This window comes from Lynx canadensis, chromosome A1 (genome assembly GCF_007474595.2).
Source record: "Lynx canadensis isolate LIC74 chromosome A1, mLynCan4.pri.v2, whole genome shotgun sequence".
Lineage (NCBI taxonomy): Eukaryota > Metazoa > Chordata > Mammalia > Carnivora > Felidae > Lynx > Lynx canadensis.
The window spans coordinates 293,706-365,794 of record NC_044303.2 but is presented as its reverse complement, the minus strand read 5'-3'; the positions used below and the strand labels follow the sequence as shown (position 1 = coordinate 365,794).

The window sequence follows — 72,089 nt, the reverse complement described above, 5'->3', positions numbered from 1 at the left end:
GGAGTCTATCGGGTTTTCCATGTTTAATATCATGTCATCTGCAAAAAGTGAAAGTTCGACTTCATCTTTGCCAATTTTGATGCCTTTCATTTCCTTTTGTGTTCTGATTGCTGATGCTAGGACTTCCAACACTATGTTAAACAACAGCGGTGAGAGTGGACGTCCCTGTCGTGTTCCTGATCTCAGGAGGAAACCTCTCAGTTTTTCCCCATTGAGGATGATATTAGCTGTGGGCTTTTCATAAATGGCTTTTATGATGTTGACGCATGTTCCTTCTATCCCGACTTTCTCAAGGGGTTTTATTAAGAAAGGAATCTGAATTTTGTCAGATGCTTTTTCTGCATCGGTTGGCAGGATCATATGATTCTTTTCTTTTCTTTTATTAATGTGATGTAGCACATTGATTGATTTGCAAATGGTGAACCAGCCCTGTAGCCCACGAATGAGTCCCACTTGATCATGGTGAATAATTCTTTTTATATGCTGTTGAATTCGAGTTGCTAGTATCTTGTTGAGAATTTTTGCATCCATATTCATCAGGGATATTGGCCTGTAGTTCTCTTTTTTTGCTGGGTCTCTGTCTGGTTTAGGAATCAAAGTAATGCTGGCTTCATAGAAGGAGTCTGGAAGTTTTCCTTCCCTGTCTATTTTTTGGAACAGTTTGAGAAGGATAGGTATTATTTCTGCTTTAAATGTCTGGTAGAATTCCCCAGGGAAGCCATCTGGTCCTGGACTCTTATTTGTTGGCAGGTTTTTGATAACTGATTCAATTTCTTCACTGGTTATGGGTCTGTTCAAGTTTTCTGTTTCTTCCTGTTTGAGTTTTGGAAGTGGGTGGGTGCTTAGGAATTTGTCCACTTCTTCCAGGTTGTCCAGTTTGTTGGCATGTAATTTTTCATAGTGTTCCCTGATAATTGCTTGTATCTCTGAGGGATTGGTTGTAATAATTCCCTTTTCATTCATGATTTTATCTATTTGGGTCATCTCCCTTTTCTTTTTGAGAAGCCTGGCTAGAGGTCTATCAATTCTGTTTATTGTTTCAAAAAACCAACTCTTGGTTTCATTGATCTGCTCTATAGTTTTGTTTATTTCTGCTCTGATCTTTATTATTGCTCTTATTCTGCTGGATTTGGGGTGTCTTTGCTGTTCTGCTTCTAGTTCCTTTAGGTGTGCTGTTAGATTTTGTACTTGGGATTTTGCTTGTTTCTTGAGATAGGCCTGGATTGCAATGTATTTTCCTCTCAGGACTGCCTTCGCTGCATCCCAAAGCGTTTGGATTGTTGTATTTTCATTTTCATTTGTTTCCATATATTTTTAAATTTCTTCTCTGATTGCCTGGTTGACCCATTCATTCTTTAGTAGGGTGTTCTTTAACCTCCATGCTTTTGGAGGTTTTCCAGACTTTTTCCTGTAATTGATTTCAAGTTTCATAGCATTGTGGTCTGAAAGTGTTCCTGGTGTGATCTCAATTCTTTTATACTTATGAAGGGCTGTTCTGTGACCCAGTATGTGATCTATCTTGGAGACTGTTCCATGTGCACTCGAGAAGAAAGTATATTCTGTTGCTTTGGGATGCAGAGTTCTAAATCTATCTGTCAAGTCCATCTGATCCAATGTATCATTCAGGGCCCTTGTTTCTTTATTGATCCTGTGTCTAGATGATCTATCCATTGTTGTAAGTGGGATGTTAAAGTCCCCTGCAATTACCACATTCTTATCCAATAAGGTTGCTTATGTTTGTGAGTCGTTGTTTTATATATTTGGGGGCTTCCGTATTCGGCACATAGACATTTATAGTTGTTAGCTCTTCCTGATGGATACTCCCTGTAATTATTTTATAGTGCCCTTCTTCATCTCTTGTTACAGCCTTTGATTTAAAGTCTAGTTTGTCTGATACAAGTACGGCTACTCCAGCCATACTACTCTTTTGACCTCCAGTAGGATGACAGATGGTTCTCTCTCCCCTCACTTTCAATCTGAAGGCGTCCTCAGATCTAAAATGAGTCTCTTGTAGACAGCAAATAGATGGGTCTTGTTTTTTAATCCATTCTGATACCCTATGTCTTTTGGTTGGAGCATTTAGTCCATTTACATTCAGTGTTATTAGTCAAAGATGTGGGTTCAGAGTCGTTGTGATGTCTGTCGGTTTTATGCTTGTAGTGATGTCTCTGGCACTTTGTGGTCCTTGCAACATTTCACTCACAGAATCCCCCTTAGGATCTCTTGTAGGACTGGTTTAGTGGTGATGAATTCCTTCAGCTTTTGTTTGTTTGGGAAGACCTTTATCTCTCCTTCTATTCTGAATGACAGACTTGCTGGAGAAAGGATTCTCGGCTGCATATTTTCTCTGTTCATCACATTGAAGATTTCCTGCCATTCCTTTCTGGCCTGCCAAGTTTCAGTAGATAGGGCTGCTACTATTCTTATGAGTCTACCTTTGTAACTTAGAGCCTGTGTATCCCTAGCTGCTTTCTGAATTTTCCCTTTATCCTTGTATTTCACCAGTTTCACTATGATGTGTTGTAGAGAAGACCGATTCAAGTGTACGTCTGAAGGGGGTTCTCTGTGCCTCTTGGATTTCAATGCCTTTTTCCTTTCCCAGATCAGGGAAGTTTTCAGCTATGATTTGTTCAAGTAAGCCTTTAGCCCCTTTCTCTCTCTTCTTCTTCCTCTTCTGGAATTCCTATGATACGGATATTGTTCTGTTTGATTGCATCACTTAGTTCTCTAAATCTCCCCTCATACTCCTGGATTTTTTTTTTATCTCCCTTTTTCTCAGCTTTCTGCTTTCCCATAATTTTATCTTCTAATTCACCTATTCCCTCCTCTGCCTCCTCAATCCGGGCTATGGCTGCCTCCATTTTATTTTGCACCTCATTTATAGCGTTTTTTAGCTCCTCATGACTATTTCTCAGTCCCTTGATCTCTGTAGCAATAGATTCTCTGCTGTCCTCTATGCTTTTTTCAAGTCCAGCAATTAATTTTATGACTATTATTCTAAATTCTTGTTCCGTTATACTGCTTGAGTCGGTTTTGATCAATTTGTTAGCTGTTGCTACTTCCTGGAGTTTCTTTTGAGGAGAATTCTTCCGTTTCATCATTTTGCATGGTCCCCGGGGTAGCTCCAAACTGCAGGGCACTTCCCCTGTGCTGTCCAGAGTAGCTTGTGTTGGTGGGTGGGGCCGCAGTCAGATCTGATGTCTGCCCCCAGCCCACCACTGGGGCCACAGTCAGACTGGTGTGTACCTTATCTTCCCCTGTCCCAGGGGCAGGACTCACTGTGGAGTGGTGTGGCCCCTGTCAGTGCTACTTGCACACTGCTGGGCTTGTGGTGCTGCTTCGGTAGGATCTGGCCAGGGGTATATTAGCCAGGGTGGATCTGCAAGGTGCACAGGGGCGGGAGGGGCAGGCTTCGCTCGCTTTGCCGTGGTCGTCCCCTGCGGGAGGTAGCACCGGAAGGGAGGCAGACCCGTCGGAGGGATGGATCCACAGAAGTATGTGTTGGGCGCTTGCATGGTGCAAGCAAGTCTTGCCAATTTTTCCTAGACTCTCTGAAAGTATCAGGTTGTCATTAAAATAATTTATTATACAACATTCACAGAGCCTCATACATAGTATATACTCAGTAGAAATGTAGTAAATGCTCACATGGCATCAGAACACCAGATGGCAGTAGGGAGATCTCACAAACATACCACTAACCAGCTTGACATAGCCGCAAAATGCACTAGATGGCACCCAGCCCATAACAAACAGCATTTGCAGTTTGATTCCTACTTTATGCTCTGGAGGTAGTTTTCAGGTCTTCTGCCATGTTGCTTCTGCCTTTTCTATCCTAAAGCATTACTGTCAGAGGTGTGCAGTGAAAAGGTATACGCTGTCTTCTATGTGCGTCTGGAGGTGGCAGAATACCCACCTCTTCCAGAAAGTGACTCTAGATTTTTTCTTAGAAATTTCAGGGTAGTGGAGCAGGAAGGACCTTTAAAGATTCCTACATACCCTTCCTCATTTGGGATGAGGAGGCCAAGGCTCAGAACCACTCTGACTTCCTTGGGTAGAGTTAGAGTTCTGGTGTTCTGGTGTCTGGACCGTGCTCCTGTATTTTACTACACCAATTTCAATGCCCACTTCCAGAAGACTTTACTTTGGGGACTTGCAACAGAGATGAACTGGATCAATATGAAATTTTAGATGAAAGGAGAGATGGCAGTTGCTGCTCCACGCTAGGTTTGGGGACCTTTTGTAGGGATCAGCAAATTTCAACCTGGCTGTGACGAGTTAGTAGACAAGATGGGATTACAGTGCCCTTTCTTGAGAAGTAGCTCCAAGAAGAGCTCTGGAGTCCTAGAAGTTGGGAGAAACCTGCAGGGCCTGAGGAAATGTACCCCTGTGAGCCTTCTTACAGGGCAGCAGGGTGCAAGCATCTGTCACCGTTCCTCCTATGCTCTGTTCAGGACTCCACTCATTAATTGGGAGAATTCTCCACATGCATTTGTCAGAGCAAGTGACTGCTTTCCTGACAGTTGGGTGAGGTTACATACCTCTAGCCTGAACTTAGCCAGCAGAAGTTAACTAGTGATTCCCAGACTTTGGTGTGTTAAGAATCCCTTGGAGAGGTTATGGGAATGCAGAGGCCCAAGCTCCAGAGGTTCCGATTTAAGAGGTTGAGGTGAAGCTCACTGAGAGACAGATTGCCTTACATAGCTGAAGTTTCTTCTGACTACTTGGTGGTTTATGTACATTTCCCTAGTTCCACCCATTCTAAGACCTACATTCCCTGCTATCTACATCTTTTTTAATTCTTTTAGAAACATAAAGGTATAGACACTGAGGGAGAAGCAACACCCATGTTTAGAGTGACTTTATTTGTTTATATTTGAGGCAAGTTGTTATTTTTAAGTATGCTCCATGCCCAGCAAGGAGCCCAATGTGGGGCTTGAACTCAGGACTTTGAGACCAAGACCTGAGCTGAGATCAAGAGTCAGAATCTTAACCAACTGAGCCACCCAGGCACCCTGAGGCAAGTTGTTATGATTAGAAAATCTCCAAGGGACAGTGAGCCCAAGCTTGGCTTTGTATCTACTCTGTGGTGAGGCAGATGAAAGGGACTGCATTTGCAGGTAACTTTCAATAGGAAAATACATGACCTGTTGTGACCGACTGTAATAGTCACTGATTGTGTATGCTATGCTGTTACCTGAAAGGCAGTCCTGCCCCTGGAGCCTTTCCTCAGGAGCCGTGGCCAGAGTGGTGGGTAGGCACACACTTGCAGCTTCTGTTCTCTACCTTTCCAAACCCTCACCTGCCCATTTCTTATGGACAGTAGGCTCCCTGTCCCTCCTCTCAGATGTTATAAAAGAATGAAAATGTTTCATGCAAAGCTTGAGAAGCAGTCACTTCTCCAGTCTCATGTTGTCTTGCTGGGTATTATATGGCTGCCATTTCCTGTTGTCAATGCCATCCTCACTGTCCATACTTGAGTCAGATATGTCTTTAATGCAGTTCACAACACTGGGTATGATTCTAACACATGGTATCAGTTTTGACAGTAGCTTCAGGGAGGAAAGGAAGACACAAATGAAGGGGTATTTAAACTCGTTGTAGTAAAGGAGGACTTGAGAACTATGGAAAAATTGCAGTGGGGGGTGTGGTGATGTAGCCTGAGTCACAATAGGGTCATGCTTACCACTCTTTTCTCACCGGGATATTTAATTCTCAGCCTCTTGTTTCCTCTCTGTGTTCCTCCTCTTATCTCCTCTAACCCCCTCACTTTTCATCTTAAAGGCAAATAAAACTCACATCAGAATTGATAGAAGTTCTTGGAAACCAATAACTCATTCCTATGTTCACTGGCCTATGTCATTTTAGTACAAACGGTATATTAAATGTCGCAATTCATCCTTGTGTTTTTACATAAAACTGCTCTCAGATCCCCAACGCCTCCTTCAAATCGTCCCCACCGGGGCTGAACACAGGTGGTGGATTCCCACCAGCATTAAGATCTCTGTGGCTTGTCTGTACCATACATTTTAGCTGTCAATTATGCTCTCTTTCATTTTATTTTCTGTTATTTTAATTCCAGTATAGCTGACACAGTGTTATATTAGTTCCAAGTGTATAATATAGTGATTCAGTATTTCCATACATCTCCTGGTGTTCATCATAAGTGCACTCCTTAACTCCCATCACCTATTTCACCCATCCCCCCACCCACCTTCCCTCTGGTAACCATCCGTTTGTTCTCTACAGTTAAGAGTCTATGTCTTGCCTTGTCTCTGTCTTTTTTTCTTTTGCTTGTTTGTTTTGTTTCTTAAATTCTACATATGAGTGAAAGTATTTGGTTTTTGTCTTTCCCTGACTTATTTTGCTTAGCATTATCTCTCTAGCTCCATCCATGTTGTTGCAAATGACAAGATTTCATTCTTTTTATGGCTGCGTAATATTCCATTATATATACATATCACATCTTCTTTATTCATTCATCAGTCTATGGACACTTGGGCTGCTTCCATAATTTGGCTATTGTAAATAATGCCACTATAAACATCGGGCTGCATGTGTTTCTTTGAATTTGTACTTTTGTATCCTTTGAGTAGTGCAATTACTGGATTGTAAGATAGTTCTATTTTTAACTTTTTGAGGAACCTCCATACTCTTTTCCACAGTGACTGCACCAGTTTGCATTCCCACCAACAGTGCAAGATGGTTCTCCTTTCTCTGCATCCTTGCCAACCCTTGTTGTTTCTTGTGTTGTTGATTTTAGCCTTTCTGACACGTGTGAGGTGATACTTCATTGTAGTTTTGATTTTCATTTCCTTGACGATCAGTGATGTTGAGGTCTGTTGGCCATCTGAATGTCTTTGGAGAAATGTCTGTTTATGTTCTCTTTTCTTATCAGTCTTTAATTGTTTCGCGTGGATTGGTCTTGCTTTTTTGAGGCAGACTGCATTTTCCTAAAGATGGCTCCCATATTATCCCCTGCAGGGTGCTGTTGACACCCTTCCTGTTAGTGGTGGTGGGTGAGAAAAATGGTACAAAATGAAGCTGGAGAGGTGGACAAAGGCGGATTATACAGAGCATTGTAGGCTATGCTAAAACTTTGGATTTTATTAAGCAGGGGAATGATATGATTCAAGTGCTTTCTCTCTCTTTTAGGTTGTGGGGAGCAGTTGGTAGTGATAGGTAGAAGAGCTTCAGTTGTTGTTTTTAGCTCCAGAATAAGGAGCTGTTCTCCTCATAGGCTGGAGATTCTCCTACCCAGGATGTTGCTTACCAAGGAAATGAAAGAAGGAAATGGGCCTGTACACCACCGAAGCAGAGCAGTATAGTAGGAAGGCTTAGGTTGGCCAAAGGTCTCTAAGAACACTTATTACTTATGGACCTCAGCCCTCATCTGCAAAATGGGCATGATAATAGTCACTGCCTTGTAGAGCTGCTTACAGGGTTCACTGAGATAATGCTTGCAGAGGGCTCCCACAGTGTCTGACACACAGTGAGCGCATGAACTAAAATGGACTCTTGTTGACTCCTAACCTGCTCAGGGTTTCTGGTTAGTCCCTTCTATCTTTCAAGAATTTTGAATGAGGAATTCAATGGGGCCATGAAAAATACTCCATACCAGGAGACAGGTAAATTCAGTTTTGTCATTGATTATCTGTGTGACATTAGGCAAGTGAATCTCTTTGAGATTCATTCTTCTTACCTGTAAAATACCCAGATCATTCCTCAGATTTATTATGAGAATTAAGTGTGAAATGGCTTTGAAACAGTCCACTGTTAACAAGTGTCAGGTATTAATGCTGTTCTTAAATAACACTTGCCCTCCCATGTTCCTGGAGATGTTAATGAGTGGAAAGAATTTGGGGCTGTGGCCAGGGGCAGCATACACTTGAAAAAGATGAATGTGTGGTGGAAACTACAGCAGCCTTCTCATTACACTTTGTGCCCTAAAATCCGGTGGCCAGACTGCTTTAGCATTCATATCGCATGAGTGAGACATGAGACATGGCAAGTGAGCTCTCCATCGGCAGGTTTTCCAGGTCTACTCTTTGGATGAACCTGAAATTACCTTTCAGAGGTTGGCCCAGGTGAAGCATGAGGGGTCCTGAAGAGGTCTGGCTACAGTGGTCTGTAGTCCTCAGTCCTTTGGTCTGTAGTCCAAACCTAAATTCTTAGAGCTGTGGTTTTTCTTCCTATAAAATATAAATAGTAGTAAACCTACCTCTGGCTTTTGATTCCCACAATACTACAAAACTAAATGGAATTTTAAAAATTGTGTAAGACTATTCACATATTTTTGAGGTTTTCTTTTTTATGTTAATATATAAAAATCACTATGGAAAGTATTCTTGGAGAGTGCATTCTCTTCAAGTAGAAGAAACTGAAATAACTTTGGGTTTCACAGGCATTGACTGATCCCTCTTTTGTGAGAGACAGTATCACACAGTGGCTAAGAGCACAGACTGTGGAGTCAGACTGGTTAGGTCTGATTCCTGACTCTGCTACTTAAAGCTAATCATGTGTACCTGGACAATGTACTCACTCTCTCTGTGCCCCAGTTTTCCCATTTGCAAAATGGGATAACAATATACCTGCCTCTCAAGGTTGTTGGGAGGATTAACTGAGTTAACATATATAAAAGTGCTTAGAACAGTGTCTGGCAAATGATAAGCACTAAATAAAACCCTGTCTGTAGTCAGTGCCTAGCACAGTTTTTAGCACCATGTAGGGCTTCTAGAACTGTGTTGTTTGCGATGTTGTTTCTTTTCTTTTTGAAAGTAGTTTTAGGTTTGTAATAAAATTAAGAGAAATATAGAAAGATTCCCCATGTACCACCTCGTCCCACACACCCATAGCTTCCTCCATTATCAACATCATTCACCAGAATGGTACATTTGTAATCACGAACAGACCTACACTGACACATTACAATCTCCCAAAGTCATAGTTAAACACGGAGTTCGCTCTTGGTGTTATATATTCAATGGCTTTAGACAAATCATTATATCATAAAATATTTTCAATGTCCTGAAAAATCCTTTGCCTATTCATCTCTTCCCCCTCCCCAACCACTAGCAACCATTGATCTTTTTGCTGTATCTATAGTTTTGCCTCTTCCAGAATGTCATATAGTTGGAATCATATGGTATGTAATCTCAGATTAGCTTCTTTCACTTAGTAATATACAGTTAAGTTTCTTCTACATCTTTTCATGGCTTGATAGCTCATTTCTTGTTAGCACTGAATACTATTCAGTTGTCTGGAGGTACCACAGTTTATTTATTCATTCATCCACTGAAGAACATCTTGGTTGCTTTCAAGTTTTGGCAATTATGGATAAAGCTCCTATAAACAGCTATGTGCAGGTTTTGTGTGGACTTAAGTTTTCAACTCCTTTGGGTGAATACCAGAGAGCATGATCACTGAGTCATCTAGTAAGGGTATGTTTAATTTTTGAGAAACTGCCAGACTGTCCTCCAAAGTGGCTATGCCATTTTGCATTCCCATCAGCAGCGGATGAGTTACTGTTGCTCATATCCTCACCAGCAATTGGTGTTGTCAGTGTTTTGGATTTTAGCCATTCTAATAGGTGTGTAGTGGTACCTTCTCGTTGTTCTAATTTGCATTTCCCTGATGACATGTTATATGGAGCATCTTTTCATGTGTTTACTTGCTATCTGTGTATCTTCTTTGGTGAGGTGTCTGTTAAGGTCTTTGGCCCATTTTTTAATTGGATTGTTTCTTACTTGCTGTGTTTTAAGAGTTCTTTCTTTATGTGGATAAGAGTCCTTGATCAGATGCGTCCCTGTTTTTTCTTTATGCTTGCTGTCCTTGTCCCACTGAGCTAACTTGACTCAGACATACCCCCTGTATTAAGGAGTCAGACTCCTTCTTTTTGATGTTTGCTGACAGCTTTTAAACTCATCTTTTCTTTCTGTCCCACATCGGGAAAAGATAATAAAAGCCTGGGTATTTTCTCTTTTGGAACCCTCAACTCATCCTCACCCCTACTTTCCTTTTTCTGTTCTCACAAGCCATTTTTGGACCTACTTGGAAGCAGAAAGTCTCATTATGTGAGTAATAAATCTTTCCATACCCTCTTGGTGTATGGTTTCGACATCACCAAATTTTGGGTGGGGTCCATTCTGTTTAATCAGAGTGGCTACAACACCCTCTCTCCAATAACACACTATGTGAAATGGCTAATTACTGTTTATGAAAGAGCTAGCTGAATAATATATAAATAGAATGGCTGCTACTTTCTGGAGAATTCAGATGAATCAGAAGGCCAAGACAGTACAGATTTTCCATGTTGTCCCTAATCTGTCACTTTTAGGTGGTAAACAACTACTGCATTTTGGATACAAACAGGACACATATTGAGGAGCTAACCATTTTGGAGATAGTCTAAGTATTTGGTTTTAGTCTCTGAAGATTGGACCATCTTTCTGGAATGGCCCCCATGGAAGCTGCTTGAACAGTTGTGGTTAAAGGAGGTATCTTTCTCCTGAGAAAGCCCTACATTCTGTTGTTATTTGACCCCAACTGCTAAGTAGGGCAAGGTTGCTGGTTTTGAGCATAAGTCCTTATTTCAGTAATTTATTAAGAGTCCAGATTCTCAGATCCCCTATGGAAAATGTTGAATAACGTTAGGAATATGTTGCCACACACTTGATGAAATGTGGTTTAAACAAGTACTAACATCTCTTTCCTCACGTCTTCCTCCTGAGATGGATAGAGGCCGTCATTATTGTTCTCTTACATTTGAGGGGATCACAGTGTTGAGTGGCTAAATGAGTGGTCCATGAATATGTTTGGATGGAGAGTCCTGGCCCCCAGACCTGTGCTTTTTCTGCCAGGTCTCACCAAATGCACAGGGTGACCATGCATCCTGGTTAGCCAAGGACACCCTTGTTTGGGCCTCTTATCTCAACACAATTATTAATAGGGCCTCATTTTATTTTCATAAGTGTCCCAGTTTGAGTGATAAATTATATGGTTGCCCTCCTAGTACAGAAGATCCTAGGGTATTTTTAGGCGACTGACAGTCTGCAGTGATTTGTATTTGTGCTTATTATTATTCTTACTGGACTCAGATCATATTAATTTGGGGAAACTGGTACTTTGCAAAGATCGTTGGAGGACTTCATAGCCAAGAAAGGCCTCCCTGGCCTTCTTCCCCTTGTTTCAGTTGCACTTTGAGTATAATGTAACTCTCATCACGGTTGTTGAAGGACTTTCTTATTTAGCATATCTAAACCAACACTGCCCTTTTTTTTTTTTTAATTTTTTTTTTTAAATTTTTTTTTTTTTTGAAACAGAGAGAGACAGAGCATGAACAGGGGAGGGTCAGAGAGAGGGAGACACAGAATCCGAAGCAGGCTCCAGGCTCTGAGCTGTCAGCACAGAGCCCGACGCGGGGCTCGAACTCACGGACCGCGAGATCATGACCTGAGCCGAAGTCGGCCGCTTAACTGACTGAGCCACCCAGGTGCCCCCAACACTGCCTTTTTAACAGCTTCTTGAGAGAACAGAATTGGAAAAATCCTGCCTCTGGAAATGTGTGTGTGTGTACATAAGTGATCATGCCAGCTTGGAAGCATTTTACTTCAGAGAAGTCATCTCTAAGCTAATGGAAAGCTGTGATAATGATCATCATGAGAATGACATTGATAGTAAGAGCTACCAATTATTGAGTGCTTACTATGTGTGACACACAATACTTACCATTTTATGTGTATTAAGTCTTCTGGTCTTTACAACAGTTATATTAGGTGAGATAATATTACTATCACTATCTTACAAATGAGCAAACTGAAGTACAGAGAGAGAAAGTTATTTGTACAAGGCTTTACCAGCTAAATAAATTCAAATTGTGTAGGTAAGAAAACAGCCCTGGAAGCTGACAGGTCACAGTATTCCCAACTGAGCATGAACAATTTTCAAAGACTCTAAACACGACTCAGATACATCCACTCTGTGGCCAAGGTGGAATGGGGGTGGAAATACAACTACTTGGTTCATGTCTGAACCTAGAAAGAGATTAGAAATAAATATTGCTCTTTTCCAGCTAATGTGAGTTTCTTTATCCATGACAGCTTTCACCCCCTTTAATCCCCCCACCTCCTGGATAAAAATTACCAAGATACCCAACCACCAATTTGCCCTGGTTTCTTGATGGCATGCAATCAAAACTAACTCTTGCTCCCCTAGACCTTCCTTAGACTCTCCCAGGACAAACCAGGTCCTATAGCAAGACCCTTCAAGTTCTACTGCACTGAGAGCCCCATGATTTTCTTGGTGTCCTCTTTCCTTTGAAGCAGCAAGTGAACTCAACCTCACTTTGTTTGACTGCAGGTGTGTTTCTGGTGCTCTTTGGTTGCTGGGCTTTGACGATGCCCAAGTAGGCTGATTCCAGGGCCCATATCTATTAGCATTATTACAGACTGCCTTTCTTTATGCTTTTCTGACTCCCAATCATATGTCACTGTTTTTCAGTGATATCACCACATGTCAGCTTTCTGCCCCACTCAGGGTGGGCACAGAGCTAGGGAAATTTTAGAAAAAGGAATTTCTAGAATATGATACGATGTTGCAGGAGGCTCAGCATAGTGAGGACTGAGAAGGGGCTCACCAGACTTGATGAGAGCTGCCCCAGTGGAGAAAAAAGTCAGACTTCAAGGAAATTAGGGCAGGGGAAGCAGAAACAGTAAGGGATTTTTAAAAAAAAAAAAAAAAAATCACTGTTGATTTCTTTTATTCTTGAGTATTTCCCTCTTTTTAGAAAACCTAAATATGTAAATAAATAAAAATAAATAAATAAAAACAATATACAGAATCAAACAACCTAAACAAGAGATGCTATTTTCTGCTACACTTTATAGATCCATTGGCAAAACAAGATAAAACATGCAAATGCCCATTTTCCAGTAGTAGAAGCATAATGAAATGCAAGGGAGCCCACTTTTAACAAATGCAAGGGAACCCACTGAAACAGAGTGAAAATCTAAGCAGATCATATGCAAATAATTAAAATGCATAGGTATTCCATGAAGATGGATCCCAGACTGCCTCCTCTCTCTTTTATTGGAATCTCTGAAACCATTTCATAGGAAGAGAAAGTGGATTTTAGCAGAGTGGGAAAAATACCAAACATTCATAGTAACTTAGAATTTTTCTACTTTCTTTACATGTTCAATGGAAACCTTCATAAAATTATAAATGAAAGGACACATTATGAACATTTTCTTTGAAGAGAAAAAAAGCGGTCTTAACTGGAAGGAAAATTTTGGAGTCTACATCCTTCTAAGAGAGACTACTTTTTATGTGAAGTTTGAGAATGAAGAGGAGAGCGATTATTTCTCTGTGTGCTCAAATTACAAATTATAGTGGCCGTTAATGACTACTTGCTACTCTATCAGTTAGCACACCCCTACCCTGTGCTTAGTCTGATTTGTTCACTATTTTGTGAGTATTGAGAGCCTGTTATTTGCCTAAAAGTATACTAAGCTCCATGAAGAATATAAAAGAACTAGAGGACAATACACCTGAAATGGATACAGCACTGTACGTTAATTGCCCTGGAATTAAAATACTACCCTTCCCCAAGAACCAGAGGACATTATCCATACCGGTTGAGTAGTTGAATAAATCTGTTTTCTATTCTCTTAAAGGAAGGCATGGGCAGAATGCCACCCCTGGGATAGTCTATAAGAGGATTTTCTTGAAGGCCAAGAAGTTGAGTAAATGCAGAAATTAGGGCATTACCTGTACCTTTTTTTAAAATTTAAATTTGGGACTGGGTGCCTGGGTGGCTCAGTTGGTTGAGCATCCAACTTTGGCTTAGATCATGATCTCACAGGTCTGTGAGTTCGAGCCCCGTGTTGGACTCTGTGCTGACAGCTCAGAGCCTGGAGCCTGCTTCGGATTCTGTGTCTCCCTCTTTCTCTACCCCTTCCCCACTAATGCCCTGTCTCTCTCTGTCAAACATAAATATTAAAAATAAATTTTTTAAAATTTAAATTTGGGAGGAAGGAAGATGGTGGCGTAGGAGGACTCTGGGCTCACCGCGTCCTGCTGATCACTTAGATTCCACCACATCTGCCTAAATAACCCAGAAAATGCCAGAAGACTAACAGAACGGACTCTCCGGAGCCAAACATAGACGAGAGGCCCAATGGAAGAGGGTACGAAGGGTGGAGAAGTGGTGCATGCTACAAGGACTGGTGGGAGGGAGCCAGTGCGGTGTAGGGGCAGCCCGCCAGGCAAGGCAGAGCCCCCGAAATCTGGCTTGCAAAAGCGGAGGGGCTGGACTCCGTGAGTTCTGACAGCCAGCGGGACTTAACATCTGGAATGGTAAAAGTGAACAGCTCTGCTCTTGGAGAGTGGGGAGGGTGAGAGGACACCAGGAGAGAGAGTTGTTGAGCCCTGGAAGACAGAGCTCAGCTCGGGGTAGGGGGAACAAAGGTGCTGGCAATCGCCATCTCCCTCTCCAATCCCCCAACCGAAATTCTAAAGGGAACCAGTTCCCATCACCGAACTTGCTTGCACCATGGAAATGCTATGCTTCTATGGATCCATCCCTCCGACGGGTCTGCCTCCCTTCTGGTGCTGCAGGGCCCCTCCCTCAGGGGACCACTGTCAGCAAAACGAGCTAAGCCTGCCCCTCCCACCCCTGTGCACCTTGTGGTTCCACCCCCACTAATATGCCCGATCCCATCAAAGCAGGACCACAAGCCCGGCAGTGTGCAAGTAGCCCAGACAGGGGCCACACCACTCCACAGTGAGTCCTGCCCCTGGGACAGGGGAAGATAAGGTACACACCAGTCTGACTGTGGCCCCAGTGGTGGGCTGGGGGCAGACATCAGATCTGACTGCGGCCCCACCCACCAACACAAGTTACTCTGGACAGCACAGGGGAAGTGACCTGCAGTTTGGAGCTACCCCGGGGACCATGCAAAATGATGAAACGGAAGAATTCTCCTCAAAAGAAACTCCAGGAAGTAGCAACAGCTAACAAATTGATCAAAACCGACTCAAGCAGTATAACGGAACAAGAATTTAGAATAATAGTCATAAAATTAATTGCTGGACTTGAAAAAAGCATAGAGGACAGCAGAGAATCTATTGCTACAGAGATCAAGGGACTGAGAAATAGTCATGAGGAGCTAAAAAACGCTATAAATGAGGTGCAAAATAAAATGGAGGCAGCCATAGCCCGGATTGAGGAGGCAGAGGAGGGAATAGGTGAATTAGAAGATAAAATTATGGGAAAGCAGAAAGCTGAGAAAAAGGGAGATAAAAAAAAAATCCAGGAGTATGAGGGGAGATTTAGAGAACTAAGTGATGCAATCAAACAGAACAATATCCGTATCATAGGAATTCCAGAAGAGGAAGAAGAAGAGAGAGAAAGGGGCTAAAGGCTTACTTGAACAAATCATAGCTGAAAACTTCCCTGATCTGGGAAAGGAAAAAGGCATTGAAATCCAAGAGGCACAGAGAACCCCCTTCAGACGTACACTTGAATCGGTCTTCTCTACAACACATCATAGTGAAACTGGTGAAATACAAGGATAAAGGGAAAATTCAGAAAGCAGCTAGGGATACACAGGCTCTAAGTTACAAAGGTAGACTCATAAGAATAGTAGCAGCCCTATCTACTGAAACTTGGCAGGCCAGAAAGGAATGGCAGGAAATCTTCAATGTGATGAACAGAGAAAATATGCAGCCGAGAATCCTTTCTCCAGCAAGTCTGTCATTCAGAATAGAAGGAGAGATAAAGGTCTTCCCAAACAAACAAAAGCTGAAGGAATTCATCACCACTAAACCAGTCCTACAAGAGATCCTAAGGGGGATTCTGTGAGTGAAATGTTGCAAGGACCACAAAGTGCCAGAGACATCACTACAAGCATAAAACCGACAGACATCACAACGACTCTGAACCCACATCTTTGACTAATAACACTGAATGTAAATGGACTAAATGCTCCAACCAAAAGACATAGGGTATCAGAATGGATTAAAAAACAAGACCCATCTATTTGCTGTCTACAAGAGACTCATTTTAGATCTGAGGACGCCTTCAGATTGAAAGTGAGGGGAGAGAGAACCATCTGTCATCCTACTGGAGGTCAAAAGAGTAGTATGGCTGGAGTAGCCGTACTTGTATCAGACAAACTAGACTTTAAATCAAAGGCTGTAACAAGAGATGAAGAAGGGCACTATAAAATAATTACAGGGAGTATCCATCAGGAAGAGCTAACAACTATAAATGTCTATGTGCCGAATACGGAAGCCCCCAAATATATAAAACAACGACTCACAAACATAAGCAACCTTATTGGATAAGAATGTGGTAATTGCAGGGGACTTTAACATCCCACTTACAACAATGGATAGATCATCTAGACACAGGATCAATAAAGAAACAAGGGCCCTGAATGATACATTGGATCAGATGGACTTGACAGATAGATTTAGAACTCTGCATCCCAAAGCAACAGAATATACTTTCTTCTCGAGTGCACATGGAACAGTCTCCAAGATAGATCACATACTGGGTCACAGAACAGCCCTTCATAAGTATAAAAGAATTGAGATCACACCAGGAACACTTTCAGACCACAATGCTATGAAACTTGAAATCAATTACAGGAAAAAGTCTGGAAAACCTCCAAAAGCATGGAGGTTAAAGAACACCCTACTAAAGAATGAATGGGTCAACCAGGCAATCAGAGAAGAAATTTAAAAATATATGGAAACAAATGAAAATGAAAATACAACAATCCAAACGCTTTGGGATGCAGCGAAGGCAGTCCTGAGAGGAAAATACATTGCAATCCAGGCCTATCTCAAGAAACAAGCAAAATCCCAAGTACAAAATCTAACAGCACACCTAAAGGAACTAGAAGCAGAACAGCAAAGACACCCCAAATCCAGCAGAATAAGAGCAATAATAAAGATCAGAGCAGAAATAAACAAAACTATAGAGCAGATCAATGAAACCAAGAGTTGGTTTTTTGAAACAATAAACAGAATTGATAGACCTCTAGCCAGGCTTCTCAAAAAGAAAAGGGAGATGACCCAAATAGATAAAATCATGAATGAAAAGGGAATTATTACAACCAATCCCTCAGAGATACAAGCAATTATCAGGGAACACTATGAAAAATTACATGCCAACAAACTGGACAACCTGGAAGAAGTGGACAAATTCCTAAGCACCCACCCACTTCCAAAACTCAAACAGGAAGAAACAGAAAACTTGAACAGACCCATAACCAGTGAAGAAATTGAATCAGTTATCAAAAACCTGCCAACAAATAAGAGTCCAGGACCAGATGGCTTCCCTGGGGAATTCTACCAGACATTTAAAGCAGAAATAATACCTATCCTTCTCAAACTGTTCCAAAAAATAGACAGGGAAGGAAAACTTCCAGACTCCTTCTATGAAGCCAGCATTACTTTGATTCCTAAACCAGACAGAGACCCAGCAAAAAAAGAGAACTACAGGCCAATATCCCTGATGAATATGGATGCAAAAATTCTCAACAAGATACTAGCAACTCGAATTCAACAGCATATAAAAAGAATTATTCACCATGATCAAGTGGGACTCATTCGTGGGCTACAGGGCTGGTTCACCATTTGCAAATCAATCAATGTGCTACATCACATTAATAAAAGAAAAGAAAAGAATCATATGATCCTGCCAACCGATGCAGAAAAAGCATCTGACAAAATTCAGATTCCTTTCTTAATAAAACCCCTTGAGAAAGTCGGGATAGAAGGAACATACGTCAACATCATAAAAGCCATTTATGAAAAGCCCACAGCTAATATCATCCTCAATGGGGAAAAACTGAGAGGTTTCCTCCTGAGATCAGGAACACGACAGGGACGTCCACTCTCACCGCTGTTGTTTAACATAGTGTTGGAAGTTTGGGGCGCCTGGGTGGCGCAGTCGGTTAAGCGTCCGACTTCAGCCAGGTCACGATCTCGCGGTCCGTGAGTTCGAGCCCTGCGTCGGGCTCTGGGCTGATGGCTCGGAGCCTGGAGCCTGTTTCCGATTCTGTGTCTCCCTCTCTCTCTGCCCCTCCCCCGTTCATGCTCTGTCTCTCTCTGTCCCAAAATAAATAAATAAACGTTGAAAAAAAAATTAAAAAAAAAAACAAATATAGTGTTGGAAGTCCTAGCATCAGCAATCAGAACACAAAAGGAAATGAAAGGCATCAAAATTGGCAAAGATGAAGTCGAACTTTCACTTTTTGCAGATGACATGATATTAAACATGGAAAACCCGATAGACTCCACCCAAAGTCTGCTAGAACGGATACATGAATTCAGCAAAGTCGCAGGATACAAAATCAATGTACAGAAATCAGTTGCATTCTTATACACTAATAATGAAGTAACAGAAAGACAAATAAAGAAACTGATCCCATTCACAATTGCACCAAGAAGCATAAAATACCTGGGAATAAATCTAACCAAAGATGTGAAAGATCTGTATGCTGAAAACTATAGAAAGTTTATGAAGGAAATTGAAGAAGGTATAAAGAAATGGAAAACATTCCGTGCTCACAGATTGGAAGAATAAATATTGTTAAAATGTCAATACTACCCAAAGCTATCTACACATTCAATGCAATCCCAATCAAAATTGCACCAGCATTCTTCTCGAAGCTAGAACAAGCAATCCTAACATTTGTATGGAACCACAAAAGACCCCGAATAGCCAAAGTAATATTGAGGAAGAAGACCAAAGTGGGAGGCATCACAATCCCAGACTGTAGTCTCTACTACAAAGTTGTAATCATCAAGACAGCATCATATTGGCACAAAAACAGACACATAGACCAATGGGATGGAATAGAGACTCCAGAATTGGCCCTACTAAAGTATGGCCAAGTTATCTTTGACAAAGCAGGAAAGAATATCCGATGGAAAAAAGAGTGTCTTTTTAACAAATGGTGCTGGGAGAACTGGACAGCAACATGCAGAAGAATGAAACTAGACCACTTTCTCACACCATTCAGAAAAATAAACTCAAAATGCATAAAGGGACCTGAATGTGAGACAGGAAACCATCAGAACCCTAGAGGAGAAAGCAGGAACAAACCTCTCTGACTGTAGCCGCAGCAATTTCTTACTTGACACATCTCCAAAGGCAAGAGAATTAAAAGCAAAAATGAACTATTGGGACCTCACAAAGATAAAAAGCTTCTGCACTGCAAAGGAAACAATCAACAAAACAATCAACAAAACAAAAAACAGAAGGCAACCAACGGAATGGGAAAACACATTTGCAAATGACATATCGGACAAAGGGCTAGTATCCAAAATCTATGAAGAGCTCACCAAACTCCACACCCGAAAAACAAATAATCCAGTGAAGAAATGGGCAGAAAACATGAATAGACTCTTCTCTAAAGAAGACATCCAGATGGCCAACAGGCACATGAAAAGATGCTCAACGTCACTCCTCATCAGGGAAATACAAATCAAAACCACAGTGAGATACCACCTCACGCCAGTCAGGGTGGCTAAAATGAACAAATCAGGAGACTACAGATGCTGGCGAGGATGTGGAGAAAAGGGAACCCTCTTGCACTGTGGGTGGGAATGCAAACTGGTGCAGCCGCTCTGGAAAACAGTGTGGAGGTTCCTCAAAAAGTTAAAAATAGATTTACCATATGACCCAGCAATAGCACTGCTAGGAATTTTCCCTAGGGATACAGGAGTGCTGATGCATAGGGGCACCTGTACCCCAATGTTTATAGCAGCACTTTCAACAATAGCCAAATTCTTAAAAGAGCCTGAATGTCCATCAACTTTTGAATGGATAAAGAAATTGTGGTTTGTATATACAAAGGAATACTACTGGCAATGAGAAAGAATGAAATATGGCCTTTTGTAGCAACATGTATGGAACTGGAGAGTGTTATGCTAAGTGAAAAAAGTCATACAGAGAAAGACAGATACCATATGTTTTCACTCTTACATGGATCCTGAGAAACTTAACAGAAGACCATGGGGAAGGGGAAGGAAAAAAAAAGTTAGAGATGGAGAGAGACAAACCATAAGAGACTCTTAAAAACTGAGAACAATCCGAGGGTTGATGGGGCGTAGGAGGGAGGGGAGGTTGGGAGATGGGTATTGAGGAGGGCACCTGTTGGGATGAGCACTGGGTGTTGTATGGAAACCAATTTGACAATAAATTTCATATTAAAAAACAAAGATAAAAAAATAAAAAAATAAAATTTAAGTTAGTTCTAAATTTAAATTTAGTGAACTGAATTTAACATATAGTTCACTATATGTTAATATAGCATAGTATTGATTTCAGGAGTAGAAATTAGTGATTCATCACTTACATATAACACTCAGTGCTCATCCCAATAAGTGCCCTCCTTAATGCCCATCACCCATTTAGCCAATCCCCCCCACCCACCTCCCTTCCAGCAACCCTCAGTTAGTCTCTATATTTAAGAGTCTCCTATGGCTTGCCTCCCTCTCTGTTTTTGTTTTATTTTATTTTTCCTCCCCTTCTCCTGTCTTCATCTGCTTTGTTTTTTAAATTCCACATAGGAGTGAAATCATATGATATTTGCCTTTCTCTGAATGACTTATTTTGCTTAGCATATATATTTGCTACTTTCTACATATTTGCAAAGTTAACTTTTACTCCATTCTTAGTAATTTCAAGTTAATGCTGTATTATTACTACCTTTTATTTCTTTATGGTTATATGAGCATGGAGAAAATGAGGAAGATTGCATACCAACTTGGTAACACAGATTCCCTGGAGTGGGTGGCAGGGAGAAGCAAGCAAAAAAGAAAAATCTTGCACACCATATACAAAAATAGACTCAAAATGGATTAAAGATCTAAATGTGAAACCTAACGACATAAAAATCCTAAAAGAGAGCACAAGCAGTAATTTCTCTATGAGCTGTACCAACATTTTCCTAGACATGTCTCCTAAGGCAAGGGAAATAAAGCAAAAATAAACTTCAATGACATAAAAATAAAAGGCTCTTATGCAATAAAGGATATGTTGTTTAGAGTTATCAACAAAACAAAAAGAAAATCTACTGAATGCAAGAATATATTTACAAATGATATATCTGATAAGGGGTTAATATCTAAAATATGTAAAGAACGGATACAACTCAACAAAAAAGCCAAACAAGCTGATTAAAAAATGGGCAGAGGACACAAGTAGATGTTTTTCCAAAGAAGACATACAGTTGGCCAATAGACACATGAAAGGGTGTTTAACATCATTAATTATCAGAGAAATGCAAATCAAAAATCACAATGAGATATCACCTCATGCTTGTTAGAATGGCTGAAATAAAAAACATGACACAAGTGTTGGCAAGGATGTAGAGAAAAACAAACCTTTATGCACTCTTGGTGGGAATAGGAATTGGCACAGACATTCTGGAAAACAGTGTGGAGGTACTGAAAACATTAAAATAATGATCCAATAATTCTACTACGGGGTATTCTACTACTGGGTAACAAGGGAAAATGAAAACACTAATTGAGAAAGATAAATGTACTCCTATGTTTATTGCAGCATTATTTACAATAGCCAAGACATAGAAGCAACGTAAGTGCCTATCAATAGACAAATGGATAAGGAAAATGTAGTATATACAAAATGGAATATTATTACACAGGCTTAAAAAGTATGAGATCTTGCCATTTGCAACAACATGGATGGACCTAGAGGGTATTATGCTAAGTGAAATAAGTCAGACTGAGAAAGACAAATACCAAATGTATCCACTCATAAGTGGAATCTAAAAAAAAAAAAATGAATAAACAAACCAAAAGCAGAATCAGGCCTATAAATACAGAGAACAGACTGATGATTGCTGGGATCAGGGGGGTGGTAGGGCAAAATGAGTGAAGGGAAGAGGAAGATACAGCCCTTCAGTTATGGATTAACTGGAATACTTATGGAATAAGTAAGTCACAGGAATAAAAAGCTGAGCATAAGGAATACAATCAATGATATTGTAATAATCATATAATGGGGGCAGACGGTAGCTATACTTGTGAACATAGCATAATGTGTGAACTTGTCAGATCACTAAGTCATATACCTGAAACTAATGCAACACCGTGTGACAGCTGTACTTAAAAAAAAAAATGGTTAAGATAAAAAAAAAGAAAAAAGATTGCATATAAAAAGTATAATATATGGGTGTATGGGTGGCTCAGTTGGTTGAGCATCTGACTCTTGATTTCAGCTCAGGTCACCATCTCATGGTTTGTGAGATTGAGCCCCAAGTCAGGCTTCGTGCTGACAGAGCAGAGTCTGCTTGGAATTCTCTCTCTCCCTCTCTCTCTGTCCCTCCCCCTGTGCATGCCCTCCCCTTCTCTCTGTCAAAATAAATAAACATTAAAAAAAAATTTTAAAGTAGGGGCGCCTGGGTGGCTCGGTCGGTTGAGCATCCAACTTTGACTCAGGTCATGATCTCTCTGTGAATTGAAAGCCCCGCGTCGGGCTCTGTGCTGACAGCTTGGAGCCTGGAGCCTGCTTCAGATTCTGTGTCTCCCTCGCTCTGCCCCTACCCTGCTCATGCCCTGTCTCTCTCTGCCCCTCAAAGATGAATAAACGTTAAAAAAATTTTTTTTTTAAATTAAAGTATAATATGCATAGTATAATAGGACCCCATTAATTAAAATTACATATGTATGTCAGTGTTAATGAAAAAATAGATCTACATCTGGTGACTATAAAGTGAAAAAAGAAGGAGCAGCAATTGAAAGACATGAGGGTCTCATAAGTTCATGCCCTCAGCTGCCCCATGAGGCAGATATCATTATCCCTATTCTAGAGACGACAGATGAATACTGAGAGAATGCCATAGTAATGTAATAAATGGAAAGCAGTATTTAACCTAGCTCTATCTATCTGACTCCAAGGCCCAGATGCTTTTCCACTACGAATAATCCTTTTCTCCTTCACTTCTGAATCCCTCTCCTTTCCTTCTGTCTTCCGAATATAGGTCTTGTCATGCTTCTGTTTCTAGGTCTGTTTTCTTAACTCATTCCCTTGTTGACAGTCTGTTCCAAGCTCCTCCAATCATCCATTCATCATATAATTATTGAGCATGTACTATGTGCCAGGTACTTTTCTAGGCCTTATCAATGAACCAACGAGACCAAAGTTCTTGGCCTCTGGGAGCTTACATCTCAGGGCTTGTCCATGGGGAGACAGGCAACCAAACAGATCATCATGTAAAACACGGAGCATGTCAGGTACTGAGAATTGCTAAGGAGAAAAATGAAGCATGGAAAGGGGAAGGTAGTGTTGGGTGTTGGTAGTCATCAGACAGATCTGGGAAGGGTGGGATGGAAAGAAGCCTGGGGGTATTTGGGAGAAAGCATTTCTAGTAGAGTGAGCAGCCAGCACAAAGGTCCCAAGCTGGGTGACCACTTGGTATCCTGAAGGAGCCAGGTCAAGGCCTGTGTGAACAGATCACAGAATAGAGGTCAAAGGCACATTGCACGGGGCCTTGCAGGCCAATAAGGACTTGTGAAGTTCTAATAAGGATAGCAAACACCTTTTGAGCTGCTACTAGGTGCTAGGAACTCTTCTAGGTGCTTTACACCTATGGGCTTGTTTGCCTGTTGAACAAAGTCCTGACTCCTGAGCCAGTCACTCAAGGGCTCCACTGTCTGCTATCCTGGCTTACCTCCCATTGTCCCCTAGGACCAGCCCATGGTTTCCCACCCTAGACATTAAAAGGAATGATCACAGACCTGTCAGGGGCAGTGGCCCTTTAGTCTTCTCCAGGGAATTTATGGCTTCAGAGGGTCAAATTATTCCACCATGACTGATGTCATAGAGGCTCAAGTATGTCAACGAGATGCTGGTGTAATAAATTAACATTATGAAATAACTGCCATGGGCATGAGGTCTTTACGTTCCCCAGCCAGGCTTTCCTCCCCTGGTTGCATCAGAAGTCAGAAAGTTGATACATGAATTTGGAATTAGGGAAAGCAGATGTGGTTTGTGACCTGATGTGGGCCTGCCAATACCTGTCCTCACCTTAGGTCTAGACCTACCAGGGGAGCCATCACATGGGTCGGGGAGACCAGGCTCCTTCCTTTTTTTTTTTAATTTTTTTTTTCCAACGTTTATTTATTTTTGGGACAGAGAGAGACAGAGGATGAACGGGGGAGGGGCAGAGAGAGAGGGAGACACAGAATCGGAAACAGGCTCCAGGCTCTGAGCCATCAGCCCAGAGCCTGACGCGGGGCTCGAACTCACGGACGGCGAGATCGTGACCTGGCTGAAGTCGGACGCTTAACCGACTGCGCCACCCAGGCGCCCCCAGGCTCCTTCCTTTTGACAGGCATGAGTGGGTTTATCAACCAGGCCTCAGCGTTCCTTTTCTTTGTCTCTGTTGTGAACAGCTGCTTTCTGACTGACAGTCTTTAGCATGGGTCTTATTTAAGATAACTCTGCCATTTCTGCTTTGGCCCTGGATGAGTTCATTTGATTTTTACTCCCACAGGCAACTTTATTTCTGTCCCTTGGGGGTTTGGTCATGGATACTGCAGCCCCCCAGGGGCAACCAGGAAGAATACTGGACCCAGGCACACAGGGTTCAGAAGATGTGTCTGTCTGCCCTCCAGTTACTTCACCCGGGTATCTTGAAACCTACCTTGAAGGGGACTGGCCCTGGGACACACTGTGACCTACTGGAACACACCTCTGGCCCCTGCCTGCTCCTTTCCCTAGCTGTGATGCTCTGCCTCATCTCTGCCATTGAAATCCCACCTCCTAACGGCTGAGTAGACCTGCGGAGGGTGGTCTGAATACCTACAACACTGCCTCTGCTGCCTGTGTCAAACCCTGACCTCGATCCACAGCCCATTTACAAACGTGCCTTTCCTGTTGTATCATTTGCTCCTACGAGGCTAGCACCACACTAAATCATCCTAGTTTCCTCACATCTTTTAGCCTGGTGCTGTATACCTAGCATGTGCTTGATTTTGTTGAAAAATGAAAGCAAGAGGGAGAAATTCCATGTTATGACTATAAAATGCAAAAAGAAAGAAAAACTAATAAATTCTTGTACTTTCAGGCTTACAAAGTGCTTTTCTCCACAACATCTGTTTATCTTTACAATAACTCTGTAGAGGGGAGCTTCTGTCTCTTTAAAGTAAATCAGGTTTTTGTCTTAAATTTCCATTACATTTTATCTTAGAGCCTCTGGACCGAGAAGATAAAATCTGGTGAGTTGTGTTCTGGTATGTAAGAGGAGAGGGTCGAGAACAAAGAATGGGGTCTGGGGAGGAAGGAACCTGGCCAGAGAGCTGGTCTGAGGTGGAAAAAACAGCATCAATGAAGCAAAAGTGGAAAATGGAAGGCAGGCCCTGGGGCTTGTTTGGGCAGCTGGCTGGGGAAGATTAGCCCCCCTGGAGTTGGTAGATATCCAACTGCACCAAAGCTAGGAGCCCCTGAAAGGAGTGAATGGCAGTTTTCTTCCTCTCTTTTCATTGTGAAAGGATATTTTTCAAAGAAAAGATAAAATCATGGCTCTAGAAGCAATGGAATGAACAAGTCTTAAAGATTTTATTGGCTTATTATTTAGATGTAGGAACCAGTTGTTAGAACCGGTTGAAAGGACAGAAAGCATGTATTTCTTTGTAGTCAAGGAATGTCAGAAGATTGTGCAAATGGAATGAACCTGGCTTTTCCAGAGGAAGGAGGATTGTCCCTCAGGAGATGGGAGTCTTTTGCATATCTATAGACAAGGAATATTTTGAATTGCTGTCAGTTCTTGATAACTTTAAATAACACCTGAAGGGTGTGATCTAGACAAGCAGGTGGTTTTCCATGGAAGCACAAATTCTCCCTACATCATTTCACAGATTCTAAAATTGAGCGCTTAGTGGAGCAGAAGAAATCCACAGCACTGGGCAAGTTACTTCACCTGAGTCTCCGTTTCCTTATTTGTAATGCAAGGTTGACACTACTAACTGGTCCAGTTGTTGTAAGCATTAATGAGACAATGCTTTTAGGAAGGTGTCACAGTGCCCAGGATGTAATAGGGTACTTAATAAATATTAGCTATTTTTACTGTTCTGTTTGGGAGACATTAAACCCCACAGGTGGAATGATGATGGCAGAATGAATGAATGTGGAGACCTTATGCTCTTTATAAATGTAGAGTCAGGAGCAACTAGCATATGTACATTTAGATGTATATCTAGTTCTATCTATTTAAGAAGTCTCCTAGGAGGAAGATCCTTGCCTCAATATTTTTTCTTTCTCTCATCTTGATTGATGATCATGGAGTCAGGGAAGTTGGTGACCTTTCTAGTGGCCTGATTTGGATCATCTACAGGTAACTTCCCTTACAAAATTCTTCCATGGAAGTGTTTATATAGTTAAAGGCACACACACACACACAAGAGCCAAGTGCACTTCACACACTGTTCTCATACCTGTTACCACCTGCATAGTCTAAATCATAGCTTTACTTGCCTAACTCACCTCCTTACATCCATTCTTTCCTGGCCCCCCTCCTGTCCTCTATGTAGAAGCCCATGTGATTGTAACATGTAAACTGGAGCAAATCACTGCCTTTATTAATAAACTTTAATAGTGTGACATTGTATTTGTAATGAAATCCAACCTCCTTCATAGGGACTATGAGACCCTATGTGAACAGATTCTTGCCTATTTCTCCAACTGCCTGATTAACCAGGCTGTTAATTCTGTTAATTCCTGTTGCTGTCCATATTCCTGCCACCTGCTGTTCATGTCCCTGCTGTCCACACCTCACTGTGTCCCCTCTTCTGGAATTCTCTTCTCTCTGTTCTTGACAGTGGCTGCTCCTTGTCACGTACCTCCTCAAAAAGGACTTTCCTGGGGCGCCTGGGTGGCTCAGTCGGTTGAGTGTCCGACTTCAGCTCAGGTCATAATCTCACGGTTTGTGGGTTTGAGCCCCGCGTCGGGCTCTGTGCTGACGGCTTGGAGCCTGGAGCCTGCTTCGGATTCTGTGTCCTCCTCTCTCTCTGCCCGTCCCCAGCTTGCACTCTGTCTCTCTCTCAAAAATAAATAAAACATTTAAAAAAATTAAAAGAAAAAGGACTTTCCTGACCACCCCATTTAAAGTAGGCTTACCACACGTCCCCATCCTATAGTTTACTCTCTAAGCCTCATTATGTCTTTTCAAACCTTTTGCAATTATATTTTTTCTGCCGCTCCATTGGAGTACCAGCTCCATGATTCTGTCTTGTTCCCTGCTGTATGCTCAGACTGCACAGTGGGCAATCTACATCTTTGGTGAATGAATAAAAATCTCTTAGAGTTGATAAATCTTTCATGTCTAATGACAGGCGAAATAAATATTCACTTTATTATTGCTGGCAGGAATGTAAATTGAGACAGCTTATCTGAAAAGAAACTTGGTAATGTGTATCAAGGGCCTTTAAAATGCTCCATTTTGTTTCCACTCCATTCCATAGAAATCAATTATAAAATAATCAGAGAGGGGCGCCTAGATGGCTCAGTCAGTTATTAGTCAGACTTTGGTTCAGGTCATGATCTCATGGCTCGTGGGTTCAAGCCCTGCGTCAGGCTCTGTGCTGACAGCTCAGAGCCTGGAGCCTGCTTCAGATTCTGTGTCTCCCTCTCTCCCTACCCCACCCCTGCTTGTGCTCTGTGTCTCTCTCTTTCAAAAATAAATAAACATTAAAAAAAAGTTAAAAATATAAAATAATCAGAGATGTAGTACAAGATTTAATGACAAGATACAGCCTTTTTTTTGTTGTTGTTGTTAAAGATGAATAGTTTGAAATAAATCAACCAACGATGGGGATGTGATTAAAGTACTCTCAGTATGGAATATTGCACACTATTAAAAAACATGTCTTCAGGGGCACCTGGGTGACTCAGTTGGTTAAGTGTCCAACTTCAGCTCAGGTTCATGAGTTCTTGCCCCACATCAGGCTGTGTGCTGTAAGTACAAAGCCCATTTCAGATCCTCTGTCCGCCCCCTCTCTCGGCCCCTCCTCTCTCTCTGTCTCTCTTTCCCTCAAAGGTAAACATAAAAAAAAGACCAAAAAACCCCCACATCTTCAATGGTGAGTAAAAAGGCAGAATGGAAAACTTTGTATTTCAATTTTGCCTGAAAATATATATGTATAGAAAAACCCCAAGGAAATAACTACTATGTAATATGTTACTAGGTAGTTAGATTCAGGATGATTTTAATTTTCTTTTTACTCTTGGATATTAGAGTTTTCTAAAATGAGCTGCAATTTTATAATCTGATAAAACATAGATTAAAAAAATAAAGACTCAAGAAATCTGGCCTCATTTTTATCTGAGTTGCTGTGAATGTGCCACACCAATTAAAGTTAACTCTGCTATTTTTTCTAAAACGTATCTAGGCCTGCCTTAGTGGGTCAATGAAATAGTCCCTCCAACAAACAAACAAAAATAACCTCTGATATGGGATTTTATTGCCTTATTCTGTCTACCACTTAAGAAAGCTACTTGATTTATGACTCTCATTTCTGGAATTCCTTAAATTAGTTATGTGTTCATTTTACAAATATTTGAGTGTCAACTTTTTGCAAGAGTAGTGTGTATGTACAATATGAAAGTAATTCTAGATAGGACTCCTGCTGTGAAGAGACATCTACTTCATATGTTACTCCTTTCAAACTTACTTCAAAGTAAAGTGAAACCCCTTAGAGCGTTGTGTTGTATTTATAGCTTCCCTGGCTGGCTCTGGCGGGACCAAGAGCTACCAACCGTCACATCCAGGAGCACTCAGACAGCCTGGCAGGAAACAGAGTGAGGACAAATTATTCTTAGTTGAAGTTTAGAAAGCATTAGCTGCCTTGTCAAGACTGGAATGAGAAGGTCATGATGTCGCTGCCTGGAAGGGTTTCCAGTTCACTGCTACTACTGATGTGAGATTAACCCAGTGATAATTGGGGCTAAAAATACAGATGAAAGACCTTGAGGACAGCAATACGATTTTCACTTACATATGCACACATAATATACATTGTATATTATAAGCTATTTACATAAAGCTACAACGATGGCCCCTGACCTCTTTTATGCTTCTCAATGTGACCCCTGAGAAAATGACAGAGTACTATGGCTCTGTGTCCCCCTCTTCCTGTTCCAGAGACACCAGCCTAGAGCCATCAGCAGCAGAATATCCTTGTTTATTTTTTTATATATATGAAATTTATTGACAAATTGGTTTCCATACAACACCCAGTGCTCATCCCAAAAGGTGCCCTCCTCAATACCCATCACCCACCCTCCCCTCCCTCCCACCCCCCATCAACCCTCAGTTTGTTCTCAGTTTTTAACAGTCTCTTATGCTTTGGCTCTCTCCCACTCTAACCTCTTTTTTTTTTTTTTCCTTCCCCTCCCCCATGGGTTCCTGTTAAGTTTCTCAGGATCCACATAAGAGTGAAACCATATGGTATCTGTCTTTCTCTGTATGGCTTATTTCACTTAGCATCAGACTCTCCAGTTCCATCCACGTTGCTACAAAAGGCCATATTTCATTTTTTCTCATTGCCACGTAGTATTCCATTGTGTATATAAGCCACAATTTCTTTATCCATTCATCTGTTGATGGACATTTAGGCTCTTTCCATAATTTGGCTATTGTTGACAGTGCTGCTATGAACATTGGGGTACAAGTGCCCCTGTGCATCAGTACTCCTGTATCCCTTGGATAAATTCCTAGCAGTGCTATTGCTGGGTCATAGGGTAGGTCTATTTTTAATTTTCTGAGGAACCTCCACACTGCTTTCCAGAGCGGCTGCACCAATTTGCATTCCCACCAACAGTGCAAGAGGGTTCCCGTTTCTCCACATCCTCTCCAGCATCTATAGTCTCCTGATTTGTTCATTTTGGCCACTCTGACTGGCGTGAGGTGTGATATCTGAGTGTGGTTTTGATTTGTATTTCCCTGATAAGGAGCGACGCTGAACATCTTTTCATGTGCCTGTTGGCCATCCGGATGTCTTCTTTAGAGAAGTGTCTATTCATGTTTTCTGCCCATTTCTTCACTGGATTATTTGTTTTTTGGGTGTGGAGTTTGGTGAGCTCTTTATAGATTTTGGATACTAGCCCTTTGTCCGATATGTCATTTGCAAATATCTTTTCCCATTCCATTGGTTGCCTTTTAGTTTTGTTGGTTGTTTCCTTTGCTGTGCAGAAGCTTTTTATCTTCATAAGGTCCCAGTAATTCGCTTTTGCTTTTAATTCCCTTGTCTTTGGGGATGTGTCGAGTAAGAGATTGCTACGGCTGAGGTCAGAGAGGTCTTTTCCTGCTTTCTCCTCTAAGGTTTTGATGGTTTCCTGCCTCACATTCAGGTCCTTTATCCATTTTGAGTTTATTTTTGTGAATGGTGTGAGAAAGTGGTCTAGTTTCAACCTTCTGCATGTTGCTGTCCAGTTCTCCCAGCACCATTTGTTAAAGAGACTGTCTTTTTTCCATTGGATGTTCTTTCCTGCTTTGTCAAAGATGAGTTGGCCATATGTTTGTGGGTCTAGTTCTGGGGTTTCTATTCTATTCCATTGGTCTATGTGTCTGTTTTTGTGCCAATACCATGCTGTCTTGATGATGACAGCTTTGTAGTAGAGGCTAAAGTCTGGGATTGTGATGCCTCCTGCTTTGGTCTTCTTCTTCAAAATTACTTTGGCTATTCGGGGCCTTTTGTGGTTCCATATGAATTTTAGGATTGCTTGTTCTAGTTTCGAGAAGAATGCTGGTGCAATTTTGATTGGGATTGCATTGAATGTGTAGATAGCTTTGGGTAGTATTGACATTTTGACAATATTTATTCTTCCAATCCATGAGCAGGGAATGTCTTTCCATTTCTTTAAAACTTCTTCAATTACCTTCATAAGCTTTCTATAGTTTTCAGCATACAGATCTTTTACATCTTTGGTTAGATTTATTCCTAGGTATTTGATGCTTCTTGGTGCAATTGTGAATGGGATCAGTTTCTTTATTTGTCTTTCTGTTGCTTCATTGTTAGTGTATAAGAATGCAACGGATTTCTGTACATTGATTTTGTATCCTGCAACTTTGCTGAATTCATGTATCAGTTCTAGCAGACTTGTGGTGAAGTCTATCGGATTTTCCATGTATAATATCATGTCACCTGCAAAAAGCAAAAGCTTGACTTCATCTTTGCCAATTTTGATGCCTTTGATTTCCTTTTGTTGTCTGATTGCTGATACTAGAACTTCCAGCACTATGTTAAACAACAGCGGTGAGAGTGGGCATCCCTGTCGTGTTCCTGATCTCAGGGAAAAAGCTCTCAGTTTTTCCCCGTTGAGGATGATGTTAGCTGTGGGCTTTTCATAAATGGCTTTTATGATCTTTAAGTATGTTCCTTCTATCCCGACTTTCTCAAGGGTTTTTATTAAGAAAGGGTGCTGGATTTTGTCAAAGGCCTTTTCTGCATCGATTGACAGGATCATATGGTTCTTCTCTTTTTTTTTGTTAATGTGATGTATCACGTTGATTGATTTGCGAATGTTGAACCAGCCCTGCATCCCAGGAATGAATCCCACTTGATCATGTTGAATAATTCTTTTTATATGCCGTTGAATTCGATTTGCTAGTATCTTATTGAGAATTTTTGCATCCATATTCATCAGGGATATTGGCCTGTAGTTCTCTTTTTTTACTGGGTCTCTGTCTGGTTTAGGAATCAAAGTAATACTGGCTTCATAGAATGAGTCTGGAAGTTTTCCTTCCCTTTCTATTTCTTGGCATATCCTTGTTTAAATGAGCAATGGAGGAGAGGTGATGGGGTAGGCTGGGGATGGGAAAGTTTAACCACATGCAATTTTCAGGTTCTGTCAAGTCAGTGCTACGAAAATTGCTTTCCCTAGGGCCAGTGATGAAAGGTGTATCCTCCCCCAGAAATCCCGACTTGGGATATAGAACGGGGATATTGGAGAGGGGAGTTCAGAAGGTAAACCCTATATTTTAGACCTGCCATAGAAAAGTAAAATGACTGAAAGAAGAAAAAAAAATTGAAATTACATCTCATTTTTTAAAATGTTTTTATTTATTTATGACAGAAAGAGAGAGACAGAGCATGAGCAGGGGAGGGGCAGAGAGAGAGGGAGACACAGAATCTGAAGCAGGCTCCAGGCTCCGAGCTGTCAGCACAGAGCCCGATATGGGGCTCGAAGTCACAGACCACGAGATAATGACCTGAACTGAAGTCGGACACTCAACTGACTGAGCCACCCAGATGCCCCTCACATCTCATTTTTTGGTGCCCTATGCTCTGCATTCTAGAAAAACCCAAATTAATTAAAATACCACAATGAGACCAGGTTTTATAAAACATCTTTTACTTAAAATGAAGCCTCTTAGGGGCTGTCAACATGGATGTGTTACACACGAATAAAGCGAAGTTAAATCATGACAGAAAATTAATTCCAGAGAGTGCTTTGCAACCATTTTATGAGAAATAAATATTACTGTTTTAAACCCCAGTTCTTCTCTACTGAGGTTGAATCCTGATAACTGAAAACTCCTTTGAGTCGAGAGAGCATTTGGACTGGGATATGCAAAACGGACACGGAGCTCAGTTTGGGAGGAGTTGGTGGGTCAGTCTCGGGAGTGGAAGGCAATGAGGGAGTGAGGGAGGAAGGGCACTGATAGGACTGGCCAGATGATGAGGGCTGCAGATGGGTGGTGGACTGTTAAGAAAGATGTCTCAGGGTCAAAACTGAGGTTGTCCATGTTACTGTGATGTAAACCTGCCATTACTTCCACCTTTTGCAACTCTTCAGCTGAATTAACTTTTGAGCAGGGTGACCATGAAATTATAAGCTCTCTGGGAATTCAGAGAAATCTAGGAACGTCACTGGGCTTTTAATAGGGTATGGAATGGAGGTTTGACCAATCTTATCTAGCAGGGAAATCTGAGCAGCTGGCTGCATCACCTAAGGCAATTTAACATGAGTGGACTTTATATACACTTACATGTCATTCTTCCCTACTCCATTCCATTGAAATTCACGTATTTCTAAACAAGGAGACGGAAATAGAGATACAAATCATATATAAACAGTTGAATTTCTGCTTGAAAGTACAAAACCTCAGTGAGTATCTTTCATACTGCTTTCTGCCTTCTCTTTCTGCATTTGGATAAGTCCCTATTGCAGTGGTCTCCCAGACAGCAGCCAGAAGATAAAGAACAGGCTCAATGTGCAACTGGGAATCTTGGGAAGTGAGGTGGTCTTAGTAATACATGTTCTTGTCCCACCAGCCTGTGGAGGTAGAAAAAGTTAATGAGAAATGGGGAGTCTGTTGAAGTGGATAAACAGAGTCTCAAAAATTATGTTACTACTTACTTCCAGGGTAGAGTCTGATGAAAAGTTTTCGGACCTCATCATACACCCAAATCAGAATGGCATATGGCACAGCCACAAACCAGTACTGAGGCCTGGAAGCAGGAGGGAGGAAAGTCAGTCTGAGTGCATCCAAAGAAAAGGCCCAGCTTCCTGCCCATGGGCAGAGGGCTTCTTGTTCATTTTCTCTGCCTTACTGGACAGAACAATATTGGGTCATATAGTGTAAAACTGGGAAGCTTCTTATTTTTCCAGACTGTGACTGGTAGAAGCAACATCTGCCTATGAAGTGTCCTATTAGATGAGGGTAGAGCTGGGATGGTGAAACCCATTTCCTCTTCTGGGAAAACTAGCAGGTCTAAGTCTCTAATATAGCACAGATTCAGTCTTATCTCTTTTGAAAGCCTGGAGAGGAAAGAGTTCCCTGGAATCCTAATGTTCACTTAGGCTGTGACAGCTCAGAATATGGCTATCTCTGGAGCGCCTGGCTGGCTCAGTCAGTTAAGCGTCCGATTTCAGTTCAGGTCATGATCTCACGGTTCGTGAGTTCAAGCCCCACATTGGGCTTTCTGCCATCAGCAGGAGCCCGCTTCAGATCCCCTTCTCCCTCTTTCTCTGCCCCTCCACACTCACTCTTTCTCTCTTTCAAAAATACATAAACATTAAAAAAAATAATAACAGGGCTGGCTCTTTCCTGCCCACTGTTGAAGAGGAACTCACCGGAGCATCGTGAAATTCAGGGCTGTGACACTTCCAAGCCCATAGGAGAGGATTAAAGCAATGATAATCTGTGAGGCAATCCCCAGCCAGATGACTTTATTTCTACAAGAAACATAAAAGCAAACAGATTCTGAATTCACGTGGCCACAGGGCCACACACCGGTGGAGTCACAGGCATGACCCTCATCATTCCTGTGTCGAAGGCCCAGGGCTGAACTATGAGGCTGGATGTGGGCAGTACCTAAAGAGGCCCTGCTGGAAGATGGAGTTCCTTCTGGTTTTCCTGATGAGCACATCCGCTATCTGCTGGACCATGATGCCAACAAAGAAAGCTGTGTAGCCTGTCCATTCTAAGTATTTCCTCTGGTACCATGTCTGTCAATGGACAAAGAGGAGACCGTGAGACCCCAGATGGAAAACTTGAAGGAGATTTCCATGCAGTTCTATAAAGCTTTACTTTCTCCCCACCTCACCACGATTGACAAAGGATCATCTCCTTGTGCTTGGAAAGAAACTTTATTTTCTTTAACCAGTTGAGTAGGGAAAGATGCTAACTTAATTGATACGGCCCAACTGTGGGTGTTGTTGGACTGGTTACTCCTCCAAAACAATTGCAAAGCCAAAGTAAGAAAAGTGACCTCAAGGCATGTGATTCAAGAGAGAAGGCTGAGTCCTGGCAAAGGCCAAACCAATGTAACCAAGGGGCCCACAAGCCCTATTAACTGAGAAAACTTTTACTTTCTCTGTCTCATTAAGGCTGTCCAGGGAATTGAAAGTTCTGCATGAGTCTGGACAAGGCCGCGAGAGGAGGGGAGAAACAGGAGGACGTTGAAGGGTGAGTCTCCTTCCCTTACCCATTGCTGTCCGTAGCTGTCTTCTAAGTCATTCACATTGCCGTTTTCCCATTCTACCCGGAGGTCAGCAAGAATGCTGGGTTTAAAGCCCTCCTGCGCATACACGGTGAAATACACAACAAAAGCTCCCACAGCTTGCATGAGGCCTAAAAGCACAAAAGAGGTAAGGGTAGAGGTTCTAGAACGACTTCAGAATTGCGTGTGCACTCATTCTCCTCTTGATTTCTCCTCTCATCCCAACCCCACCCCAGAAGGAAAAACAGTTTCTGCCTGTGACTGGAATGCATTCTCTGGGAGGTCCCTCGTATGACAGGTGAGAGGTGCTCTCATCGTACCAATGTGCAGGTAAGAGTATATGGCAAGTTGCTGGTTCACCAGTCTGTCCTTCTTCTTATGGCGAGGCTTCCTGTTCATAATGTCACTTTCAGCTTTCTCATAAGCCAAGGCAATAGAGGGAATCTAGATGGGGAGAGAGTCTGTGAGGCCTAGCCCTGAAACACTGTGCTGTACCAACAGAGTGATAGTGGCAGTGGCATAGCCAGGGGCCTCAGGGTAGGTGGTGGGGTGGTGGATGATAATGGTGGTGGGGTTACAGGGTTATGGAACTGGTCTATCCAGGGTGTAGACAATGGGGGTGGATTGTCTCTAGAGAATTTAAAAACAGTTGGCTTTAGGGGCACCTAAGTGGCTCAGTCGGTTAAGTGTCCAACTTTGGCTCAGGTCATGATCTCGCGGTTCATGAGTTCAAGCCCCACGTCGGGCTCTGTGCTGACAGCTTGGAGCCTGGGGCCTGCTTTGGATTCTGTGTCTCCCTCTCTCTCTGCCCCTCCCCTGCTTGCGCTCTGTCCCTCTCTCTCAGAAATAAACATTAAAAAAAAAGAAGAAGAAATTGAAAAGAGTAAGGGGGGGTGCCTGGGTGGCTCAGTCAGTTAAGCTTCTGACTTCAACTCAAGTCATGATCTCACTGTTTGTGGGTTTGAGCCCCATGTTGGGCTCTGTGCTGACGGCTCGGAGCCTGGAGCCTGCTTCGGATTCTGTGTCTCCCTCTTTCTCTGCCCCTCCCCAGCTCACACTTTGGCTCTCTCACTCTCTCTCAAAAATAAACAAACATTAAAAAAAATAGTTGGCTTTAAAAATCAATCTACTTTTTATTATCAACATGTGCTGGCAGTTCTAAAGATGCTAATTATAAAACACTTTTCCCCTCTGGGGCAGATTTTTCCTGCTATCCTCTCCCCCTTCGGCATGCCACTAGGTCACACTGGTTCTCTCACAGGCCCTCCCGCCTGGAAGGACTTTTAAGGACAGATCGCTGGGCCCCACCCCCCACCCCCAGACTTTCCCAAGGCCAGAGAATCTGCATTTCTAACAAGTTCCCAGGTGATGCCCTGACCACACTGCAAGAAGCACTGCAGTGGAGAAAACGAAGCAAACTGAAAGAGCCTGCAAAGTGATCTGACTGTAAACCATGAAGGACCCCAATTCCCCTCTAAGGTAAAGATGGCTTTAGGGTCTCTGCAATGTGGAGATTGCCTGGGTATTGCATAAAACAACAGGGTAGAAGCCGGCCATTTGCAGGGCCATTCTCACTGTGAATTCTGTTCGCTCCCTATTGCCTTTTCCTCCCTTTGCCTGTGTAAGCTGGAGCCATGTGGATAACGGTCATGATGCTTTCTTAAATGGATACATACTAGAAGAAGGGAGGGTTTAGGTGATGTTATTGTAGGTCAGTATGAGGCCTGCTAAAGTGTTAATAACTGCTGGTTCTTACTGTGTTTAGGTGAGGGGCTTCCAGACCACAGATTCTTTTACTTAACAAGGGACAGGTGTGGGTTATCACGGTGGCCATTGGGCCCGCAGTGTTACAGGGGCTATTTAGTGATAGTGCTTTCTTCTCCAAAGGGGAGGGAGGCACATGAGCTGAAACCAATGACTAGCATATCTTGGGGGGAGGGTGAAGAACTCATGTCTTGAAAAGCTCTTACTGGGGCGCCTGGGTGGCGCAGTCGGTTAAGCGTCCGACTTCAGCCAGGTCACGATCTCGCGGTCCGTGAGTTCGAGCCCCGCGTCGGGCTCTGGGCTGATGGCTCGGAGCCTGGAGCCTGTTTCCGATTCTGTGTCTCCCTCTCTCTCTGCCCCTCCCCCGTTCATGCTCTGTCTCTCTCTGTCCCCCAAAAAATAAATAAACGTTGGAAAAAAAAATTAAAAAGAAAAGCTCTTACACGAGGTGAAGTGGTTTTAACTTCCAAACATTTGACAGATCTCTCTAGTACTTTGCTTTTTTTTTTTTAATTTTTTTTTAACGTTTATTTATTTTTGAGACAGAGAGAGACAGAGCATGAACGGGGGAGGGGCAGAGAGAGAGGGAGACACAGAATCGGAAGTAGGCTCCAGGCTCTGAGCCATCAGCCCAGAGCCCGACGTGGGGCTCGAACTCACGGACTGCGAGATTGTGACCTGAGCTGAAGTAGGACGCTTAACCGACTGAGCCACCCAGGTGCCCCTCTAGTACTTTGCTTTAAGATGTGGCTGGTGGACCAGCAGAATCGGTATCACTTAAGAATTACTAGAAATGCAGAAATTCAGGCCCTGTTCAAGGAGAACTGATTTCGTCCATCTCCTTGCCCTTGAAGGTAATGACCCTGAAGTTTACATTAGTTATCAGATCCTGTTCCCTTTAGTGCTACTTACTATGTCTGTGCCCAAGTCGATGAACAAGATCGTAATGGTGCCAATGGGCAGAGGGAGCCCAACAATGATGTAGATCAGAAAGGGGCACAGCTCAGCAATGTTCTTGGTCAGGGTATAGGCGATAGTCTTCTTTAGGTTGTCGAAGATCAGGCGACCTAGGCAAAGATGTTCTTGTATAGGATTTGCTCTTGGACCCCAGGTGACCCCTGTCTCAGTAAGATCACCTGAGACCTCACTCACCTTCCTCCACTCCTGTGACTATGGATGCAAAGTTGTCATCCAACAAGACCATGTCAGCTGCATTTTTGGCCGCATCGGAACCTGCTATCCCCATGGCAATCCCAATATCTGCCTTCTTTAGAGCCGGAGAGTCATTAACTCCATCCCCTGTCACAGCAACAACCGCATTCTGTGGGGACACATGAGAAAACAGGAGACAGCAGGCCTAAGGGGTCACGGGTAGGACAAGATCAACACAGTCTCCCCTTCCTCTGGAGGATGTAAGGATGACTGGAGCTGAAATGAAGGGCTTGTTTTTGGGAAAAGATAAAGCCGGGAAATCCGGGAGCAAGAACAACATTCTCGATAATTAAAACCATGTGTGTGGCAGGCTAAAGTGGATATTTCATATCTTGTGTCTTTACAGTTTTTGCTCTATATCTTACACTTTTATTTTTTTTAATTTTAATTTTATTTTTTAAATTTACATCCAACTTAGTTAGCATATAGTGCAACAATGATTTCAGGAGTAGATTCCTTAATGCCCCTCACCCATTTAGCCCATCCCCCTCCCACAAACCCTCCAGTAACCTTCTGTTTGTTCTCCATATTTAAGAGTCTCTTATGTTTTGTCCCCCTCCCTGTTTTTACATTATTTTTGCTTTCCTTCCCTTGTGTTCATCTGTTCTGTGTCTTAAAGTCCTCATATGAGTGAAGTCTATGATATTTGTCTTTCTCTGACTAATTTCACTTAGCATAATATCCTCTAGTTCCATCCACGTAGTTGCAAATGGCAAGATTCCATTCTTTTTGATTGCTGAGTAATACTCCATTGTATATAAATACCACATCTTCTTTATCCATTCATCCAGCGATGGACATTTGGGCTCTTTCCATACTTTGGCTGTTGTTGATAGTGCTGCTAGAAACATTGGGGTGCATGTGTATATCTTACACTTTCAAATCTCTCTATAATCACACCTACCACAGCACCAAATGCTTCACTGTCAGAAAGCTGTGCATGCAGGAGGGTCTCAAAGAAGGGTGGAGGGTCAGCCCCCTGAGAGGGTAGAAATGTAAGGTGATGAAAACGGGCAAAGAATTGTTTCTTGAGGGGTTTAAAAAGTGCCATAGCCCTGATCTGGGATCCAGATCTCAGCCCCAAAATTCCCCACAGGACACTGACAGACCTGGAAGGTTCTTTGGGAACTGCTGTCCACCCACCTGCCTTTGACAGCCCTCTACAATGATCAGCTTCTGCTGGGGGGATGTTCGAGCAAAGACAATCTCTGAGTAGTTGGTTAAGAGCTCATCCAGCTGTTCTGGGCTCATGTCCTTCAGCTCTGTGCCAGTCACCACCACAGCTTTAGCGTCCCTAGAAGGGCCAGAAGGAACTGAGTGAGGCCAAAGGTTGGATCTTATACTAAAATGCTGTTCTGGGCAGGAAATGGGCCGAAGTCTCTTTGAATTTTACCTGGAATCCAATGTCCTTGACCCTAATACTCTATCTAGTGGGATGATAGGGGTTATGAGTTCTTGGGACACGCTGGTCTCCATTTCACGACAGTAAACTGAGGTTAAAAAAATAAGGCCATTTCCTGGTATCATACAACAATAGGAATAAATCTTTTGCTTTGTAGGAACGGGTGGGAACATTCCTGGGGCAATGTAACTTCCTGTTCGTATGTTTTGGGTCCTAGAATTCAGTTTTTGCCAAAACACGCAGGTAACAATTCTTTGTTGTTTACTTCAGACTTATAGTGTCCACTGTGTAATGAGCTGTGTAGGGAGAACAATTTATTGAGGTCTTCTTTGAGGAAAACTATTATCTGCTGCCGATAAAAGTAAGGTTCTAGAAAGTGTAATTAATTACACAGATCTGATTGTATTGTTCCATGCTAAAACATTTCAGAGGCTTTCCACTGCACTTAGAGCAGACCCCTGAGTCCCTAACCTGGTCTGCAAGGCTGGGTGCAGCCTGTGCTGTTGAGCGTCACTTCCCCTTTGGCTGGCTCTCTCCTGCAGCCCACTGGACCTCCCAGCTCTGAGCCCTCCATACCTCCATACCCTCCACTGCCCTCAGGCCTTCAGAGGTCTTTCTGCCTTTGCCAGGAATGGGCTTCTCTCACCTCCTCTTCCCTTGACTAACACTCCACATTTTAGCCTTCAAATCTCAGCTTCTACGCTCTATGTACAAAACACTGCATGCCTTTTTCTTTACACTTGTTTGTTTTGAGCATTTTTAGGTCTGTGTTTTCCTGTTGGTGCTAAATTCTAGAATTCTAGACTTGACTCAAAATACAGGTGTTTCTATGTTCTGGTAAAAAAAAAAAAAAAAAAAAATATATATATATATATATATATATATATATATATATATGGAAGTAAGATAAGAAAAGGGTGTGTCCTTTCTCCCCACAGCTGCAAAAGTACAAGTATTACATGATCATGAAGCTACAGTTGACACAGTGAATAACTGAAAACATTCACCAAAGTGTCCATCCCAACCCCTATTCAGTGTGGTGAGTTGCATGAAAATGCGTAATCCTATTATTTTTAAAAACAAAGCAAATAAGGGGCGCCTGGGTGGCGCAGTCGGTTAAGCGTCCGACTTCAGCCAGGTCACGATCTCGCGGTCCGTGAGTTCGAGCCCCGTGTCGGGCTCTGGGCTGATGGCTCAGAGCCTGGAGCCTGTTTCCGATTCTGTGTCTCCCTCTCTCTCTGCCCCTCGCCCGTTCATGCTCTGTCTCTCTCTGTCCCAAAAATAAATAAAAACGTTGAAAAAAAAATTAAAAAAAAAAACAAAACAAAGCAAATAAACAAAAGCTCCAAAAAGCTTTTGTAGATGAATGTTGTTTATACAAAGGAGCATTGGAATACTCGGACTTCAGATATTGTTGCTGTGCCCAGAGGCTATAATTCTGTTGGGTTGTCTTAAGTGGTAATTTGTTGCTCAGGTAATAATTTATTACCTGACAGCTTGGTATTCTAAAAGGCATAAATGCTTGGGTTAACTAGAGGGGGTTCATTGGTCTCTCCCTTTCCCCCCAACATGTGTGAAGTTATAATAAAGCCAATATTTATTTTTACACTAAGACTTTGGAGTCTTTGGTCATCTGAATTATCAACAGTCAAGGTGACTCTCCTCCCACTGCTAGAACCCTTGTCCCCTGTGTGTCTCCTTCACTGTACTTATGACATCACAAATAGTTTTTATTTTTCTGTCCCTCAACATAGATGGAAAGCTTCCCAAGGGCAGGGATAGTGTCTGGTCTCTTTGCTGCTATAGTTCCAGTGTCTAGCACCGTGCCGGGTACCTTGTTGGCACTCAACAATTAACTGTTGAAAGTTAATACATGACTGAATGGATGGATGAGTGGACTAAAGGATAGACATGATTACAAGAATTAGGAGACACTATGGAAAACCGAATCTTTCCTCAGGAAGCAACTGAATAGATACTCAAAATGAGCCCTAGGGGAGTGCACCAAACACAGAGGGTTCTTAATATTCCTGATTATACAACTGGATCGACAGCAAGTAATTTCATATAAATTTTGTTTCAGTTTTTCTCACTCTAAATTTGGCACTGAAGTTTTCCGGTCTACTCCACTGGGTTTTTTAAATTTCATACAAGGAGTACATAATGGGTAATTTTCATGGTACCAATACAGCCTAGCATTACCCTGAGATAATGTCTGGCAAAAAAAGGGCTTTGCTCCAAATAGCACAGCTCTTTAGAGCCAACAAGGATACGAACTTGGATAAGAACGTTTCTGCTACATTGGTTCTGTGCTTACCGTTTGTTAACTTGCTCCACAGCAATGTGGAGGCGTTTTGCAATGTCTTCCACTGTCTCACTGTTGGCTGAAATAATACCCACACTTTTGGCAATAGCTTTGGCTGTGATTGGATGATCACCTGTAACCATGATAACCTAGAACACAATGAGAGAGGCATGTGAACAATGAGAATCTCAGATGGCCAGAGTAGGGATAGTTTAATATCAGCCCAGAATGTGATGAGTGATTATTGTGGTTTGTCCTTATGGCTAGGTTTTGATCTTCAGATCAAAGACAAAACTGTCTCTGAAGGACACACTGATCTCCTTGGATCTATCCTTGCTTCCAAGCTTCTTACATTTGCTCCTCTGACATTAGAGGAAGACCTTTCCCTTGCATGTTACTTTATTTGTGAAAGGGCTGGTGGATATCGACCTGAGAGAGCCTCATGTTGCTTCAACAGTCTTGTTATTAACATGGTAATGGAATTAATATTTTGGTTCTGATATCATGAAGGCAAATGGATTTTGAGGCTGAACCTCAAGATTAAGCAATAAAACCTTTTATTGTCTATCATAGTTTAGGGCAAGGAAGATAGAGTCAATTCATGGCATTCTCACTGCAGTTACTATTGTGGTTTGTTCCACACAGACACAATCATTTTGCCTTTATTGGACGGTTACTAGAATCTTAGTATAGTGAAAGTAGAGATAAAAAGGGGGTGGGGGATTATGATATTTACCTGAGACTTGAACACTGACTACCTCCTATGACAACCATTCTTAGAGAAGTGTACAACATAAATGGAGGACTTCTTAAGTCAGGACAATAACTCCCACCTTGATCCCTGCACTCCGGCATTTGGTGACCGCATCAGGTACAGTGGACCGGGGGGGATCAATCATTGATAAGAGCCCCACAAAACACAGGTTAGACGTGGGAAAGTTCATGGTGTCTACATCAAATGAATAAGATTCTGGAAACTCGTCTGCTGGCAGGTAGAGATGACAGAAACCTGGAATGTGCATGAATTTGGGAGTCAATGAAATTAGGATAAGAAATAACAAAAGAAAAGGAGGAACATTTTCATACACTTTTACTATTTTACTAATACTTGAGTGGATACCAGAATTGTTTCATTATTTCAATTCTATAATGCATGCTGTAATTAGGAAGGACGTATTTCATTCAAAAGTAATTTACTGGGTGCCCACTGGATTCTCTGTTATGTTCTAAGGATATAGAAACCAAGAGGGGTCAGCCTTTGCTTCTGGAGATATGTCAGTCTAGCGTGGAGACAGAGACATAAGAGATAAAGCATAAAAAAGTACAGTGAGTGTTACAGAGTAGAGTCACCCGGGGAATCAGGAAAGACTTCCCCAAGGAGGTCACAAGTGAGATGATTCTTGAAAGAGGAGTTAGACATTTTCCAGGGAGAGAAGGGAGATGTGGGATGAGAAGGCCATTTTAGGCAGAGAAAACGGAACGTGCCAGTGCACAAACTGGGGAAACAATCTGAGGCGTCAGGAGAATGGTATGAAGCTCCATCTTTAATCAAGGTGAGTGTGAGAGAAAGGCCATTAGGAATGGAGAACCTTTCGTTACTCAGAAGGCATCTGCCTCTCATGGGTTGAAGCAGAAAAGATTCCCGTGTCTGGTGGGACTTCCAAGGTCGTATGACTTTCTCATCAGCTTTCACATCAAATTTGTTTTCAGCATGCCCCACTGCTTTACACGTTTTAGTAAAGCACAGAGTTTGAGAGGTCAAACACAAGGTTCCTAGAGTGATTCTGGTCAGATAGGTATCAAACCTGCACTGAAAACATAACCTGGTGCTGTGGGTTATTTAAGGCATGCTTAAAGCATTATTATCTCATTTAATTATTTCATTTGCTTAACAAGCTCAAATATCTTTTAGAAACACACATTCCACAGATTCCATCTCGACTGGCAAGAACTTTTACGATGTTTAATGAGCCTTATCATCAACCGTGAACTTCTGTTACCTTAAATTCATATTCGGTAGTTTACAGGTTCCATTCTGTCAACCCAGGATTCTCATTAAGAACATACCCTTTGGGGCGCCTGGGTGGCGCAGTCGGTTAAGCGTCCGACTTCAGCCAGGTCACGATCTCACGGTCCGTGAGTTCGAGCCCCGCGTCAGGCTCTGGGCTGATGGCTCGGAGCCTGGAGCCTGTTTCCGACTCTGTGTCTCCCTCTCTCTCTGCCCCTCCCCCGTTCATGCTCTGTCTCTCTCTGTCCCAAAAATAAATAAACGTTTAAAAAAAAAAAAAATTAAAAAAAAAAAAAAAAGAACATACCCTTTGATATCACTTAAGTTACCACAGTTAGGCTTTTGCCACAGTGGCTAGATTTCCATGGTTCCTTCCACCTCTAACATCCCTGGTCTCTGCAACTGGCACTATTTTCTCCCTAATAAGCAAGTGAGCAACTTCAACATTATTTTAAGCTTAATTTTCTCCTCTAACTAGTTGCTCAGACTTACCAGTTCTGCCTCCATGAAGTCTCTTGTGTCTGACCCCTCTTTCACATTCCTATTGCCTTGGATCAAATTCCCACCCTCTTTCACCTGAATGAGGGAGCAACCTCCTCCTGAGAGCCATGCCTCTCCTCTCCCTGCTGCTGCCAAGAACTATCCTTTAGAAAACACTGTCATTCTAATCAGTCCACTTGCTGCAAAGCGTTTAGTGGCTCTCCTGACTGTGGAATGAAAGCCCAGTTCCTCACCCACATAAGGCACTCCATATCATGCCCTGCAGTCTATCTTTCCAGCTCATTTTCTAGGACTATGTCGTCTCATTCGCCTGCAACGCTAAACACAGACTGGCTCATTCACAATGTGTGCACAGACCCCATCCATTTTTAACTCTGTGCTTTGGCTTATGTTGTTCCTTCTACTGTGAATACTTTTTTTCCACCTCCCTTCAAATATTGTCATGCAAGGCTGAGTTTAAAATGTAACTCCTGGGGCGCCTGGGTGGCGCAGTCGGTTAAGCGTCCGACTTCAGCCAGGTCACGATCTTGCGGTCCGTGAGTTCGAGCCCCGCGTCAGGCTCTGGGCTGATGGCTCGGAGCCTGGAGCCTGCTTCTGATTCTGTGTCTCCCTCTCTCTCTGCCCCTCCCCCGTTCATGCTCTGTCTCTCTCTGTCCCAAAAATAAATAAACGTTGAAAAAAAAAATTAAAAAAAGTAACTCCTTCCATAAAATCTTCCCAGATTTTCCTCATCTGGAAGCAACCCCACCCTCCTCAGTACTATCATACAGTATTCTCATACATGTTTGTTTGCCATGCTTTCTGTGATTCATGTGGGTGCCACAGCTACTCTGCTAGATAATAAGCCTGTCTCCTCTTGTGCCCTGACCTGGCATAGAGCCTCACACCCAACAGGTGATGGATAAGGGTACTGCTACAAAGAGCTCACCCAGTACACGCTCCCCCAGGCCTCCCAGCTCCATGTACGCGGTGTGGAAGGCCTCAGCTGTGCTCTTGTCCAGAGGCTGCTCCTGGCCATTGACCATGATGGTGCTGCACTTCTCTAAGATCCGCTCGGGGGCTCCTTTCATCACCAGGAGGAAGCGCTTGTCATTGGGGTCATCTGTCTTGTGTATGGAGAGCTGGGAGGGAAGGAACTCAGCACGTTAGGTACAGCCTGCCATTGAATAATGACACTATCTTTATAATAATGGCCTGAACTGGACAGATCTCTTAATTAGCAACATGACAAGAAGATTAAAGATATCCTCTCTCTCACTGGGCTACTCATCTTTGACGTGAAAAAGGGTGTTCGCTATAGGCATGTTCTATCCTTTTTTAATTTTGTGGTCAAATAATACACAGAGATCTAGACTTGGTCCCAACTCAGAGGGGTACCCTGAGTTTGAATCCACACTAAGTGGAGCTGGTCTTTCAAAAAGAAACTGGTTCTTTAGGGAGACCAGATGTGGCTGTTAGCCCATGAAGTCTCTGTCTTGAACCAGATCTCCTGGGAAGCCTGTGGGGGTCAGAGGACCTTGGCTACCTTATCTCACCTCCTGTTGCTACCTCCCTATTGTGAGCAGCAGCCTTTTAGACCAACGCTATTCTGAGCTCAGGCAGGGGTGAGGGCAGCAGGAATTCCTGTGCCTCTTCATCTCCAAATCAATCCAGTTTCACTGCCTGGACATGAAGGAAAATGGTAGGGGTGGAAGAAGTGGGCATTCTCACAGGATTTCAGGAGAAGACTTAAGTAGGTCCCACAATTTTAACATCAACATCCTCTCACCTACTAATTCTACTTCCAGATTCATCCTAATAAGATAATCAGAAAAAATCTGAAAAAACTTATAAATGATCATAAAATGGTGAAGTCTTATATAAGCTGTTATTGTAAAGCAGGTACTCTTTTAAGCCTCTGAAGGGAAATCCCGGAAGCTGGAGTGTTTGCTAGAGAATGAGTAAGTTACTTAAAAAAAAAAAAAAAAAAAAAAAAAAAAAAAATCTGCCATTTTGGGTCTATCCATTAATTCTAAACCAGTAGTTCTTAGCCTTCTGCATATCAGAGAGGAGCACAATAAAAAAAAAAAAAAAGTAGAGGGCAAATATGGTATTTTTTTAAATGGGCAAGTAAACATATTAAAAAAAGCAACTAACCAAAACAAAACACAAAGCCAAACTAAAACCTCACATCTATTACCACTATCATTTTCTCAAAGACATGGTATTTTAACATTTAAAAAGTAGGAATAATAGGGGTGCAAGAGTGGCTCATCCGGTTAAGCACTGACTCTTGATTTCAGCTCAGGTCATGATCTCATGGTTTGTGAGAGAAGCCCTGAGTAGGCTCTGTGCTGACAGCGTGGAACCTGCTTGGGATTCTCATTCTCTCTCTCTCTCTCTCTCTCTCTCTCTCTCTCTCTCTCTCTCTCCCTCCCCCACCCCCACTCACACATGCTCTCTCTCTCAAAATCAATAAACTTTGAAAAAAAAAAGTAGGAATAATAAACAATTTTGTAGTGTGTACTGTTCTAAGTGCTTCACAGATTGATTCATTTAATTCTCAAAACCACCCTAAGGCTGTGGGTACTATAATTACCACCTTTTACAAGGGAGGAAACTGGGGTGTGGAGAGATTAACTGGCATGTGCAAGGTCATACCCTAATAGGTGGCTGAGCTGGGATTTGAATTCAGGCTACTAGAGTCCCTGCCTTAATCAGGCAGCATATAAAGGATAATCTTTTAAATTAAATACATTCATCTTTATATAAAACTTTACAAAATATTGTCCTCATTTTCACCAGTTTGCCACAAACCATTGGAAATATTTTTATGGACCAGTCTCAGTTTGGGTAATTGCTTTTTTAAGTCAATAAGACATAGACCTTCCACTTTATTTCCTTTGGTTGAATGATACCCCAGAGACCAAGGTCATGACATCTAAGACTCTTTGATTAGGGTTGAGTGTTGCTCATGTGTAGATATAACATAGCACTAACAGCACCCAAAGAGGTTCTTTGACCTCTTCTGCAGGAGCCCATATAGGACCTCCTTTCTACTTCCAACTCTGGGTAGCCCACTTTCTCCCTCAACATTTAGTACATGAGGCCTCACAGAACCTACTTTTTCTCATTTCTCACATCATTAAGAAAGGCTTTACTGGAGTAGATGGAACCCCAGTCAGATTCTGAGTCTTGTTCCTGATTAGAAGGTATTCAATCTACTCCTTAAGAGCATGAACTCCCCGGGTCTGTTTCAATCCTGGCTCTGGCCCTTACTAGCTGTGTGATAATGCTCTGTACCTCAGTTTCCTCATTCCCTACCTTACAGAGTGTGTGATTCAATGTATGTAGAAATTAGCATATAATACCTATCATTACTATTGTTATTTTAGGATTGTTACTCATTCTATTTTCACTTATGTTTTGAATAAGAGATCTAACTTCCTGGCTTTAGTATTTTACTTCATACATTTTTTAGTTGTCTATTTGGCTAACTACAATTCTTCATTGGCTTGTTATTCACAAAGACGTTTGCAACACAGTTATTTCCCAATCCTAAATGCCATCCAAACAAAATGTGTGGGTAAATACCAGAAACGTTTACACAGACATGGTTATCTTATTTATATACTTTCCTGTTATGCAAAGACCAAGTCATCACGCCCTGCTCTCAGCTTTGGAGTCTATGGGAAGTCCCACTTGCAGCAGTAACTGGGTTACAAATTGCCATTTGTCCCCCCATGAGAAGGATAGAGCTCGTGGGTTCTTAGCCAGCCTGGAATGAGGGAAGACAGCTAGCAAAGGATGGCCATTTTCTTCCTGAGCAATGGGTAGAAAGGAGATCCCTGTCAACTGCATATGGGGCAGAACTAGAAAGCAACGTGGCTGGTAATAGTCATCTGAGAAGACTGTTCATTGGTTTTCACAAAAGGCAAGGCTTATTCATGTGGCCTGAACTAAACTGTTCTGCCTTTGTGTTGTGGTAGAAAAAACATGGCCTTGGGAGTTGAAGAGATGTGTGAAAAGTGGTTGTGCCACTCAAATGCTTGGGTAACTCTGCTAGGATTCACATTTTTTTTTCTTTTTTCTTTTCTTTCTTTTTTCCATTCCTTCCTTCCTTCCTTCCTTCCTTCCTTCCTTCCTTCCTTCCTTCCTTCCTTCCTTCCTTCCTTTCATCAATATTTTCTAAGGGTCTGTTTCCTCACCTAGAAATTGAGATTAATTAGCCCTACCTCAGGTTTATTGTGAGGATTAACTGAGAGAATGTATGTAAAGTGTTGGACATAAATGAAGGGCACAGTAAATTTTACTTCTCCCCACTCCTCACCTTTCATTTATCCTTTGGGATAAGGCTTTTGCCCCTCACTTGTGCAAATGTTACCCGGAGGGGGTGGGGGTAGGGGTGGGAGTGAAGTGGTTGTGTGTGTGTGTGTGTGTGTGTGTGTGTGTATAACATAGATCATTCACAGGAACAGCCGGCACCTGACAAGATCTCTACTTTTCTTTCTTCTCTATCTACTTCCAGCAAAGGAAAGAGGCCAGCAAGGGAAACCTATTCTGGGCTTATTAGATGCCCAGGCCCTGCATCCCTGATGACTATTTCTGAAGTCAAATATCATTCAAAATATACACTAACCAAAGGATACTTACAGCTAGAAATGCCGTCTAGTGATGGCAAAGATTTGGTTGTGAGGAAAAACTCACCTGAAATTTATTGGTTGAATTAAAAGGGATTTCAGCTACTTTGTGGTTTCTTTTTCTAATTTCCATCACATCACCCAAAATGACCTCTGAGAACTTCAAAAGAGCAGTTTCTGAGGCATCTCCAACGACAACTCTCTGAGAATCAAGAGATAACAAATATTTGCAGCACATAATCTGGTTCTTTTGTGATCATATTTAATGAGCCAGCATAGAGCCTAGTTAAGCTTACCATCTAACAAATGATTACACCACAATTAGCCACTGAATGAAGCATGGTAAAAGTGTTAAACTGAATGGTGCTGCCTACTGGCATTAGGCAAGTTCAAAACAGAGCTCTGAGAGAGCTGGAGGGTCTCATGAAAAAAGCAGATATGAACTAGTTTTGAAAGACGGATGGATTACCAAGAGATAAAGATGCAAAAGAAAGCCTCCTGGAAACCAGAATGTCATGAAAGAAGGCATGAAATGGAAGAGTTCGGTATATATTCTGGACATACAGGTGGATATGGCAGGCAAGGTCTAAAACTTGAGAAGCCAAAAACAGAGATGCACAGAAAGTTTTTGAGCAAAGTTAGGTGAAGCAGTTCATCTAATGAAGTCTTTAAGGAAAATTAGTGGCACGGAAGAAAGACTTGGGGAAGGGACAAACTGGAATCATGGAAGCTAATTAAGAGGTTGGTATAATTAATTAGATATAAGGTACTAGTGATAATATAAATATAAAATTATAGATATTTTTGAAGCCAGAATAATAGGACTTGGTGATTCACTAGATATTAGGAATGAAGAAAATTAAAGACCACTTCCCAAAAGGTTTGGCTTGAATGACAAGTAAAATGGTTATGTCATAGAAAAAATAGGAAATTTTGGACAAGAGAGTGATTTAGAGCCAGGTTGGGCACATGTGGAAGGTGAGAAATATAATTTGTTGAGAGTCTAACATGGCAAAACTTCTGAGTGGAAACACAAAACTAACTGAAGATCCATGGAGTTTGGGTGAGAAATCAGAATTGGAGATGAGGATTTGAAAGATATGGGCAGAGAAGTGATTGGCCTAGAAGAGAATTGATGAGCTGTCTGATAGAGAAAGAAACCAATCAAATAAAAAGTATAAGAAAGAGCAAGAGTCAATGAAGGAAACAGATGGCAAACAGAAAAGCCAGGAGAACTCACTGAGAGGGAGAAGCGGAAGGGGAGAGGAGAGAGGAGGAAGGGAAGGAAGGAGGGGGAGGGAGAAGTTTGTTTTTGTATATTCCAACATTCCAGGACCCCTTAGAACCCCATCTCCTGCCAAGAGGAATACGTTCTAAGGTCAATCCTTCTATTTTCATCCAATTATATTTTAAACTTCAGCGAATGGATTTAAGTAATAAAGTGAATGGCATTTATGTAATAAAGAAACTTTAATTATATCTACTTTAAGGAAAGTACCTTAAAGGCACATCCATTTTCAGGAATGAGACAGAATTTTCAAAAGACCAAATCAATGTTCTGAGGACTTTTAGACATCTCTGTGATTTCTGAAAGCTACTTAGAGTGAAGAAAATTTTCTGCGGGTCTTGTGAGTCAGACTTGTTCTTACTGGTACAAACTTTACATAGTTGGAGAGATTTAATTCAAGCACCAAATCAGAATGGAGAAAGTGACTTCAAACTGGCTGAAACTTTACCTTCATGATGGGGACACTTTCCTGTCCCGGTCTGAACTCAGCTCTGTTGCACAATGTTATTATCTTTGATAAGGAGGCCCAAGTTCCAGAGCTTTGATCAAAGACTTGGTCTGGAAAACAGAACAGTGGATCCTGGGGGTGGTAGGCCTAATACCCATACTATTCAAACAATTCTCTGAGACTGCAACCACATTCCGCTCGGCCTCCTCTACTCAAGTCCACAACTTCAGGCCCCACTGAATGTTCCAGAAGACTTACTTGAATGGTCTTCACTGGTGTCAGCTATGAAGATCTGATTATCGAACCACAGATGGGCCACGGTCATCCTGTTCTGGGTCAGAGTCCCAGTCTTGTCTGAGCAAATGACGGAGGTGGAGCCAAGGGTCTCCACTGCCTCCAGGTTCTTCACCAGGCAGTTCTTCTTGGCCATCCGTTTAGCTGTCAGCGACAGAGTCACCTAGACCGGGGAGAGAGAGAGAGACAGAGGGAGAGAGACCGATAGAGAGAGACAGAAAGAGAGAGAGAAGCTTTGAGAAAAATCATCATTTTGAACTTGGGCTCCAGAACACAGAAGCAGCTGGAGCTGAACTGATTGCAGAACAGAGGTATAGTTACAGATGCAGCAAAGCTGACCCAGTGCTATAAACCACATAAAGACCTATATGCCACAATCCTTTTATTAAACTTAGGAGGTAAGTAATATGCCTAAATTCCTCAGTTGTAGAAATTGCCAAGGATATTTTTTTTCTTTTTAAGAAATGTGAAAACGTAGAGAAGGCATCAGGCTTCCTGAAAATCTGTAGGTGGTAGTTTGAGTTTGTCTTATCTAGATCTTAAGGAGAAAGATAATATATGCAATTTGCAGATAGATCTCCTGAAAATGAAAACATAATGTTTTCTAGGACAGTGCATTTGAATATTAACAATATCACAATTCCTTTGGTCTAAGAAACAGTCTATTCAGAATGTCCCATGGTATCCCTGACAGGGAGGGAGTGTGGCTCTGAAGATGGAGGAGCCTCACAGTGTACGGTGGGTGCTCACCCAGCACAGCAGAATGCTAAGGGTTACCAGGGTCAGGGTATAGGCCACCTAGCAGCATGGACTCACAGTGACAGTGGCCAGGAGACCCTCAGGCACATTGGCCACAATGATGCCAATGAGGAAGATGATGGAGTCCAGGACATGATACTTCAGGGACACTGCGATGATGAAGAAAAGGATGCCGATGGAGATGGCCACTCCTCCCACAATATGAACAAAGTGCTCAATCTCAATGGCAATGGGTGTCTTCTCATTTCCAACTCCTGAAGCCAGAGAGGCAATCTGACCAATGATGGTGCGGTCGCCTGTGTTGATGACCATGCCAGTCGCTGTGCCTACAGGTGAAATAGACATTTTATTCCAGGAGTCCTCAGCTACAAGGGGACCACAGCTCGTTTACAGTCCTCTCTTTGCTGGCTTACACGATCAATTAGCACATGACATTACAAAGTTCTCTGGGCTTTTCAGTTCCATGTTTTCTCTTGGAAAGGCTTTGTAGCAAGAGGTGGTAAAGAGATAAGAACATAAAACCTAAGGGGGAGAAGGGGGATGGGTGGGGCATGTGGTCCCGAGAGACAGCCGGACTTACCTTCCAGACAAGTTGTAGAATAGAAGCCGATGTTCTTTGTTTCCAGGGCATTGTCATGGGTAAACTCAGAGGAGCGGGCTTGGGGCTCCGATTCCCCAGTGAGAGATGAATTATCTACCTAGAAGAAATTTTGAAAAAAGTTGAAGACTAGGCATCTTGTTCCTGTCACAGTTACACTGAGACCTGGAAAGACAACATAATTGCAACTAGTTATGAGCGTGATCTTTGGGGTGTCCTGTGATGCTTACCTTACAGCCCTGAACAGACAACAACCTGATGTCTGCAGGGATCCGGTCTCCTCCTTTAATCTCCACTATGTCTCCCACCACTAGTTGCTCTGCAGGGATGGTCTTCTTTTCGGAATCTCGAATGACAAGAGCTTGCTGCAAAGGAAAACAGTGGCAGACAACTCATCCTGGAATGATGCCAGTGCTCCTCCATCTGCACCTTCCCACATCTCGGGAATGCAGGCCATGGAAGCCACAGCTCTCGGAAGCCAAAGACTTGTACCTAGGGACTGAACATACTAAGATCTCTTGTTTCTTGAGGAGGAACTCTTAGAGAGTTCTTGGAACCAGAATATGCTGTTGTGGGCAGATAGAACAAACTGACAGCCCTGGGCATGACAGTAAGAGGGACAATTAATGTTGAGTGATCTTGGATGGGATGTGCAGGGAGAGCCCTGAAGCCTGAGCCAAAGGGTTTAGTAATCTTGCTCAGATCAGGAAAACTTTAATGGAGTGGGAGGCAGATCTCCCACTTCTTAGCACAGACGATCCCATCCAGAACCCTCTCCAGCTGGCAGCTCCGTGGGCCAGGGGCAGCTTGGTTTTCCTACTGTGCTGCCAGTGGTGTGTGGTCTCCCTAGAGGACACCTAACATGGGACCCTGTGGGAAGACAGCAGCAGGAGGCCTCCCTCACCAAGAGCAGTTTGGGACAATGTGCAGAGAGGCTCCAAAATGGGTGCAAAAACGGTCACAGATGAAGAATTGCAGGTTGACCTCCTTGGCTACCAGGGAATACTCCTGAACTTCTACAGCTCACTCTTGGAAGTCCCTGAATTACTTTTGTTTGAACAGTCCACCAAAGCTCATGAGCAGTAATAGAAGATGTTGTGTGATGATTGATGCTTCTGTGCTTTGTTCTCGACTAAGCATTTTCCTGTGTCCTACTTCCCTGATCATCTCAAAACTCTGTGCTGAAGTGGGGCTTCAGAGGGACTGCCTAAGACTTAGACAGCAAACGGTGGAGCACAGACTCTCTGCCTCAGAGGCCCCACTCTCCTCCTCATCTGGTGCTTCCTCATCTGAAGTCATGTGGAGACCAGAGAGGGATGGCTGCTACCCACCTGTGGGATCATCTTATTGAAGGTGGCCATGATGTTGGTGCTTTTTGCTTCTTGGTAGTAAGCGAAGATCCCCGTTAAAATAACAACCAAGGCAAGCACGCAACCCAAGTATGCCTGGGTAAGGAGGAGAAGCATCGATCAGAAGAACAGGCATCAGGAGTGAGTCAGGTCCTAGGGATAGAGCTCTCCATGGGAAGGCAAGAGACATGGCAGTGGTATTCTGGTGTCATTTATAGGCCACAAAATTTATCCATTTAATGTGCATAATTCAGCGATTGTTAATGAATTTACAGTTTTGCAACAATCACCACAATACAGTTTTAGAACATTTTCATCGCCCCAATAAGATCCCTAGTACCCAGTTGCAGTCATTTCCCACTCCCACTCCCCGATCCTGGCAACCACTGATCTGCTTTCTGTCTCTAGGATGCACCCATTCTAGACATTTCATATCAACAGAATCATACAGTGTGTGGCCTTTTGTATCTAGCTTCTTTCTCTTAGCATCATGTTGGCCAATTCAGTTTTTTGGTTTTGGTACTCAGTTATCAGCAGGCATAGACGGTCCCCATGTTAAAGGGAGACAATTAGCTCTGAGGTGAGAGAACCCCAAAATATTTCATATGGATACAGATATTTTTTCCCTTAGGAACTTAGAGTGCCCCTCTTTCTCTCTTTAAAATTCACGCCTCATGCTGCCCCTGAGACATCAGAAAGTTAGCTACAATTTCTGTTTTATAGCTGGTAAAATTCTTGATTTTCTCAAACCCGCACAGTGAGTGATCAGTGTAGACTCCTGATTCCAGCTCTGCCCACCAAAGGCCTTACTTTATGATTGTTTTCCCATTACTAGTTTAGCAAACCCTAGAAAGAGGCCCCCTTACGTTGTCTAGGGATGAAGACTTATTCATGGAGTACTGGATCCCATATGCAATCCAGCACAGGATGGCTCCTATCCACAGAAGGATGGAGAACCCTCCCACCATCTGCTTGAGAAACTTGATGATCTCCGGTGTTTCCTTGGGAGGAGTGAGGGCATTGGGACCATTCTGAGCCAGGAGCTCAGCAGCTTGGGTGCTAGAAAGACCCTGAGAAAGCCAAGCAAAAACAAATAGGAATTAGACATTTCTCTTCTCTGAGGTTGGACATCATTTTTTCTGCAGGTTGTGGGTAGCAGTTAACCATGCGCAAGGAGGACCCGGGAAAAGTAGATGATGCCTCCTCTCCCCCAACCCTCACCTTTTTAAAAAGAATATTTAATATTAGTGCTATCAGCCAAGCGATGTACTCCATATATTTGCTCATATACTCTTCCAAATAACTCTCTGAAGAAGGTACCATTATTATCCTCATTTTACAGATGTAGAATTTGAGGCACATGGAGGTTAAATCATCCAGCTAGTACATGGTACTACCAGATTGAACCAGGCAACCTGGCTTCAGAGCCATTATACTACACTCTAGATAGGAGTAACTTGGCTAAGGAGGATTTGAAATATAAAAGCTAATCACCAGGGTTAAGGGCAATGTAGTAATTATCCAGAAAATATTCTCTATTGGGCTAATTTTTCATCCTTAAGTCTGGTGTCTTTCTGCTTTTCTATATATCCACCCCAAGTTCTAAGTTCTTGCTCATCTTAAGTGTTATAAATCCTACCAACCCCTGAGGCCCACATCAGCAGTCACTTCTTGCCAGAAGCCATTCCTGGTAAGTGTGCCATCCACAGGTGCACACAGGCCCCTCCACCACCTTGAAATCGTGTATTGTGATTCATAAGGCTTTTTTTCCCCCCACAAACTATCCTTTGTGGAGAAAGTCTTGTCATTACTTTTTCTCCCTAATACGTTGTAAGCTACCTAAAGGATAGTTTAAAGACTACCCTTATTCATTTTTGTGTCTTTTATAGGGTGTACTGCTTCTTCGGTAATAGAGGCTCATGTATTTGCTGAATAACTAGATTTGGAGCCACCAACTTGTAGTATAGTTCAAATAAAATTTACCACCTTCTCCTTCTTATGGCCTTCTCTAATCTCTCGGCCCCCAGCTCCCTGTCATGGCCCTGTCCACCACTTGACCAAATCTCCTCCTCCTCCTGCTTCTCTACCTTGGTAACTGGGATCAGGGATCTGTTCAAAAACTCCAGCAAAGCACAGTTCTACGAGTTATTTCTTTGAAATGTCTCTTGAATCTGCCCCCTTCCTTTCCCATCTTACTGCTACCACCCTGTTTTGGTTCCTCATTTTGTATTCCTGAGTGATTGTCTCATTCTACTAGACCCTTCCATCTCCCGCTTAAAAAAAAAATATCTGTCTACCTACCTATTGATACCTATATATATCTCCCACCAGAATTGCTTGTCTGTTTCCTCTCTCTCTTCTACCAGAATCTACCTATCTATATCTATATATATCTTCTACTATCTTCTACCAGAATTGCTTTTTGAAAACCAATCTTACTCAAATCACTTCCCTGTTTAGAAATTGTGTGTAAGTACAACTAATATAGTCCTTATTCCTTAGTTTAATATGGAAGTGTTTGATAGTTTCACCCAAATTACCACTCCCCAGCCTTATTTTTTATCCCTCTTCTCCCCTTTCCACACACATTAGCTCCCAGAAACCCCAGACTGATTTACAAACATACCCTGTCCTCTCCAGCTCCTGGGTACTCTGCTAACTTAAACCTGAATCCTCCTATATCCTGATTTACGCACTGCTCCATCCAGGGAGCCTGGTTCCTCTGGTCAGAATGGGTCACTCAGCACACTGTTTAAACCTATCTTTGCCATCTAAGTGGAACAGACTGGATGTTATGATACTCCCCTATATATCCGCATCCCTTGCTGGACTGCTAACTCCTTGAGACCAGGGATCACCTGTCCCTCTGCCCCTCTCACTGCTCGTCCTGTGCGGTGCACATAGCTCTTTTTGTTGCCTTCGACAGATGTTTCCAAATCTCCTGATGTCAAGACACCAAAACTTTTGAAATTTAATTTGAATTTGAAGCAGTCCTTCTGTGATGGGGGAATTTGCTAGATGCCTTGGAGCACACCAGTGTGTGCTCTTCTCAGAGGAAGAGGCAGACAAGCAGGGCTCTAAGACTGTCACTCTGGATGCTTGATTTTTAACACTGGTTTTCCCCACTCTTTGATAAGACCATTATACTTCCTGGACATGGAGGTTAAAAGTAATCTCTGCCTCTGACCACGACCATAAAGACGTGTCTGAGTCTTCCTGGGGATACCACAGCTTTCCTGCAGTTATAACCAAAAGATTGTTTACAGCCAGGCATCCAGCTCAGCTGAGGGGCTTGACTTGGGGCGTGGTTCAGCCCCGCCAGCTCTTCAGGTTAACCAGCCCCCTCTCACATGCTGGGTATGTAGGTGAATGGCGTTCCCAAAGTTGCTGCTTCATCCTAAAGATGCCATCCACTTTTCCACACACCCTAAGCACACAGCTTTGTACAGTCCTTTGTATAGTTCCGTCCCAGTCTTCCTGATCCCCAGTCCCCTGATGACTTACTGTAATGATGTTTGTACCATATTTCTTTTCCAACTCCTTAATGCTGAGTTTGTGGTCATCCTGAAGTCCGTGAAAAGAAGAAGAGAGTGCATTAGATAATTCCAAAAGACACAAATGCTAAACTAAGTTTAGACCAGCCCCTGAAAACTGAGAGTAGCACTGAGGATAGAAGGGGGGGGGGCAGGAGTGAGGGAGAAAAGGAAAAAACCCTCTGTGCCAGGTGGTTATTGCAGTGAGGGAAGAGAGAGTCTCGCTGCAAGAAAGGCTTGCTCTTCTGATTCACTGGCCAGGGGATTTTCTGGCCATCCCTTGAGTTCAGGCTTAATTTGCCATTTACCACATAATAACGGTCTTTAGTTTTTATGAACAAAGCAATGCATTTCACCTCAATCTGTTCTCCAGCACATGCAAATTCTAGCATACCTCTCTGTTGTCCAGATACTAGTGATCTGGATACTTAGTTCAGACCTGAGTTCTGGGATCAGTTGAGGGTGATGAGCTATACCTAACCAGACCCATCTGATATATTCTCACAACTTATTACCCGTGCAGCCCTCTTTGGGGAGGTAGTCTCTGGTAGGAAGAGGCAAGAGTTTCCTTAATCAAATACTTGAGACTCAGGGAGTTCACTTGTTAGAGAAGTCCTGAGACTTACAATCTGCCAAATAAATACCAGTATGGTCCACACTTGCTAATTTTGTTATAGAATCATCAGACTAAAGCAGAGTTTCTCAACCTTGGCATTATAGACATTTGGGCCAATAACTCTTTGTTGCAGGGGGGTGGGGGGGGGGCTTCCACCTGCTATATGCCACCTATTAGCAACCTCCGTGGAGTTGTGATCACCAAAAATGTCTCCAGACCTTACTAAATGTCCCCTGGGGAGCAAATTCCTCCTCTCCCTTCCCTTGAGACCCACTGGGCTACAGGATTAGAAGCCTCTTCCTGTCCTGGAAAACCCAGGGTTAAGTAACTCTCCTGCACCCTACCTAGAAAATCTAGCACTCAGGATTCTTTTTTTTTTAATATGAAATTTATTGTCAAATTGGTTTCCATACAGCACCCAGTGCTCATCCCAACAGGTGCCCTCGTCAATGCCCATTATCCACTTCATTCTCAGTATTTAAGAGTCTCTTATAGTTTGCCTCCTTCCCTCTCTGTAACTTTTCTTTCCCCCTTCTCCCCCCACCTGGTCTTCTGTTAAGTTTCTCAGGATCCGCATATGAGTGAAAACATATGGTATCTTTCTTTCTCTGACTGACTTATTTCACTTAGCATAACAGTGTCCAGTTCCATCTACGTTGCTACAAAAGCCCAGATTTCATTCTTTCTCATTGCCAAGTAATATTCCATTGTATGTATAAGCCACAACTTCTTTATCCATTCGTCAGTTGATGGACATTTAGGCTCTTTCCATAATTTAGCTATTGATGAAAGTGCTGCTATAAACATTGGAGTACATGTGCCCCTATGCATCAGCACTCCTGTATCCCTTGGGTAAATTCCTAGCAGCAGCACTCAGGATTCTTTAAGGTCTGATCATCTGAAACAAAGATTTATACTGTGATGGGTAAAAGAACCATCTCTTTTCTTAAGTACATGCAAAAAAGTGACATGTTGTGTAAGAGATTAGATTTTCCAATTACAACATTTTTTTTGCCCTTTCTTCAGCCAGATTCTGCTTTACTCATTCAGTCGTTGTACTAATATTAACAATTGAAAGATATTGCTGGGGATTCAAAGGATTAAGACACAGTTCTGTGCACAGTGTGCTAAGTTCTGGGCAGACAGAGGTAACAGGTGATTACAGCCATTGTTCACATGGATGGAACTCAGACTTTAAGGAGCCTATATATAGTGTGAGGCAGAATACCTTTCCTCTTCCTTTATCCCTGACTTTGTGGATGAGAGCATGGGGGAGGGGGAGGAGGAGGGGTGGGTGCCTCTGGCGCACCCTGCTGGCCGGCACTAGAATAGCTCAGGGCATCATCCTGTGGCTCAGGCTTGGGTCATAAATCAGCCTGTTTATTCAGAAGCCAGGGATACTTTAGTTCTTGTCAAAGTTCCAATGTGCCAGAGGGCATCCAAGTATGCTGTCACAAATGAAATTATAGGATTCTTGTGAGAATGTTGGGAAAGAAAGATGTTCCTCTCTCAGCAGGGAAGCAGGGGAACACCGGCTAACACCATAAAAATTATTTTCCTATATTATACATCTTCACAAAATGCTCAAAAAAGGGAGATTGTCTTCATAGTAAACAGGCATAATGGATATACGTTCATGTTGTAAGTAGCAATTTCAAGGAAGACTAGATTTGCCTTCAATCCTAAATGCTAGAGATACATAGGAAATAAGAATGGCTATCTTTCGTCTGGTGCTGTGCTAAGCCTTTCTCCTCCTTTACTTCATTTAACCCTCTAATGACTTCAACAGGTAGGCACCATTTTTAATTCCTGTTTTTCAAAATAGGAAATGAATGTCAATCAAACTGGGATCTGAATGTGGGTCAGTCCAGTTTCAGGGCTGTGTTCTTAACTGTCAGAACATACATGGACAAATACCTAGTGGTGTGCTGCTGAATGTTTAGCGAGCCTGCCAGGAAAAATAAACTAAAAGCTCTGATTTATAGCATTCACTGATTTCTCACCATAGCCAAATTTCAAGCTGCTAACCCAATGTCAACCAACTTGCCAAATTCCTGAATATTTAACAATTGGCTCGCTAGCCCACATGAACTTGCACCACTACTATCTGCTCCAACAATAACAGAATTTTAAAGTCTGCAGTGAACTGCAGGGGCAATCTAGCAAATTTCGGGCTTGGTGTGGAAGTTTCCGCCTTGACGTTCCTAAGATGTAACCTGTCACATTTCAGTTCTGAGGCAGGTCTCTCCCATGGTGGCCAGCTTTAATAATTCCAAAGTTCCTCCTTAACAGGAATACCAGGCTTCCATAAATCACAAAATGACTAATTATAAATTACACCTTAAACTACAAATTGCATCAGTTACACAATATTCTTACTTTTTTCTCACTTTTCCCCCTCACCCCTGCAAATTGCTTATTTCCCACTTTCCACAAAGAAAATGGAGCTTCACTGAAGCTAGGTGGTTTGCTCCCAGTTATCAATCAGTGAAGTGGAACTTAATTGAGCCTAAGGTTCTCTGAATCCAAGCCCAATATTCTTACCAGTGAAATTATTCTTTCTCATGGGGCATACATAGCCAGAAACCTAGCAAGGTTTCGTGGTTTTGGTTTTTCTCCTGCATGGTTCCAGCTCCAACAGTTTTACCTTACCAGCTGAAAACTGGCAATCGGTCACCTATGTCTCAATGAAACAGCCAGGAAGGAAAGAGGTCTGGGCTGTGCCTGTGGGGACTGGAATCAGAGGCTCTTCCCTCAGAGTGCCTACAACCAGAATACAGGAATCCTGCACGGGACCTACCCCTGGGTAGATATTATCACGCCATTTATTTTAAACAAGGAAACAAATCTCATGGCGGAGCGGGGAGGGAGATTTTCAAATCGTCGAGACTGATCTTTCTTTTGTAAGAGGCAGGTTATAGGGGCAAGTTCTCAGGGGGAAGGGCAGTACTCGGTGGACCCATTTGGCTTAAGGACCAAATCAACTGACCAGATCCAGTTCTTTCTTAAGCTCCTCTTTCTGGTGATTCTTTTTGGGTTCAAAGCAGTTCTTCAGGCCTCTGTACTTCTCCTTGCCATCCCCCTTGTCTGTTTGGTCAATGTCTTTCGTTCCACTGAGCTCCACAGAGTAAATTTCTAGTGTTTTCTGAAAGGAAAGCAGAGGTGCAGTATTGGTCCAAGATGGGTTTTCTGAAGAGGCTCAAGCTCTTCTCCCTGTGGGTCAGGGACCGGCAGGGAAGGGAGCCTCCCTCGCACCTTTCATTCTCTCCTCTGGCGAGACTGTGGAGAGGTTCTCTCTCCCCCACCTTCAAATAGCAACTCCTGGACCCCTTTCTTTTCCTCTCCTCCAGTGTAGAGGGAAGGCTAGGCCACACAGCCCTGCCAGCATCTCCTCAGGGTACCCCTCTTGGGGGTGGGGAAGGTGGGAAGTTACTTCCCCCAGCTGGAGACATGACCCCTCCAAGAAGCCCCAGGGGCGCCCTAGTATCTTGCTCCCCACAGGACACACCGGCCGTCAGTCCCGCTTCTCGGGTGCGGCGTGCCCACTGAGCTCATGAACCTCAGTCGCGGGCAGGGCGGTCTTAACCCCCCGCCCCGCTCCACCTTCCGAATCGGAGCCGGCCTGGGACCCCTGGGGCCCCTTCCCCCGAGGTTTGGATTTGGGTCTTCACCCCAGCTAGCCGCAGGAGGGGAGAGGGGCCGTGCAGAGGCCAGAAGGAAGGCAGAATAAAGACGACCCGCCCTCCCTCTTTCTCCTCGCCTTCCACCCGTCCGCACTGGTCTCGGGCGGACGCCGGGGGCCGCACGCACCTTGACCATGGCGCCGCTAGTGGCGCCGCCTGCGGGCGGGCGCGGGGTCTGGGCTCTGGCAGCGGCGGCGGCGCGCGCAGCGCGGGGGTCCCGTCGGGCTCTGGCGGCAGCGGCGCGGTCCCGAGGCGCACCTCCCGCGGCCGAGCGCCAGCCGCTGCCGCCGGGAGGCGGTGCCCGCCTTAAATGCCGCCCGCCCCGCCCACGCGCCAGCCTCGGGACGCCCCGGGAGGCGGGAAAGCCGCAGGCGCGGGCCCCGGCGCGGAAAACCACGACGGGACCTCTATCTCGGGAGCCGGGCGCGGTGCGGGCCCTGGCCCGGTGCGCGGGGTCCTGAAGGGCAGCGCCGTCGGCCCAACGCGGCCCGCCGCCGAGCGAGCTCCGGACGCTCACGAGGCCTCGTCCAAGCTGGGGTGGAAGCCCTCACCCGCTTTGCTTTTAAAATTTGCTTACCAACAAAGGAACTGGCAAAAGTTTGTAAGCAGACGGGGGAATTGCAGTTCCTGGCGGCAACTGCTCTCGAAGGTCTGGCCACACGAGGCGACTTATTACCGGAGAGTGGATTTCCACAGGCGAGTGTGGCTGTCAGGGTGAATTTGGGAATAACCGAGAGAGCTGTGAGGCGTAGCTGAATGACTTCGGGGATGCGGGTAAGAAGTTGGAGTTCTGAAACAATGTGGAGGCAGGAAGTGGAGAGGAGAGATGGGAGGAAGCCGCGCAGCCCGGAGACTCCGGGACTTGGCTGTGCCCCGTGGGCAGAACTGAAGCTGCGGGCTGAGGCCGGACAAACACCCCCACCCCCTAACTGGCACAGACGTCTCCCCCTTCCGCCAATGCTACACACGCAAGTCCCTTCCTTGCCGCCTGCCTTCCTCCCCACCCCCCTTCCTTTCTTATTTTCTTTCCAAAATGGCAGACTTTGAAGTCCGACGCCCTCCCCCAACACACCCCTGTGGAGCTGGGCAACACCAATGACTCACTCCTTAACTAAATGGTAAGAGACAGGAAAATCCCGGGTGACACCTGGTTCGCACATACACATTTCGGGTTCTGTCAAGTTGGAGGGGATATTAAATTCTAGTCCAAACTCAAGCAACAGTGGCGCCCTGGAGTAAGTCTGTATGGTGTCCCTCTTTCCTTCTCTCATGGAGAATGTTCTTCAAAGGAAAAATTTGAAGCCAGGGCTAAGGAGAAGCAAAATTTTCGTGCAGCTGACATTCCCACTGTTTGCTGGGAATGCAAGAAAAGGGACTTTGCGGGCCCAAGTGGCTGCTGGCTCACCGTCACCTCTTCCAGCCCCTGCTCTACCTTCTTGGACAGATACAGAATAGAGAAGCAGGATGCCTGGAGAAATGCCCCTGAACTCAAGTGTGATCCAAGCTTCCAAAGCAAATGCAGATTCACTCTGACTTGATTAGGGGGAAGAGAGAGGGGCGTAGGGAGAGGAATAGGCTAAGAGAGAGGTGATGGCATCGATTTAGAAATCAGCAAATTGTGACGATTCCTCCTAGAGAAGGTTGCTGTTTACTCTTGTTGGTGTCAATTTTGGGAAAGTGTTAGTTACTGCTAAACTGGACAAAAAAGAACGTTGTCAGATTCTCTGGCACCTCTCTGGTCCTGCAGAGTTCCTGGCTTCTGCCAGTCTCAGCCACTGCTGCTGTGACCCATGTGACACTGTGATGCCATCAGGTATCCTAGAGTGTGACTTCTACCAAAAAGGACAAATAGGGCTACTCCACACACACACCCTGACTTGTTGCTGCTCTGCTGCTCCCCAGAGTCCACACATCCCATTATTTCTTGAGGAGAATGTCCGTCTGGGAGGCAGGCACCTGGAGTAGTCCTCACCTGATAGAACTGTAGTCTGGATTTCCCCTCAGAAACACAGACTCCCCTCTTTCTGGCCCCGGGGACTATCACGCATCCTATTCTGGGCAATGTACCCTGAACTCCACCCAATTCTAATGACCTCTCTTGAGTTGGCCCTAAAGGCCAGGGTTCAACTCAGGACACCTTCTCAGCCTAAATACTATGGTCGCAACTTCTGCTTGAGGCTGGGTTTTCCTGTCTGTCAAAGGAAGCCTATCCATGCCAAGAAGCTCTTTTAGGACTGTCCTCATTGATAAATATTACATATTTGGGATAGGCTGTCATAATATATGCAGTTACTCCTAGCTCATTTTAATCAATTAATGCACTTAATTTATGTGAAACTATAACAGACATGCGGGGGGGGGGGGGGGGTGAGAAATGGTACTAAAATGTGTCATTCTCTGCCCTCAAGAAAGTTACACTTGAGTTGGAGAGGCAAAATTAACGAACAGACAATAGTAAAAGACCCAAGCAGAAAATAATTTAGCAGTAAATTGCATTGATTTTAAGCACTTTAAGAGCTTAAAGGTAAGATGAAGGAGATGGCAAGATTTTTAAATTTTTTTAATTAAAAATTTTCAATGTTTACTTATTTTGAGAGAGAGAGAGAGAGAGAGAGAGAACACGTGAGTGGGAGAGGGACAGAGAGAGAGAGTGAGGGAGACACAGAATCCCAAGCAGGCTTCAGGCTCTGAGCTGTCAGCACAGAGCCTGATGCGGGGCTCGAATCCACAAACTGTAAGATCATGACCTGAGCTGGAGTCGGACACTTAACCAACTGAGCCACCCAGGTACCCCAAGATTTTTATTTCTTAGAATTAATTATTCAGTTTTTTTTTCTGTCCCTTTTCACTCTCCGTGAAAGGTAGGAGGGAGGCAGAAAGAGTGGCAGAGTTTGGACCTTGTGTTACTGGATCGCGTTTGTTACCCTGAAGGCCACCCCCCCCCCCCGCTCCTGCTGCAGAATCCTGGGTAAAGGGACATCTGCCAGCTGGCTCCAGGCAGTGTGAGTGTGAAGATTCAACAGAAGAAAAGGGGATCCAGGTGCTAATGGGAAGAGGAAGGTTCACTTCCTGCCTCACATCAGGATCAGCCAGTGCCACTGCTGCCCACTGTTTTCTTCCTCTCCCTGGATTCCTGTCCCACGCACACAGGCAGTCCCCACACACCTGTGTCCACTCATCGTGCCAGGCTATGACTAGGCTGCCTTTCTGCACGGATGACGGTGTCTGGATTAGAGTCAAAATGAAAAGCCAAAACCAAAACAAAACTGGAGGCAAGCACACCGCTATACTGCTTCCTCATTTCTTCATGTATAAGAAACTCTGAGGTTGGCATCTGAACAACCTGCAGAAAGGAAACCTGCTTTCTGAAATGAGCACCAATACCATGATAATGGCCCTGCCTGAGGCTGTTAAAGACCATGACTGGAGTGGATGGGGGTGATTTTAGAAGTAGGTAAAAGGCTTGCAGGGGCCTTAGGTGGGGCCATGGGGGCATGCCACAGGGCATGTTTTTTCCCCCTTGTGAATATAGCTCCCTAAAATATTAGGTTACTAGGGTTTATTGTCTGTGACTTATTTTGGGTACTAAGATCCTTTTTCAAAAACATCACCATTTTCCTTTTAATAGGTGATTGAAAAAAATTGACTGCCTTCTGAAGTTCTTAAATTTTTGAATCTTAGGGTGAAACATTTTTCCCATTTGAATCATCTTCACCTTTCTCATGGAATTTAACCATATATATGTGTGTAACATATAAGACACATAGCACATATGACGTGAAGGATATTATTCATAGAAAGGCGCTTGGTTAATTTCGCAGGAATTTGCCTCTTCTGTGACTGGGGTGATACTCTCTTTGTTACCAGCTTCCATATTCAGAGTTAAGGAGCCAAAAGCAGATACTCCAATAATTGTTTATTCCTGAAATATTTACTGGAGGCCAGTGATGTGTGTGTAGTGCCATGACAGGTCCTTCTTTTGAAAGAGATTTTGACCTGGTTGAGGAGGTAAGATACATCACTTCAGGTTAGAATATTAATATAAAGACATGTCAAAGGCAGCAGTGGTCCAGTACTGAGTCAGTGGGCAGACAGTAGAATTCCAGAGGGGAACCAAGGAAGCAGTGAGCTCTAGGCAGTGGAATGATGGGTGCTCTTGAAGGGGGTGGGGGGGCAAGTGCAAGTGGATTTTGAAGGCTGTATAATCTGAGACAACTAGGGAGGAGTGTGATGAGTGCTATGGGAGAGGAAGAAAGAGGAAGGTAATCACTCCTGCAATGACCGAAGGGGTGGGAATGAAAATGGTAGCATTCCAGTGAGAGAATGGTAGCCAGAGCAGACAGGTTCTCTCAGGGAGTAGCAGGAGGTCTGGCTGTTAAGATGGGACTGTGCAGGGGCTGGACTTTATCATTATGCCTTAGGGAACGCTTGAGGATGAGAGTAGCCTAATGGAAACCACATTTTGAGAAAGATGAGTGGTTCTAGAACAGACACGGAGAGCCCTCCTAACTCTGAAGTTACTGGGTTTGCAACTGTCCCAACATGAGTCTTGAACCCAGTTCTCTTTATTCGAGTTTCCTATCAGTGAACAGGTTCTAAACAAGGTGTCTTGCGGCTTTTGTCAAATGTGCTTTAGCACTCAGATGCCCTGAGCATGTCAAGTCTCCAAGCAACTGTTATTTTAGGCAAAATTTATTTGTTCTGTCAAGAGTCTTTGGAATGAAACCAGGGAGAGAGCAAATGGTAGTTACACAATCCAAGTTAGGGAAGCTTATGGGACTCTCCCCTTTCCATGCCTCAACAAATTTATATTTATCCTGTGCTTCCATGGTTAACTGAGCTGTTCTAAGGGCTGGAAAAGGGGATCTATGGGATTAAGGGACATCATAGGAGACACAGTCTGTCTCATCCACAAAGATCAGTTTCAATTTACTAATAGTGACGAGGTGCTTCATTATTTATGAAGATCTACGTTCATAAAAAAAAAGTAAAATGTAGAGTTTGACCTTTTTTCCATAAAGTTAATACAACTGCATTGATCTCCCCCAACTTCCACGTCTGATCTGTCCCTTGTCAGATGCCAGTTTTGGTGTTTGGGTGCATGAGATGACCTTGTCCTTATGGGGGTCAGTGTTTGATGTAAACCAGGCACAGATTACAAACACTTCCTTACTTGGTTGTCTCTCTCTTTCTCTCTCATATACTTTACATAAATTGTCTGTGATAAGCCAGCACCTTAAGTCAGCATGTCTAACTCTCAGAACAAATCTGTTCTGGGATTCAGCACTTCAAAATAACAAAAATTCACTGAAGAAGCAAATGGAGAAAAAAAGAAAAGGAACACGGCCTGAATTCCTGGTCTCATTCACAGCAGGACCAACTTAGCTCTTGCTGATCCAGAAAGGTGCACAAGAGTGGCCAATGCCACAACCCAGTAAAGAGTTCAAAGCATGCCTAGATACTTTAGGCATTCTGCATAGACATCCAAGGAAATAAAAAAACGAGTAGAGGAAACGAGGAACTGCTTTCAAGGGACAATCAGGAGAAAACTGGCAGATGCTTGCCTGCAAATTCTGCCAGGAAGTCCCCTTAAGAGGTAAGTTGGCAGTGGAGATTCTGAAATTTTATCTGCCATCACGCAGGGGAGAGAGCAAAGGGTCAGACCTGCTCTGTAAAGTGCATCTGGATGCTGGGGGAGGCCAGAGGTAGGAAAGGCAAAAGAAAACACTTAGTACATTTATAGGCAATCTTATTGTGGCTGTCAAAGTGTCCCCTTAGGAAATAAAACCACTGGCTGCCGAAATGCAATATGTGTTAATTAACATGAGACCAACATGATTACACTCTAGGAAACAGGCAGAGTCAGAAAAACAGGACAAACTGCATTTAGTTAATTGACAGTTACAATAGTGCAGGGTCTAACTGTCTCCAGCTATAGGGAGAGAAAATTAAGTTAGATGGGTCTTGGTGGGGCTGGTTATCATGTCCTGTCTAATGGCTCAACAGTCCCCAGCTTCCAGTCACTACTACATCTGGGCAGTATTATCTAACAGACTGATGTTTCTCCTCTTACTTTTTCTTCCTGCTTATAGTTGCCAGATAAAGCACAAGGCTGCCATTAGTGTTGCATTTCAGATAAACAATGAATAATGTTTTCGTATGTCTTAAATGTTGCATAGGACATACCCACTAAATATTACACACACACACACACACACACACACACACACACACACGCACACACACACACGTTATTTAGCTGAAATGAAAATTTAACTAGATATTGTTATTTGTTATTTTCTGGCAACCCTATTCCTGGATATCGTTATTTGTTTTTTGCTGGCAACCTATTCCTGGATATCGTTATTTGCTATTTGCTGGCAACACTATACCCTCTAGATGCATTGGGGGTCAATCCTTTATTGCTTGTCAGCGGGCACATTTGGGGACAGTGGCCTAAATTATACTTGTCTTATTGCTAGGGCAAACGTGAAAATAAAAACAGATTCAGATTTTCTCTTTTTGCCAGTCCCTCCCAAGTGCCTAGATGAACCGGATTCGCTTTAAGACAGTCAACCTGCATGAGTGTGGATGTAAGATGTTTTTTTCTTTAATCAGATATCTTTTCAGCCAGAAAATTCTTACCACTCTGCAGAGGTCCCATTCTTGGGTCTGAAAGGACCCTGTAGGAATTCAGCGCCTTCTCAAAACCAATTTTCACTTTTGGTGGTGACCAGCAGGGGGAGCACATTCCAAAAAGACACACTGGGCTCCTGATCCCTGTGTGAGACCATCTAGTCTATCAAGGCCACCTGGCATCACTCAGGCACCAAGAATTTATAGAACACCCGCAGGCTTTGCAGTTGTGTGCCAAATAGTTCATTTCTGACTGAGCAAAGGACGACTTTAGTAAAAGACAAAAGACAAATCCCAAACAAACCAGAAAACAAAACAAAACAAAACCTGCCAGTGAAAGAAAAGAAGCAACAACAACAAAACTCCAATGGTAATTAGCACAAAGAAACAACAAACCACGAGATTATGAGAAAAACCAAATGGTGAATGTTTCCTGACTCCTAGGGCTGGATTGGATTTGGAAACATCATGTTTTACTTCTCAAGACTTGCTTCTTCCATGAGTCATTCTCTGAGTAACAGCTCACCTCACACTCTACCTGCTCCAGAGGACTAATGCATTCATAGTCCCTGATTGCTTCTTTTCATTTGCTTGTCTCCCCATCAAAGGACTATGCTCTTTGCTGCTTAAGTCTCTCAGGGACACAGCCATGGTGATTGGCATGTAGTAGTTGCCTCCACATCTAAATTCTCTTGGAGAAATGAAAGAATATTTTAAAAATATCATTTTAAAAGGAGATTTCACAATCTCCCTTCATAACCTTTGATTTTAATGATTGACTTTTGCAATTAGGAAAGTATCTTATAAACTACTGAAAAAACTCATTTTGCAGTTGGATTTTCTAGATGTGAGGAGCTTTTGATGAAATAGAAAAAGACAAAACATTGTTCAAATTTTTTTGAGAAACCTAAAATGTAAAAGTAGATATTTCTTTCCAGCTTGAGAGACAGAAAGACTTAATAATTACTTCATAAATGATGCTGAATTGAGAACCTGTACAACGGTATTCTAGTCCTGGCTTTCTTATCTGCTGACCATATTTGCTACGACAAGACACTTAACATATCTGTGGCCTCAGGACAGTGTTAGAACTGGGTAGATGAATGGTTCCCAAACCCGACTGATCACAGAATCTCTTGGAAGCTTTAAAAACCCCACACTGAAATAAGTATGGGATAGGTCCCAGAAGTTTATTTTTATAAGGTTCCCCAGGTAATTCTTATGAATGAGTGGGCTTGAGAACCATTGGACCAGGTCATTGGCCCTCAGCCTGTGCATACCTGTGCCTGGACCTGCAGAGAGTGACTCTACTTGCCTGGTGTGAGCTGCATCCCCAGGTGGTTCTAATGTGTAGCCAAGGTCAAGGGCCCTGGACTAGATGCTCTTTAAAATCCCTTCTGACTCTAACACTTTATGGTCTAAGAACCTTTATCTTGCCTTTGTACATACTTATGTGGTAGTTTTATTGCATGTAATTAAATGGGTGCTTTGCTCTTGTGGATCAGATCTGTAGACTAAAGGGCAAATGTCTCATAGCAATTCTCTGGAAAAAGGCCGCTCTTGTTCCCAGGAAGAAGGGGATGTGGGAGTGTGTGTGAGTAAGCACAGGCCAGTTATACTCCAAAGCAGACAGCCTGAAGTACACATTCACCAACAGCAAGTTGAGTGTCTCAGCCATGTGCTGGCTTCAAGTAACCTGTAAATATTGACATCCAAATACAGCTTTTCATGAAAAGGTTTTAGATTCATTCTACAAACAACTTATTGAATTGTCATGACCTCAAAGCAACAACATTCTAATTATTTCTATATTTTTATAGGTAACTGATATGTGCATGTGTTTACACAAGGGGAAGAGAACACATTGCAATCCAGCTTGAGCCTAAATTGTGTCCAACAGTAGGACCTGCCTGGGCATGTCTGGTTAACTTGTGGGGCAGACCAAAAGTAAGGAGGTTGGGTGGAGACATCTCCTTGCAGGGAAGAAAGAATGAGGTATGCATAGGTTGGTCCAGTACAAAAACGCTAGTCATTGGAAGAGCCGTGCAATGTGTTGTCATTCCAGTTTGTCTTTAGCCCAGCTCATGGATGCACCTCTGGCTCAAGGAAGAGAGAGGACTGAGAGTAAAAGCTCAGAAGTCTGTCCTCCACACCTCCAAAGCTTGGGTTTGGCACCTATAAGTTCTGTGCATTGACAGTGGCCATGCCTCATGAAAACTGAGGTTCAGCAGGAATTTGCAGGAAGTGGTGATGATCCTTGGTGTCTGGTGGACAGGGAGTTAGCAGTGGAGTGTGACAGGGCTGGAGCAGAGGGAGGAAGGAATGGAGACCTCTCCCGGCATGCCAGGGTTGCTGGAGAACCTCTGTAGATGCTGGGGTTCTGAATCAGCAGAGAGGATTGAAGGCTGAAGGAACACCGTTTACAGCATAATGCCAATTTCTTTTTTTATTTTAAATTTTTTAATGTTTGTTTTTGATAGAGTGAGAGACAGAGAGAGATAGAGACAGAGGCAGGCAGAGAGAGAGGGATATACAGAATCTGAAATAGGCTCCAGGCTCTGAGCTGTCAGCACAGAGCCCAATGCAGGGCTCAAACCCATGAACTATGAGATCATGACCTGAGCCAAAGTTGAATGCTCAACCAACTGAGCCACCCGGGTGCCCCTCATAATGCCAATTTCTAATTCCCAGAGACACAGTCTAGGACACGAACAACTGTGATCTCCTTGGGAGATTTTCCAGTTCAGTTCAGCAAATGCTAGTCTTTGTCGGTTGTTCTCCACTTCTGTGTGATGGGTTATTTGGTTTTGATGCCATCACAAGTGTGTGAGAGATGGTTCATCTGCAGTAAGAATCATATTGTTCCCATGGTGAGCAAGTGAATGGAAATCCTACTAGTCTAGGTGATTACAGGCTGTTTGAATCTCATATACTAACCACCTCTTCTCGGAATGCCTATGGAAGCTTATCAGCACCTGTGTGGCAACTTAACGACACCTTTCTTTTACTTCTTTCCCTCCCTACATGGCCAGGAAATATGAGCTGAGTTGGCTTTAGACTGGAGAAGCCAGGCCTTGGGCTGTCCTGGACCCTCCACCTTCCCAAGGGGCTGGGCTGACACTGGTTGTGAACCCGATCTTTTGCCAGGGGCACCCCTCAGCTCCACTTCAGCAATCAATAAAAGACATGCCACACAGAAGCAAAAAAAAAGCTGGTCTCAGTTCAATAATTTCATCTTACTTCTGATGCAACCTTTCAGCTCTTAGAGAATTCTGAGTAGGGCTGGTGGGTGGCTCAGTCAGTTAAGCATCTGGCTCTTGACTTCAACTTAGGTCATGATCTCACAGTTTGTGAGTTCAAGCCCCATGTCGGGCTCTGCACTGGCAGTGTGGGTCCTGCTTGGGATTCTCTCTCTCCCTCTCTCTCTGACCCTCCTCTGCTCATGCACACTCTTCTCTCTCTCAAAATAAATAAGTAAACTTTAAAAAAGAAAATTCTGACTAAAGGTCTATGATGGTTAACTTTCTGTGTCAACTTGGCTAGGCCGTACCATCCAGTTTTTGGTCAAATGCTAGTCTAGATATTGCTGTGAAAGCATTGTTTTTCAACATGATTAACAGTTAAATCAATAGACTTTGAATAAAGTAGATTACCTTCAATAATGTGGGTGAGCCTCATCCAATCAGTTGAAGGACTGAAGAGAAAACAGACTGAGGCCCCCCAAGGAAGAGGGAATTCTGTCTCTAGACCTCTTTCGACTCAAGCTGCAGTATCAAGTCTTCCCTGGGACTCCAGCCTGCTGGCCTGCTTTGTAGATCTTGGCCTTGCCAGCCCCAACAACTTTGTGAGCTAATTCTTGAAAATAAATCTCTCTATATTTAAATATCCTATGGGTTCTGTGTCTCTGGAGAATCCTGAGCTAATAGAAACTAATGCAAGCTCTCTAAGCTCATCAGCCCAGCAAACCATACAGAGAGCTTCTAACATCTAAAAAGGAAATCAGATGCCAAAGGCAGTTTTCTGTCATTCGTCGGCAACCTAAAGGAGACCTATATGATTGACCACCTTTTAGGATGTGGTTT

The 72,089-nt window shown here is 43.2% G+C and overlaps 1 protein-coding gene across 1 annotated transcript; it reads right to left on the bottom strand.

The window, feature by feature from the left end:
* Positions 1 to 32,379: 32,379 nt before the first annotated feature.
* ATP12A (ATPase H+/K+ transporting non-gastric alpha2 subunit) lies at positions 32,380 to 61,507 on the bottom strand. Its single transcript, XM_030307179.2, has 23 exons — positions 61,499 to 61,507; positions 60,678 to 60,833; positions 57,044 to 57,103; positions 54,406 to 54,609; positions 53,522 to 53,635; positions 52,421 to 52,555; positions 52,173 to 52,290; positions 51,650 to 51,918; positions 50,798 to 50,996; positions 50,540 to 50,649; positions 48,871 to 49,005; positions 45,113 to 45,305; positions 42,509 to 42,684; positions 41,688 to 41,824; positions 39,112 to 39,262; positions 37,909 to 38,077; positions 37,669 to 37,823; positions 35,313 to 35,436; positions 34,978 to 35,123; positions 34,365 to 34,498; positions 34,124 to 34,225; positions 33,407 to 33,498; positions 32,380 to 33,322 (listed from the first exon to the last, which is right to left on the bottom strand). Exons 1-23 carry the CDS (start codon positions 61,505 to 61,507, stop codon positions 33,294 to 33,296), a joined length of 3,117 nt encoding a protein of 1,038 aa, XP_030163039.1. The 3' UTR covers positions 32,380 to 33,293.
* Between the last annotated feature and the right edge of the window lie 10,582 nt (positions 61,508 to 72,089).

Bases quoted from the DNA above. Each gene is read 5' to 3' on its own strand.
- ATP12A (XM_030307179.2), bottom strand. The intron at 49,006-50,539 runs GTAAAGTTTCAG...CTTGATTCTCAG, and splicing joins AAAGTGTCCCCATCATGAAG to AGAGTTGTCGTTGGAGATGC. The intron at 38,078-39,111 runs GTGGGTGGACAG...GTGTCCCCACAG, and splicing joins TAGAGGGCTGTCAAAGGCAG to AATGCGGTTGTTGCTGTGAC.